Here is a 72,089-nt window from a genome sequence, read left to right as displayed (position 1 = left end):
GTGATTTTTTTTTTTTTTTTTTTTTTGAGACAGAGTCTCACTTTTGTTGTCCAGGCTAGAGTGAGTGCCGTGGCGTCAGCCTAGCTCACAGCAACCTCAAACTCCTGGGCTCAAGCGATCCTTCTGCCTCAGCCTCCCGAGTAGCTGGGACTACAGGCATGTGCCACCATGCCCGGCTAATTTTTTTTTTTATATATATATCAGTTGGCCAATTAATTTCTTTCTGTTTATAGTAGATACGGGGTCTCGCTCTTGCTCAGGCTGGTTTGTGATCTTTTTAATAACAATAATTTGGGCTAATCATTTGTTTCTTATATTGGAAAATAACTAGTTTAATGAGTTTGGTTTATAAAAATTCTTGATATTAATATTTGTTAGTTTTATGTGTTTTGTCATTATCTTCCAGGATGTGTGTGTTTTTCTAAATTTCTTTGTGACATTGTTCATTGTATAAGAGATGCATTTCATCGTATTCTAAGTGATCAGATGCGACCCTTCCTCGATGATTTATAGGACCAGCACTGCCTTCTATCAGTTTTGTATATGGTTGGTCTAATCTTAATTTTTCTTTCCTGTTGCACTGATATTGATGTTCCTACTCTTCAGCAATACCACACTGTCTCAATTTTTATAATTTTATAGGATGTTTCTACCAGGGTGAGTCTTACCATTTTGGTAGATTAAGGGAGGAAAGAATTTATTACCTCACTGAATATTCCATTCCATGGACAATAAGGCTGCCTTTTCTATCTTGCTATTATTTTTGTAACCATCTCCTAAGAAGCTTTCTGTATCTTTTCTTAGGTGCTTTCCTAGCTAGTATTGATTTTGTTGTCAATTATGAATGAGATACTTGCCTCTGATCAAAGACTAATATTTATTTTATGTGATAATTTTTAGCCAGCCAACTTGATTATCTTATTATAAAAATTTAAATGAATGGCACATACGAGTGCTAGGATATTCTATATAGTCAATAAAGTTGATTAAAATTTGAAAAAAGAAGTAGAGCTTCAAGATGTGTCTGAATTCTGTGTGCTGTAGTCTCATGATAAAAATTCAACAGATGAGAAGCTGCTTCTTACGGATGAGCAAAGAAAATGGTTTCTTGAGATAGAATCTACTCCTGGTGAAGATGCTGTGACAATTGTTGAAATGATAACAAAGAATTTAGAAGATTACATAAACTTAGTTGATAAAGCAGCAGCAGAGTTTGAGAGGATTCACTCCAATTTTGAAAGAAGTTTTACTGTGGGTAAAATGTTGTCTTACAGCATCTCATGGTACAAAGAAATCTTTTGTGAAAGGAAGAGTCAATCGATGGGGCAAACTGCATTGTTTTCTTATTTTAAGGAACTGTCACTGCCACCTCAGCCTTCAGCAACCACCATCCTGATCAGTCAGCAGCTATCGATATTGAGGTAAGACCTTCCACCAGCAAAAAGATAACTCCCTGAAGGCTCAGATACTTGTTAGCATGTTTCAGCATGCTAAAGTATTTTTAAATTAAGTTATATATTTTTTAGCCATAATGCTATTGCACACTTAATAGACTACAGTATGATATAATGGAATCATCACTTTTCTATTTAGTGGGAAACCAAAAAATTCATGTGACTCAGTTTATTATGATATTCTCTTTATTGCCATGGTCTGGAACTGAACCTGGAGTATCTCTGGGGCATGCTGGTATAGTTTTATTGAGGTGACACAATTTCACCCGTAAAAGTCCACCCCCAAAATTCATGTCCTCTCACATGTAAAACACATTAACCTCAACTCAATGTTCTCAAAGTCTTAACTCATTCCAGCATCAACTTTAAATCCAAAGTCTCATCTAAATGTCATCCAAATCAGGAATGGGTAAGACTCAGAGTATGATTTATCCTAGGGCAAAATTCTTCTCCATCTATGAACTTGTGAAGCCAGACAAGAAGTTATCTGCTTCCAACACATAATGATGGTACAGGCATAGGATAGACATTACCATTACAAATGAAGAAACTGAAAGGTGATAAGGAGTCATAGGTCCCAGGGAAGTCTGAAACCTAGCAGGGCAAATTCCATTCACTTTTAAGACTTCAAAATAATCTTCTTTGGCTCAGCAGTGTGTCCACTGGGCCTATGGGGGTGGCAGCTCTTCCCTGTTGGCCATAGGTGGTGGCCTTGTCCCTTTCCCCGGGCAGAAGCCCACCTGCTCCCTGAAATTGGGGAGGTGAATATGCCCTCTGGAACTGAAGAGGAGGTTGCTCGACCACCTCCCTGGGTCCCTACTATCTGGGCCCATAGTGGGAGTGACAGCTTTGCCAGCCTCTGCCCTCAAGTCATTCTTCCATTATTTTGTCCCACACCTGTCCTTTCATTTCAGGCTGGCTGTTCTTCTGGGGGTACAAAACTCTCAGAAACCTTGTTGGCCTCCGATACAATTCACAGGATCTATGCCAACAGACCATCAGTCCTCCACAGATCTTTCCTGGATATTTGCATCTCTATTCCTGGATTCTGCTGAGATGGCTGATTGGATCCCTGACTCACACACCCAATCTCTGTAGCCAATGTCTGTTCTGCTAAATCCTTGGCTCTGTTTCCAGAGCATGCTATCTTGATAGGCTGAGAATTTTCTAAATCATCAAGTGCCGATTTCTTTTTCCTTAGCAGTTCCTTTTTCAATTTTTATCTCCTCTTGCATTTTGGTATCAGCAATAAGGAGAAAGGAGGTCATATCTTCAACACTTTGCTTAGAAATCTTCTTAGCTAAATATCCAAGTTCATCACTTACAAGTTCTACTTTGCATCTAAGAGAATGCAATTCTGTCAAACTCTCTGCCACTTTATTAGAAAGACCATGTGTCCTTCAGTTTCCAGTGACATGTTCCTCATTTCTGTCTGAGACCTCACCGGAAGAACCTTTAACATTCATATTTCTAGCAACATTCTGTTCCTGATGATATATATATTCTCTAAGATGACAGAGACTTTTGCTACAGCTCTCCTCTTTTCTTTCTGAGCCCTCGCCAAAATTTCGTGTAACATCCATATTTCTACCAATGGTCTCTTCAAGGAAATGTAAGCTTTTTCTATCAGGCACTTCTTCCAGCCTCTCTCCATTACCAGCCCCTCTCCAGTACCCAATTCCAAAGCTACTTTCACATTTTTGGGTATTTGTTACGGCAGCACCCTACTTCCTGGTACCAAAAGCTGTATGAGTTTTCTAGGGCTGCTGTAAAAACTTACCACAAACTAGGTGGCTTCAACAACAGAAATGTATTGTCTCACAGTTCTGGAGGAAAGACGTCTGAAATCATGGGGTCAGCAGGGTAAATTCCTTCTGAGGGTTGTGAAGAATAATCTGCTCCATGCTTTTCTCCTGGATTATATCGGTTTGCCGGCTATCTTTGACATTGCTTGGCTAGTAGATGTATCACCCTCATCTCTCCTTCATGTTTGCAGTGGCCTCAGGAATCCCTTACCACTCACCTGCCTCAGGACTTTGGGAACAAGGACCTTTGGTGGCAGTTTCCTGCAGTTGCTTGGCCATGCCTATCTCACTGGACTCCAAGTCCAGTATAATTTCTGTTATATCTGTAGATATAATATAGATTCATAAAATTCAATCATCCTTTTTCTCTTGTATTTATAGTTCAAAGATAACAAATGGGTTCATAATAACAAATAGATTGACTTGCTATCTCAGCTACCCTCCACTCAAAAACACATGTGTGTGTTTTGTCTGTTTGACTAGTGCTTTCATTCCTAGTGAGGTCTGGCAGGAGATATAACTCCTAAGCATCTGTGACTACCTCCTACCTTGCAGGGCAATTGCAAGAATGAAAGGAATTTATTAACAATAGTGGTAAAGAGAGTATTAAAATAAAACTAATAATAATACTATTATGGACTGAGTTGTCTGTGTTCAAAATTCATATGTTGAAGTCCTAATCCCCAGTACCTCAGAATGTGACTGTATTTGAGTCTTTAAAGACGTAATTAAGTGAAATGAGGTCATTTGAGTAGGCCCTAATGCAATGTGACTGGTATCCCTATAAGAAGAGGAAATAAGGAATGTACAGACATGTACGGAGGGAAGACTATGTGAAGACACTGGGAGAAGACAGTCATCTACAAGCCAAGGAGAATGGCCTTAGAAGAAACCAACCCTGCTGATGCCTTGATCTCAAACTTCTAGCCTCCAGAATTGTGAGGAAATACATTTTTGTTGTTTAACCCACCCAGTATGCGGTACTTTGTTATGGCAGCTTTGTATTAGCAAACTAATGCAAATACTTTTAGTGTGCCCTCGAGGAGGCGAGTATTATATCGATTTTGTATGCTAGCACTCCTCTTCCTCCTCTTAATATAATGACCATATAATAATGCCTGTATCTGAGCAACTCAGGAGGGATGAGCAAACTTTAAAACCTTCTGAATTGTTTTACCTGAAATCCATGACCATGAGAGAATTGCTTTGCATTTTTACTCTCATTCTACCTCCGCTACTACAAAACTCCTCCAGGATGCTAGAAACCCTCCCTCCTCCCATTCCAATAACCTCCTCTAATGATTCATTGAGAAGACAGTAGCCATCTGGTGGGGATTCTCAGAGCTTCCAAAACTCAATCTACTAATTCCTGCCCTGGCATTCACTGCCTCCCTTCTGCATACAATGCTCCTCACTGGAACCAGCCCCCTCACCTCTGCTCAGGATCCCATGCCTCCGCCTAAGGGACTTTGCTCCTGCAAGGATCATTCCTCTCTCCTAAGTCATCAACTGCTCTCTCTATATTGGATCATTCCCAAGCTAAGGGGGAGCAAACTCACCCATTTCCCACATGTCCCTCTGTAGCCACTGAAACATTTATCTGCTGTCCTTCAAAGCAAAACTACCTCAACTTACACTGAGACCATTACCCCTCGACCACTTCATTGGAGCCAAGATACAAAATTATACGGAAAGGAAAATGAACTAAAATAGCCAAAACAATTTTGAAGAAGTACAATTTTGGAGAACTCACACTACCTAATATCAAGACTCACTTTAATCCTATAGTAATCAAGACAGTGTGATATTGGAAAAAATCAACAGGTCACAATAGAGTCCAGAAATAGACCAAAAGATATGATAAATTTATTTTCAAAACGGTGCGAAGGTGATGGAGAATGATTATCTTTTCAAGAAATAGTGATGGAACAACTGGACTCCATAGGAAAAAAATGATCCTTTACCCATACGTCATGCCACATACAAACATTGAGTATAGGTTATAGAGCTAAATTTAAAGTGTTAAGCAATAATCCTTTTAGAAGAAAACATAGGAGAAAATATTTACGGCTTTCAGCTAGACAAAGATTTCTTTTTTTTTTTTTTTTTTTTTGAGACAGAGTCTCGCTTTGTTGTCCAGGCTAGAGTGAGTGCCGTGGCATCAGCCTAGCTCACAGCAACCTCAAACTCCTGGGCTTGAGTGATCCTTCTGCCTCAGCCTCCCGAGTAGCTGGGACTACAGGCATGCGCCACCATGCCCGGCTAATTTTTATATATATATATCAGTTGGCCAATTAATTTCTTTCTATTTATAGTAGAGACGGGGTCTCGCTCTTGCTCAGGCTGGTTTTGAACTCCTGACCTTGAGCAATCCGCCCGCCTCGGCCTCCCAAGAGCTAGGATTACAGGCGTGAGCCACAGCGCCCGGCCCGAAGATTTCTTAAATAAGACACCATAAACATAATCCATAAAAAATTTGGAGCCGGGAGTCGGGGCTCACACCTGCAGTCCCAGCTACTCAGGAGGCCGAGGCAGGAGGATTGCTTGAGCCCAGGAGTTTGAGGCCAGCCTGGGCAACATAGTGAGACACTGTCTGTATTTAAAAAGTTGATATGTTACACTTGAACATTAACAATTCAAGGTCTTCAAAAACCTGGTTTAGAGAAATAAAAGCTCAGTCACATGTGGATAACAAAGTACTTGTTTATATATAAATAACCCTAAAATCTCAATAACAAAGGAAACCAATTTAAAATTAGGCAAAGAATTTGAACAGATATTTCACCAAAGAAGATATGTGGATGGCCAATAAGTATGAGAAAACTTCTTAACATCAGAAACCATTAGGACAACACAAATCAAAAGCACAATGAGTTACACTATATACGCATTTTAATACCTAAAATGAAAAAACAAAACAATAAAAACAAAACAAAAATAACCCCCTGCCCCCCAAACCTTGATAGCACTAAGAGCTCTCTGAACGCACTGCAACTAGGACTGCCATACATTGCTGGGGAAGGGGAGCAATGGAGCAAAGTGATACAGCCACTTTGGAAAACAGCTTGGCAGTTTCTTATACAGTAAAACATACACTTGCTATATGACCCAGCAATCCCACACTCAGATAATCATCTAAGAGAAATAAAAAGTTAATGTTTGCGCAAAACCTGTAGATGGATACTATGGCTTTATTCATAATTATTAATACCAACAACTGAAAACAACTCAAATGTCCTTCAATTGGTTAATGGTTGAGAAAACTGTGTTATATCCATACAGTTAAGTACTACTCAGCAAGCAAAAGGAAGAACCAACAGCTCATATACACCATGTAAATGAAAGCAGCTTTGCCTACAGGTTACATAGTCTATGATTTCATTTAAATGACATTCTGCCAGAGGAAGTCTAGATAATTATCTCCTCCCCAAGGTCCTGGCTGAGGGGGGCTGGCACCCATCTTCAGTATGGCTTCTGACCCAGCCACACAACCCCTGACAAAGGTCTGTGATCCAAAGCCTGAGCAATACAAAGACATCTCCAAACACCTTTAACGGGAAGACTCAAGTCTAAACAGACCCGACCCCAGGAATCTTTTATCTTTATCTTTTTCTGTGAGGAAAATAACTCCCATCTTCCCTTATTGCCTGCCTTTTCTGTCTTCCCTTTGAGTCCCACCTCATCCAAATTGAAGCAAAGACAGTCGTCAGGTGACTTGAGTAGAGTAACAGAATCAGTCAGTTTCCCTGGCTTTCAGCTTGCTCCAAATTGAGCTTAGCTCAATGAAAGTACTCCAAAGTTGACATAACTTAAGAATTCCTCTGTCCAGGGGCCATCTTTTATCCTTAAAAAAGAACCTTTAAGTTGTTGTCAAGGTTGGGGAATGTCAGCGCTTGTAAGTCTATGGGTAACATACAGCTCCAGTGTAGTGTAAACCCTTCCACTAGGGAGGGAAAGAATGAGTTTCCAATATTTTGAAGGAAGCTGCCATAATATTGGAATTGGAACTAGACAAGGGGATCTTAATTAGCTAGACTGTGTATTTGTGATTTATGCATCCATTAGGAAAAAGTAGTGAAGTTGACTTCAATCTCCTAGAAATCAGGACCTAGACAAGCATTCAACAGAAGACTTGCAAAAACAAGTTCAGTGAATTTTCCAGAAAGTTGAATAAAATGACAAAAGGTTTGAAACAATAAAAAGTCTTATAAAGGTGGCTGAGAAGTAGATTAAGAAAATTTTCAGTGACTGAGAACAGAGAAAAAGGCAGAGGAAATTACTGAACAAAATAATGAACGAATACTCTTTAAAAATGGTCATGGATATTCAACACAAATGTATAATGACTTAGATAAAGGGGCATTGCAATAAACTATGAGAATACCAATAATAAAAATAATAAATCCTTAAAGTAATAAAAAAGATGACAATGCAATAAAACATGAATGAGAGATTTTGAACAGGGAAGAATATATGTGGCTGGCAAATAACCACCTCAAAATATGCTCAACATGCTGAAATGCAAATTAATCCACCAGGTAATATGACTAGACACCTATTAGAGTAGGTAAAATTAAAAAGACTGACCATACCAAGCACTGGCAAGAACGTGGAGCAACTAGAGCCCGCATACTCTGATGGGAGGAATGCAAAGTGGTATGGTTCACTTTGAAAACTATTTTGGTAGTTTGGCAACTAAAGTGTACAGAAAACCTCCAGATGAATTTAAGAAAAGAACTGTATGGGGCACACCGAGAAAGGAAAAGTATTTATGTTAAATGTGAATTCAATAGAAGATAATTCTAAGAGCAAAACAGATCACTGTCATGAAAAGTCCACAGGAGTTGCAAGAATTCTAGGTTGAAAGCTGACTGCATCAGGAACTAGTGTTTTGACGATGAGTAAGATACTTATTTTCTCTTATTGTCAGCTATCTCATGTATGAAATGGGGCTGAGCAGAGAGATTTGTATTTTTTTAATGAAAAGGGGTCATTCTGATTATTTAAGTGTGGGTCCAATTTGGTGATTCTGGTTCTGAAGTGTCAGATGTCAGATGTCATTCATGCTTCTCTCAGCAGAATCAAGTATGCAACCCCAGTGAGCAATGGAAATGGGAAGTCCAGTTGGTCTGTTTCACTCTCACAATGAGTCTTTTGTCCTGTTTTCCACCTGCTGCTTGGCCATTCCATTCAGTGTTTCACCCCCACCCCCAGCCCTTTCCTGTATGTCTCCTTTGCACTTCAGTTGCTCTTGGATTTAAGTGCCTGTCTGCTCCACCAGGGTGTGATATCCCCCACAGCAAGCTCCAGGCATCATTGGATTTTGACTCCCAGCATCCCAGATATTTCCTGTAACATGGCATGCATGCATGCACGTCTCTGTAGTCATTTAATTGATGGTTCGTAATGACCCTAACATAAGCATCTCCCCTGCTTAGGAGTCCTTATTGTTGATGGCATGTTTATAGGCACCTCACAGAGGGTCTTTGTTTTATGCCAGACATTGTAGAGTAGTGGCTCTGCCGTGTTGCCCTGGAGATGGTGCGTGTCAGCACACAGGCTGTGTAGGCCATGCTAGACTGCAGCCTGACCCGAGTCTTGGAAGAACACCTTCTGATTCCACTTGGATCAAGGGGACAGAAGCAGCATGGTGTGGTGCTGCCACGGGCATTTTCTCACCTGCCTCCATATCTTGTCCTTTCGGAGGCTGACACGAGGCCATTATTCATCCATCTCCCCAGGTTAAGTTGAGCACAGGACATTCCTCCTTGCCTCATCTCAGGGTACAACTGTGGGGTATAAAACTACTCACTACATTAGTGGCTTGGCTGTGGGCTCCTCACCAGCAGAGACCCAACATCTATCTGTTCTGTCACTGAGGACCTGTGGTTCAGTGTCATACCATGGGAATAGGGAAATGGACCTGACACAATGCTGATCTTGCTTTTGCTGTGTCTGCTAGTGGTAACCTATTTCGATCCATTTGGGCCCACTGTCTTCTTACTGGCTAAATCTGTGGATATGTGAGAAGCGAAGATATTAGTAACAACTGCAGCACTGATCCTTGTCCTCCTGTTAGCCACCACAGGGTTACCTAGGGACTGCTTGACCACTTGACAGCCTGTGGTGCTGAGTTGTGTGTTACTGCATGACCAGGATATTGACTTATATTTTCTGTGGCTTCACACACAAAAGGGAGCACAGTTTTCAGCACATACTATGACTTAGGCTTAGCCTGGTCAGACCTCAGTTATTTACAAACCACCTTTAGAAATGATGCCATGTCTGACGCCAAGTAAGTCTCTGAACTCAAATTCATTTAAAAAGTTAATCTGAAAAGTCGACTTGAAATTGAAAAGTAGTGTCACGTGCTAGAGATGTAATTGTAAAGGCAAATGAAATAAAAAAAAATTGGAAATTTAAATGGAAAATGAAATACAACTAGTAAATCAAATTTATCTGCAATGTAATACCTACTTTATATATGTTATCTCATTTATTCATTTATTTTTTGAGACAGGGTCTCGTGTCACCCAGACTAAAGTACAGTTGCACAATCTTAGCTGACTACAACCTCAAACTCCTGGGCTCAATCCTCCTGCCTCAGCCTCCTGGGTAGCTGGGACTACAGGTGCACACCACCACGCCCGGCTAATTTAAATTTTTTTTTTTTTTTTTTTTTTTGTAGAGACAGGGTCTCAATATGTTGCTCAGGCTGATTTCAAACTCCTGGGCTCAAGTGATCCTTCCTCCTCAGCCTCCCAATGTGCTAGGATTACAGGTGTGAGCCACTGCACCCGGTCTCATTTATTCTTCACAGTAATCGTTTAGTGTAACTAATTTAATTTCTGGTTTAGAAATGCGGAAACAGACCCAGGAATGTACGTCCCTTTCCCACAGTTGCAGGGCCAGTGTGTGTCAGAGGTAGAGTGGAAATCCATGGCTATTTCATGCCATAGCCTGGAAGGAGTCAAGGTAGGACCCAGGTAATTTTCATCATCAAGTTCCCCTGCTTGGTTCCTTTCTTCTTTTTTCTAACTAGGCCCAACCAGCTCTATAGCCTGGGAACTTTTCATATATTTTGTGGCAAATGGGATATCCTACATTTAGTCTCACTTTTTATTTGAACCCTAGATTTCTAGTCATTTTGGACCAATAAATATTTTGAAACCTTTGTAAGAAGGAGAAATAATTGCTATTTATAACTTCCTGCCATTCTCCAAGTAGTGTGGATTCTGAGTGAGGCCCTTTGTTATAGAATTATCTTTTTCAGTATTCAGAGTTGTAATTCTTGTATTTTGTATAGTAATAGGGGTATAAGGCTGGTACCAGGCAGCTGGAGGGGCTTCTGAATGAGATGTGGTGGCTGTCAGGCTGATGGAGTTTTATGTAGAGGAAAAAGAGGCTTGGTGCTTCTCCATCCCTGCCTCTTGGTAACTTTTAAAGAAAGGTCAGAAGTGTTTGCAGATGTGGCATTTTTCCATGGGAATTTTGATGTCAGTTCTTTTCTCTGTGTCCTCACAAACTATTGCAAATGTCTTTACTCTTGTAGTTATATTTTTGTGTAGCACAGTAAAAGAAGTATGTTATTATTACAATTTTTTTAAACATTTGCTTTTGTACCAATAATTTCATCTGGGGCATCATGTGAAGTCTGTGCATCACGCTTTAGGAAACACTTCCTTGAGGAAAAGAACAAAGCCATTTATGTTAATCAATAAAAGTATATATTTATATAAATTTATATGAAAATATCGCATTCGCACTAAAGTCACAATATATAACAGTTCTTCTGCACTCAACACTTTCGCAAGTACTTGGTTTGAGAAAGAGCAAGAGCTTTTAACTTAGAACTTGAATCCCCAAATCTGTTTGTTCCTAGAATCAGATATTTATGAAAAGTCTGACTTTCTTTCTTAAAGGATTAAATGAGTTCATAAACAATGGAACCCAGTACCAAGAAGTGGCTAACAGAGAATACACGCTCTATAAATGTGACTTATTAATATTCCTGCTGTTATCAGGTAAAGAACTCAATAAATGAAGCTGTTGCCATCACTGCACACAGATCTAGGGTCAGCCAACACATTAAAGACCACGTAGCACAGATCAAAGTCATGCAGGCACATTAACAGAGTGGCAACATTTAATTTTCTGCGCACAGAAGGTTAGTTTCAGCACAGAAACAGGGGCAGGTAGTTTTCAGTGACAGCATCATTGTAGGCATCCCACAGGGTAGATGGGTGCCTTACAAAGTTTGAAGTGATGGGAACTTGGAGCTGCCCGTTCTGTCACTTTTAAGTAAGGTCCAAAGCTAAAAGACATGCAATCTAGAAACAAATGAACATGAGATACTGTAGCCCTACGTCACTTAAAGTCTTGGAAAGACTTCGGTTCTAGAGAATAGAAAATGTTCTATATCCCAATTCATTTTATGAATGAATTCATTCATTTTATGAGCCTAGTGTAACCTTGATACCAAAGTCCAAAAAAGAGAACTCGGATGGTCCCTGACTTAGGATGGTTCAAGTTATGATTTTTCAACTTTATGCTGGTGCAAACATTATATACATTCAGTAGAAACAGTACTTGGAGTACCCATGCACTGAAAACACTGAAAGTGTTTCTCATTTCAGTATAGTATTCGGTAAATTACACCGAGTATTTAATATGTTGTTATAAAATAGGAACAGTGTTAGACAATTTTTCCAAACTGTAGCCAACATAATTGTTCTGAGCACATTTAAGGTAGCCTAGGCTAAGCTATAATGTCTGGTATTGTGAACTAAACTAACATTTTAAGGCTCACTCCCTCCTCCACTGGCCGACTGAATGGACCCCCTGGTGGCCAAAGGAATATCCTAAAACTCAATTGTCTGCCAGGAGGAGTGAGGTCAGACATGCCTCATCATGCCTCCCTCCCTTCTTGGGGACATCCTTTGTAACCCATTAAGAGGCCTAAGGGTATGCAAGACAAACCTGCAGGTCCTCAATTTACACAACAAATCTATGCCCAGGAGCTTATCTCTAATAAACAGCTTCTTATGTTCAAACATGCCAAGCCTTTAGACAAAGCTTCATGTCTTTAACCAATTACAAGTAAAAGAATCTTTAAACGCACCTATAACCTGTAAGCCCCTGCTTTGAGATGGGCCACCTTTTCAAGCCAGATGAATCTATGCCCCCCACACCGAGTCCACTTGCTCAAGGCTTCTTGAGCGTGGCTACAAGTCATTGCCCTCAAATTTGGCTCAGAGCAAATGTCTTTAAAATTATTTTACAGAGAATTTGGCTTTTTTTCCATTAATAGGATATAAGGTATATAAAAAGGGATCTTCAACTTAAGAAATTTTCAATTTATGACGGATTTATGGGACGTAATCCCTTGGTAAACTGAAGAGCATCTGTATGTGAAATAAAAGTATAGGCTAATGGCACCCATGGGGATATATATATATAAATCCTTAACATAGTACTAAGACATAGATTTATTCATAAAGGATATGTCATGACCAAAGTTTTTCCCCTAGGAATGCAAGGTTGGTCGAAACATAGCAATTTACTGATGTAATGCACCACAGTAACAGATGAACGGAAGACAAAAATTTCTGTGATCATCTGACGGATGTTCTACAAGTGCTTGATGAAAGTCACATATTCAAGATAAATATTCTTAGCAAATTAGCAAATGGAATGGAACTTCCTATTCTGATAAAAATACATCTTCAAAAATCACAGTAAACATGGTGAAATGTTTAAAACCTTCCATTTCCTCTCAGGCATGAGACAAGGATGTCCACTATCACCAGTTCTATTCAACATTGTACGGAGTGGGTCTGTCCAATGTTGTAAAATGGAAAAAGGAAAAATTGTATAATATTCAAGATGTCAGAAACAAGCTGAGATTATTCAAAGGTGATATGATTGAATGTTGAAAATCAAAAAGGATCTAGAGATAAATTTGGTAAGCTTATTTAGCAGGACTGCTGCATAGAAAATAAGCATACAGCGGATGGGGCAAGATGGCTGACTAGAGACACCACTTGTTGGAACATCCCTGAGAGGAGAAAGTTTTTAGGACAGGGGAGACGGGAGAGGGGAAGCAGCACAGGTGAAATTACAGTGAGAAAACTGCCAGAGCCTGCCAGGGACCTCTTGGAGGAAAATGGGAAGTAGACAAGGAAAAAGATAAAGGAAAACAAGCTTGTTTCTGACATCTTGAATATTATACAATTTTTCCTTTTTCTATTTTACAACAGCGTTACCCACGGATCAGCACGATAAACATTCATGAATGTAAATCTACTCAAAGCTAAAGATCGAAGCCCAGATACTAAAATGGCTCAAGAGAGAAAACAAAGCAACAAAGTTCAACCCAACATAATGAACAAAAATCTGCCCCACCTGTCAGTTATCTCAATAAATGTGAATGCCTTGAACTCCCCACTCAAGAGACATAGGCTGGCCGAATGGATAAAAAAACACAAGCCAAGTATCTGCTGCCTTCAGGAAACACATCTAACTTGCAAGGATGCAATTAGATTAAAGGTAAAGGGGTTGAGAACAATATTTCAAGCAAACAGAAGCCAAAAGAAAGCTGGCGTGGTGGTGGTGATTACAGATAACTTAGTTTTTAAATCAACCAAAATGATAAAAGACAAAGAAGATCACTATATAATGGTGAAAGGTACAGTTCAACAAGAAGACATAACAATTATAAATATGTATGCACCCAACCTTGGTACACCCATATTCATAAATCAAACTCTACTGGAGCTAAACAGATAAACAACACCACCATAATAATTGGAGACTTTAACACCCCACTGACAGCACAGGACAGATCCTCCAAACAGAAAATCAACAAAGAAAGAATGGACTTAAACAGAACCCTAGAACAAATGGTCCTGACTGACATTTACAGGAAATTCTACCCCAAAACCACTGAATATGCATTCTTCGCATCAGCTCATGGGTCATTCTCTAAGATTGACCATATCCTAGGACACAAAGCACGTCTAAAACAATTAAAAAAATAGATATTATAACATGTATCTTTTCAGACCACAATAGAATAAATGTAGAAATCGATATTAATAGGAGTTCTCATTTCTACACAGTCATGGAGTCTAAACAACCTCCTGCTGAATGATCACTTCATAAATGAGGAAATCAAGATGAAAATCAAAAGATTCTTTGAACTAAATGACAAAGGTGTCACGAGTTACCAAAACCTGAGGGACACAGCTAAAGCAGTCCTGAGAGAAAAGTTTATTTCCATAAATGCCTCTATCCAAAAGTCAAAAAGATTACAAATACACAACCTAATGAATCATCTCAAAGAGCTAGAAAAAGAAGAACAGACCAACCCCAAACCCAGCAAAAGAAGTGAAATCATTAAGATCAAATTAGAACAAAACAAAATTGATAAAAGGGAAACGATACGGAAGATTAAAAAAACAAATAGTTGGTTGTTTGAAAAAATAAACAAAATTGACACACCATTGATTAGACTAACAAAAAGCAGAAAAGAAAAATCTCTAGTAAGCTCCATTAGGAACAATAAAGGAGAAATTACAACTGATGCCATGGAGATACAAGATATAATTTATGAATACTACAAAAACCTCTATGCACACAAACTGGAAAATGTGGAGGAAATGGACAATTTCTTAGAAACACACAGCCTCCCTAGGCTCAACCAGGAAGAAAGAGAATTCCTGAACAGACTAATATCAAGTACTGAAATTGAAACAACAATTAAAAACCTTCCGAAAAAGAAAAGTCCTGGACTAGATGGTTTCACACCCTAATTTTACCATACCTACAAAGAACTGCTGCCTATCCTGCAGAAATTATTCCACAACATCGAGAAGGATGGAATTCTCCCCTACACATTTTGTGAAGTGAACATAACCCTGATACCAAAACCAGGAAAGGATGTAACAAAAAAAGAAAACTACAGACCAATATCCCTTATGAATATTGACGCAAAAATTCTCAATAAAACCCTAGCCAATCGAATCCAGGTTCTTGTCAAGAAAATAATTCATCACAACCAAGTGGGCTTCATCCCAGGGATGCAGGGATGGCTCAACATACACAAATCTATAAATGTAATCCACCATATAAAGATAAGCAAAAACAAAGACCATATGATCCTCTCAATAGATGCAGAGAAAACATCTGACAAAATTGAACACCCTTTTATTATAAGAATTCTCAACAAAATAGGCATACACGGGGCTTACCTAAAAATGATATAAGCCATATATGACAAATCCACAGCCAATATCATACTGATTGGGGAAAAATTGAAAGCATTCCCACTTAGAACTGGAAGAAGACAAAGTTGCCCACGATCTCGTCTTCTGTTTAATGGAGTGCTGGAAGTCCTTGCTACAGCAATCAGACAAGAGAGTGGAATTAAGGGCATCCAAATGAGAGCAGAAGAAATCACACTCTCACTATTTGCTAACGACATGATATTATACCTAGAAAACCCCAATGATTCAACCAACAGACTCCTTGATCTGATAAATGAATTTGGTAAAGTCTCAGGATACAAAATCAATACACAGAAATCAGAGGCATTCATATACGCCCACAACAGTACAAGTGAGAACCAAATCAAAGACTCAATTCCCTTCAAAATAGCAGAAGAAAAGAAAGTACCTAGGAATATAGTTAACTAAGGAGGTAAAAGACCTCTACAGGGAGAACTATGAAACACTAAAGAAGGAAATAGCACAGGACGTAAACAGATGAGAGAATATACCATGCTCATGAGTCGGCAGATTCAACATTGTTAAAATGTCTATACTACCCATAGTGACCTACAGAATCAACGCAATCCCTATCTAAATACCATAATCATTTTTCACAGATATAGAAAAATAATTTTATGCTTCATATGGAAGCAGGGAAGACCCCTGTATAGCAAAATCAATCATAGGCAACAAAAACAATATAGGAGGTATCAATTTACCAGACTTGAAACTATACTCCAAGGCTATAGTCATTAAAACAGCTTTTTACTGGCACAAGAACAGGTACATTGACCAGTGGAACAGAACAGAGAACCCACATATAAAACCATTCTCATATTGCCAACAAACCTTTGGCAAAGCAGACAAAAACATACACTGGTGAAAGGAATCCTTATCCAATAAATGGTCCCGGGAAAACTGAATAGCCACATGTAGAAGACAAACAAGATGCACACTTTCACCTTTCACAAAAATCAACTCTTGCTGGGTAACAGATGTGAATTGTAGGTGTGAAACTATTAGAATTCTAGAGGAAAATTTGGAAATAGTCTTATACACATTGACCTAGGCAAAGAATTTATGAAGAAGACTCCAAATGCAATCACAAAAGCAACAAAAATAAACAAATGGGACCTGATCAAATAAAAAAGTTTCTGCACAGCCAAAGAAGCTGTCAAGAGAACAAACAGACAACCCACAGAATGGGAGAAAATTTTGCACGCTACACATCCAATAAAGGGCTGATAACTAGAATCTATTTAGAACTCAGGAAAATCAGCAAGAAAAAAATCAAACAACCCTATCAAAAAATGGGCAAAGGACATGAACATAAACTTCTCAAAAGAAGACAGAATAATGGCAAACAAACATATGAAAAAATGTTCAACATCTATTAATCATCATGGAAATGGAAATCAAAACCACAATGAGATATCGCTTAACTCCAGTGAGAATAGCCTTTATCAAAAAGTCCCCAAACCACAAATGCTGGCATGTATGTGGAGAGAGAGGAACACTACTACACTGCTGGTGGGACTGCAAACTAGTTCAACCTCTATAGAAAGCAATATGGAGATACCTGAAAGTGATACAAGTAGATCTACCGTTTGATCCAGCAATTCCACTACTGGGCATCTACCCAAGAGATCCAAAGTCACTTTATGAAAAAGACACATGCACTCAAATGTTTATAGCAGCACAATTCACAATTGCAAAGCTGTGGAAACTACCTAAGTGCCCATGAATTATTGAGTGGATTAATAAAATTTGGTATATGTATTCCATGGAATACTACTCAGCTTTAGGAAACAATGGTGATATAGCACCTCTTGTATATTCCTGGATACAGCTGGAATGCATTCTACTAAGTCAAGCATATCAAGAATGGAAAAACCAGCATCACTTGTACTCACTAGCAAATTGGTATTAATGGATCAACACCTAATTGGACATATAGGAGTAACATTTATCAGGTTTTGGGAGGCTGGGAGCAGGGAGGAGGTGATGGGCATATACCACCACAATGAGCACTATGTGCTATGTTTGCGGGGAGGACACGCTTGAAGCTCTTACTCGAGGGGGGAGGGGGCATGAGCAATATATGTAACTTACCACTTGTACCCCCATAATACGCTAAAATAAAAAATAAATAAATTAAGAAAAATGAAATAAAAAAACAAAGAGATTCTGGTAATGAAGGAAACAATCAATGAACTCCATAATATAGTGGAAAGCATGAAGAACAGGTTGGAACATGCAGAGGGAAGAATCTCAGAGCTTACAGATTATGTCTATGTGCTAAAGAAATTAGAGGAAGAAAGGGAGCACAGAAACAAGAGACAAGACCTAAGTTTACAGGTAGTGTGGGATTATGTAAAAAAGCCGAATCTCAGATTGATCGGGATTCCGGAAGGGGGAAGAGGAACATTCAGAAGGGATGGAAAACTTATTTCACGGAATACAGGAGGAAAATATGCCAGGCCTTGCTGGAAATCTTGATATCCAAATACAAGTAGCACACAGAACCTCTGGGAGACTCAACGTGAAAAGGCAATCACCTCGTCAGGTGGTTATTAGGCTGACCAAAGTAAATGTAAAAGAAACAATCCTCCATACAGCAAGACGAAAGCAGCAAATGACCTATAAAGGAAAGCATATCGGACTAACAGCAGATTTCTCATCTGAAACTTTACAAGCCAGGAGGGATTGGGCACCTGTCCTTAATCTTCTAAAACAGAATAATGCCCAACCTAGAATTCTTTATCTGGAAAAATTAAGTTTCATCTATGAGGGAGAAATAAATTCCTTCTCAGACAAGCAATCACTGAAGGAGTTTGCAATGTCCAAACCAGCCCTACAGGAAGTTCTCAGATCTGCCCTCCACACCAATCAGGGCAATAGACACTCCTCAAAGTAAAATCTTCAAGGAATTAAAGGCTAGAACTTGAACTGTATGATGGCTCAAGGAGCATGTCAAAGTGACAGGATTTCACCCAAAAATATAAATGGAAATCTTCCTCCTATTTCAATCTTCTCAATAAATATAAATGGTTTAAACTGTCCTATGAAAAGGCATAGACTGGCCGAGTGCATAAAAATCCACAAGCCTAGTATCTGCTGACTATAGGAAACACATCTAACCCACAAAGATGCCTTCTGGGTGAAGGTCAAGGGATGGAAAACTATCATCCAGGCAAACGAATTCAAAGGAAAGCAGGATAGGTATACTATTTGCAGGTAACATAAGTTTTAAAATAGCAAAAGTAAAAAAGGATAAAGATGGCCACTTTATAATGGTTAAAGGGAAGATCCAACATGAAGATTTAATAATTCTTAATATTTATGCACCCAATACAGGAGCACCCAATTACATAAAGCAAACCTTGTATGATCTAAAGAGCATGTTAAATAATACTGCCATAGTAGCAGGGGACTTCATCACTCCACTGAATGAACTGGATAGATCCTCATAATAGAAAATAAGCAAAGAGATAATGGTCTTAAACAAAGCTCTTGATCAATTAGGTCTGACAGATCTCTACAAAACATCCCACCCAAATAAAGTTGAATTTACATTCTTCTCAGCAGCCCATGGATACTTCTCCAAAATTGATCACATACTAGGCAAAAAAATCACATCTCAAAAAATTCAAGAAAATAGAAATTATATCATTTGTCTTCTCTAACCATAATGGTATAAAACTAGAGTTCAATTCCTATAGAAACACTCCACGCTTCACAAAGTCATGGAAACTAAACAATTTAGAATTGAAGAATTATTCGGTCAAGGATGAAATTCAGAGGGAAATCAAGAGTTTCTTCTAGCAAAATGATAACGGAGACACATCTTACCAAAACCTGTGGGATACAGCAAAAGCATATCTGAGAGGAAAACTAATAGCAATAAATTCTCACATCCAAAAAACAAAAAGATTAGATACTAAAAACCTAATGAAGAAAGAAATTAGAAAAAGAAGATCAAACCAATTACAATCCTAGTAGAAGAAAAGAAATAATTAAATTCAAAGCATAACTGAATGAAATGGAGATGAAGAGAATTATACAGAAGATCAACAAAAGCAGAAGCTGGTTTTTCAAAAAGATAAACAAAATTGATTGCCCTCTTGCTACACTGACAAGAACCCAAGGAAAAGGACTCTAATTAACTCAATAAGAAATGAAAAAGGAGAAGTCAAAACAGACACCACAGAAATACAAAACATTATGTTTGACTACTATAAAAAACTATATGCCCCAAAACTACATAATGAGGAAGAAATGGTCAAATTCCTGGATTCATATAACCTCCCTAGGTTCACCCAGAAGTTAACAGAATTCCTGAATAGACCAATCTCAAGTACAGAAATTGGAACAGAAATTAATAACCTCCCCAAACGTAAAAGTCCTGGACCAGATGGCTACACTTCAGAGCTTTACCAAACATACAAAGATGAACTCATACCTATACTACAGAAATTATTCCACCACATTGGGAAGGATGGTATCCTTCCTAACTCATTCTATGAAGCCAATATCACCTTGATACCAAAAGCTAGAAAGGACACACACAAAAAAAGCAAATTACAGACCAATATATCTGATTAATATAGATGCAAAAATCCTCAACAAAATTTAAGCAAACAGAATTCAGCAGCACATCAAAAAAATAATTCACTATGACCATGTAGGCTTTATTGCAGGGATGCAAAGGTGGTTCAACATACACAAATCTATAAATGCAATCTGCCTCATAAATAAAAACAAGAACTAAGACCATATGATTCTATCAATAGATGCAGAAACAGCATTTGACAAAGTCCAACACACCTTTATGATAAAAACGCTTAAAAAAATAGGCATAAGCGGAAAAGAATTTATGAATAAGTCCCCAAAGGAAGTCACACCAACAACAAAAATAAATAAATGGGACCTCATCAAATTAAAAAGCTTCTGCACAGCCAAGGAAACTATTATTACAGGAAGCAGACAACCTATACAATAGAAGAATATATGGAACCTAAATATTTGTACCCCCGTAATATCATAAAAGAAAAAAAAAGAAGAAAAGGTACATATAGAAAGATTACCTATGATTGAAAGAGAATGTTCACATAATAACCATAACTCCAAGTGTTATGGCTTATGTATATTTCTGATGAGGTGACATTGGTTAGATATGATGGTAATCTAAGAATGATCAGTATCACACCCTAGTATAGGGATGGCAGAAATCTTATTGGCATAGAATTTGACTACTTGATCTTGCTAAACATCCTAAGTTGAAACTGAAGCTGAATAGTAAATAGGGCCAAGTATTTGTGCAAAATGCGAACTTCACTTCAATGAGTGCATGCAATAAGGAATATGTCAGGAATGATTAAAGGTGTTGGGAGCTGATTCTGGTGTTATGCCTTATACTAATCATTCACTATAGTCTGTAATGTACGTGTGCTGCCTGACACAGCAGTAGCCGGCATTTTCTTCAGACAGGGTTGCTGCCTTGTGACTTGATAAGAGGCCTGAGTTGTTGCACATAAGCAAATGCTCCCAACTCCCACACGGAGGGCCCCCGTGGAGGGAGTCTTGAGGCCATGAGAACAAGAAGAAGAACTCTCCCAAGAACTGGCCCCCAATTGATGGTTGGTAGTCAATGATGGGTAAGACTCCCCATGGGGGGGTGACCTAAAACAGGCACAACTGTGGGGGCCAGGGAGGAGCCGCCACCTGGGATTGAAACCAAGAAGCACTTGAAATGGCTGCATTGTTTTTTGTTGTCTATCTCGGCCTTGGCTTTTGAGCTCTTTCGGGCACCTTAATTTTAGTAACTGTTTTGAGGTCTGAGACCATGGGAAATTGTTCCCTTTGGAAACAACTTCGGAATTGACTGATATCGCTGCTATGCTCAGATGCTCACGTAAAAGGAACTAACCTTGGGTCTGGGCAGCATAATTAATAAAGCAACTGGTGCACTGGTCACCTGAGTCATTCTCATATCCATGTGTGTCTGTGTCGTTATTTTATGTTCTGTGTCATCCCCTGTCTTGTAATCGGGCCATGTCAAAAGGGACACCCGATTTTAATGAGAAAGAAAACCCAGCATTCCCTGTGTAGTTCCAAAGGGAGAACTTTTCCAAATATCCATGATTTTATATTTCTCAAGTGGACCTGTTAAAAATTCAGTATCTCAGAGTCTTTGATTCTGTGTCTAGGTCATGTGTCATTTATCTAAGATTTATGGTGATATAAAATCTCAGGTGTAACAATGGTTAGTCTGATTAGAAATTCAGCAGCATTATTGCCCAGTAAGGTCAAACATCAAATATTAATATTTAATTGCATTGAACTCCTCCACGTATTTAAAGGAAAGTTGGGAAGAATAAATATTCATGCTTGAAAATACTTTTGAACATGTGCAAAATAGATCAACACTGAATACCACAGATGGCACTGTCACTGGAGGCTAATAAAGTAAATAACAGGAACCATAAGAGATCGTCGATAATAAAGGGGGAAAATGAAAGAGCTCAGATCAAGGCAGCATCAGACAAGTGCAGAAGCACACACGTGAACTCACCCCACATCTACGGAGAAATACAGTAGGAAATAACCTGGGCATTGATGGAAAACCACAAAGCCCCATCACTAATCAGACTTTCTTCTCCCCCACTCATGATTTTACAAGAGAGTCAGCTGAGGATCAAATGCCCATAGTTTAAGTGACCCACTTAAACATCACTGAGAGCTACTGAAAGCATTATGTAGAAAGCTACAGACAACAGTAAACTTATTCTGAGCAAGTCTTAATCCATCATTTTCATTGATGGCTAAAGAAATGGCCTCTTTAGGCCGGGCGTGGTGGCTCACGCCTGTAATCCTAGCTCTCTGGGAGGCCGAGGCGGGCGGATTGCTCAAGGTCAGGAGTTCAAAACCAGCCTGAGCAAGAGTGACACCCCGTCTCTACTATAAATAGAAAGAAATTAATTGGCCAACTGATATGTATATAAAAAATTAGCCGGGCATGGTGGCACATGCCTGTAGTCCCAGCTACTCGGGAGGCTGAGGCAGAAGGATCGCTCGAGCCCAGGAGTTTGAGGTTGCTGTGAGCTAGCCTGACGCCACGGCACTCACTCTAGCCTGGACAACAAAGCGAGACTCTGTCTCCAAAAAAAAAAAAAAAAAAAAAAAAAAAAAAAGAAATGGCCTCTTGATATTTTGTCTGACATCCTATAATGTAGTGGCCTTGAAACTTTTTTATTATAATGCATGAGAAATACACATTTGTATACCCTTTGATAGGCAAATGTATGCATGAGTGCGTGTATGCAATCTATTTGCATATTCTATGTGCAGTGCATGCTATTTCCTAACTTATTTTATGTCAAGTCTTCAAAATGCTGTCTGTGGCCAACAACATTAATCTTACGACCCACTATGGACTAAAAGCTACAGTTAGGAAGATTTAATGTTTTCACAGAACATCCTCAATAATTGCTCCTATAGAAGTATATAGAAACACATGTGAGAACCCCATTTTATCCTCCTCCTTGGAAATTCAGTATTTTCAGACAAAAATTCATCCTTGAGGTGGGCCACTAGGACCACCACAAAATACATAATTACTGATGAAATGTATGTTCCATCTGCACATGTCAAGTGTCACTGGACAGACAGGAACTCACAAGCAAAAGGGTCAGCAAGTACATGTGGTCTCTTGTTCTCTTGGCATCGTGTGGAGGCTTTGCTTGGGCTGGAGCATAGCTGAATGTCATGCACTGCTGTGCTGTAGCAAAGGCACCTCCATTTCCCTACTGTGCTCCCATGTTATGGGGCAGGTATGAGAGTTACATTTAACATGGTAGGTGGTAAATAATTTCACCTCAATCACAAAGCAGCCTGAGCTTGGTTTACAGTACTCTGAAAATTGCCATCTGGCCAGAATCTGGGGACTTTGTCCCACTCACCTACCATGCTGTGGAAATCTAAGTTTGTTCATAGATTCTTGGACAATGGGAAGCTCTAGTCATGTGGGAAACAGAGCCCTCCTTCACGTAGAGGGGCAGCTGTCAGTTCTAGCTCTAAGTCCTCAATTAGCGGCCCAGACATAGTTCTTAGGATCATGTATCAGGCAATTCCTCTTGTCTCTACAATATCTTTCATACTTTCTGCTGCTTCCTGTCAGTCACCAGAGGTACATCACAGCTTTCTCCCATCCAAATCCAATTATGATCCTTTGAACGCATTCAGTTGCTCAGAGGTTAGATCCCATAGGAATGGCAGGAGGAAGCTAAAAAGTGACATCAGGTTAAAGCCTGCCCTTTGAAGCTGGAGTGGAGCAACTCAGGAACCATTAGAGCCAGGTTCTCATGAAGCACAAACATCCAGACATCTGACAGCGTGAATTTGACCATTTTGCTAATCAGTTGCTCACAGAAATTCTAAACTCAAAAATCACCATCCCCTATTCTTTGAGAACTGAGTGCATGCCACTAAAAACTGGAGTTAAGGGGGGGGCAATAAAATTTGTCATGATAGTGTCCTTACTGAGAAAGAACAAAAGAGATCAATCGTAAACATAAACCATAAGCTTATCAAAAGACCAGGATTACGACTTCTCTCACTGTAAAAAAGTTTGAACCACTGTTCCTTGTATTCAAGCTGCGCTATAGGGAGACAGAGAGACTGAGAAACCTCCCTTTCTCCACTCAAGGTATTTCCTTGGAAGAAGCCCAGCTCGACGTAATATATAGCAGTCAGTTCACAATATATCCTAATTTATTTATTATACAGAAATCTACTTTCTCATCAGGGACTCCTCCCTGTCCTCCCCTTCCATATACTACTTCCTACACTAAACTACTAGGTTACATAAAAGTGGTAAGGACAGAAATCATGCATATGGCTGTCTACATTAATGAGAGTTAATATTCCACCGGCTTCATCAACATAAATTTAGTCATACAGGAATCTCTTGCCTAGGAAAATAAAAGTTGCAAAGAACTTTATTCATTCCAGCAACTGTCTGAAACATCCATCAACTCCTCAAAAGAAAATGTCAAACTGTTAGAGTAGGAGACTAGTGAACAGGGCTGATAGCAGATTGCAGGGACTTGAAGCTTTAGGTGCAGGTGTTAAAGTAAACAACCCTCAGGCAGAAGCTTACTAGAAGGGATGATAACTGCAGCCAAGAACTTGCTTCAACTGGTTTCACCTGGCTTGTCAGCTATCTCTGTCACCTTACGTGAACTTTGGTTAATTACAATATTATTTACATTGCAGTTTTAAAATTTCTCCACCCTTGAAATCACCATGACAGTTCGAAGACAATGATATAAAGCATCAAAATGGGAAGGAACTCTATTCTAGGAATTACCACCCAAATTCTTAGTAAAAGCCAACCCCTTAGCCTTGAATATTCCTCCCCTCAATGAGTAAGATTTCAAAAGACCAAAACCACTTCCTTCAGGAGCAGCTGCTCTTTTCAGCCTGCCTGCACACTTTCTCTTCACAGGGTACTTTCAGTTTCAATTGAAAGAAGAAAAAAAAAAAAGCTGTCCCTTGCTTGGCTTACTCAGTGCATCCTGGAATTTTTCTTTTCCTGCAATTTTTCTTTTCCAGCAAGAACCTGGAAACACCCCCAACTAGAGGCTGCTAACAAAATGACATTTTTGAATCCCCAAACTCTTTGAATTCCTCGTCCTAAAATCCTTGCCTTGCCGTGTCCGCCAATCCTAAAACATTATATCACAATTCCTACCAAGTCTAACCAAACTGTCCCCCAGCTTGAAAGACCCGCTTTATGCCAGACTTCAAACTCAGAATAAATATCCCTAAAGCTCTTCCACACCTGAGATGCTAGTGCCTCTGTCGAGGTAGTGCTCTGCCTTACAGCATCATGAAATTATGTCAGTGTTGTCTTAGGAACGGGTTATTTGATAATTGGGGAGAACAGTATATGATGACCATCGTCACCAATGCTGTACATCATATGACAGTAGACTGAGCCCAGACCCTAGGACCAATATCTATGGATGTTTCTGAACCACACACTGCCTGAATGACCACAGACATATTTAGAGAACTCGGTTACCAGTCCAGAAATTTAAAAGTGCAGTAACACGACCAAGAGAAAGCAAATAGTGTGGGAATGTATTTATTCTATATAAAGAGTTAAATTCATTGCAAGCATGATGAAACACCAAGAACCAGGGAAGGAAGTGATTAATCAAAGCATGTATAAAACAGATACTAAATTCTTAATCTCTATTTCTGTCACTGTAGGTCTTTCTGAGACATCCTCCACTAAGGGCCACATGGGCCTATTTGTCCCTAAAGTTTCTGGATGCGGATGCATAAGAATGGTTGAGCGGCAGGGGCGGAAAAACTCTCTTTACATACCTTTCTTCATACTCAGAAGACTCAGGGGATGCAGGTCTGCGGAAGATGGGAAAACCCAGCCCACACCACAGGTGTCCAAGTCAGTGCGCATGCTCCCTTCCACACAAGGCTGTTGTTGCACATGCGCCTTGCTTTCCGCCTGCTGCGCACAGAGCTGTGGAGGGAGAGGTGGCGTCTTGGTTCTCTTTGGCTGAGAGTCGGTCGCTAGGTAGGCACTACTCCTCCCAGCAGTTTAAGTGTGAGTGAGCAGAAGCCAGAGGGCTGCGGGCGGCAGGGCTGGGCGCTCCGTAGCCGTGGGGGAAGGTCCTGGACGTCGTGGTCCTTCTCCTCACAGGCAGCGCCGCCGCCATGGGCCTTGTCCACGTGGCGGGGCTGGGACAAGGGAGGAGGGCTCCACGGAGGGGATGGGTCAGGTGAAGATGGGGCGAGTACTGGGGGTGGTGTTCGAGGTATCTGAGTCCCGGGGACGCCCGGGACCCCAGCACAACCAGAGGACAGATCCCAGGTCCTTAGTAGGGGGCGGGGCGGGGCGGGCGGTAAGCAAGGGCCTGGAAACTGGACACCCTGCGGGCTGGCGACCTCGTCCCCGAGGTCTGTGCAGCACCCCGCAGTGGTGCCGAGTGAGGAGCAAGCCGATCACTCATGTCCCAACTTCTCACCTCCGGATGGAGGTTTGGAAAGGGTCGTAGAAGACGCCACGGGAAGGAATGGGCGGGGCCTTGCGCTCCAACAAAACTCGATTTGAGTGGGCACGTGGGCCTAGTGAGTGGGACTGCGAGGAAAGTAGCGGGCGCTCCGGTTTTAATTTGCTAGCCATATTTTCCCAAAGGTGTCCATGATGAGAGTGTAGCTGTGAAACCATTGTTCTGCCAGCTTGGCCAACAGAAATGGCTTTGCAAGCACTGAGTAGGTGTACATGCTTATGTTTACCTTGGGACTTAATTTGAAAGTATTTTGAGAATTTACACAAAAAAATTCCAAGTTAACATTTGGCCATGGAAGTGGTCAGATATAGCTGTCCTCTTAGGTTCCTTTTCCCAATCACAATATTCTGCTTTCAGTGTGAAATATGAGTGAGCAAGTAAGATTAACATCTAAATCTGGAGCAGGAGGAGATGAAGAACAAGAATCTTCTCAGCCAGTTGAGCCTCTGTTTGTGAGTGCCTTAATATTCAATGTTTCTGTTAAGAGAAATTTATTTTTGAGAAAATGGTGTTGAATAGTATAGATATGCTGATAAAGGTTTTTCATGCTGATAATGGGTGACAATTGGTGTCCTGAAAGACGTATTCATCCAGGAAGATTACATTCTGCTGTTGCCTGGATGGAACATTCCTGGGAAATATGCCCCACGACTGCCTTCTCGTGTTTACTAACAATAGATTGCACACATCCATCCTAGCATAGATTAAAATATCCTCCAAAATTGTTGGAGCTAGTTCTTCATGGTGTGACCTCTATGTGGGAAGAGTAACTTTATGAAGAAAAAATATATAGAATCATGTTGAAAAATTTCTTTAGACTTAATTATGATTAGGTATATCTATGTGTATACAAGATAAGTATAGTTGTTACATGTATTAACGACAAAACTTTTTGTTTTCACACACACTCCAATAGGCCCAGCAGCCCAATGAGGAAGAACCTCAGCAAGAGGAGCCACCAGCTGAAACTCAGGATATTGCACCTGGTCAGGAGAACGAAGATGGAGTAGCACCTGAGGTTCAAGATGAAGGTAAAGGGAAGAAAAATGCCAGTGAGGGTAAGGTGTATGTTTACATTATGACCTAACCAGTAAGAGTAGGAAAGGAAACATTAGAAAAAGATATCAAACATTTCCTGAACGTTGGCTCGAAAAAGTGAAGAATATAATTTGCAGCTTTGTGTACTCCCTTACTATAAACAATTTTCCCTTTGTCTTTGGGACTTATTTAATGTGCTTGAAAATTCCTTTCTTGCCAGAAAATCCAAGGGAACAATGTTTAATATCAGTCATAAACTTGTACACTATTACTTAGTCATTGCATCAAAAGGATAAGCACCTTTTAATAGCATATATAAAGTACGAAGTGAACATACTTATAACACCTGAAATAAGGCCTGTTAATGTAGGTTTGTTAAACCCCTTTTCTAAATGAGAAAACTGAAGCTCAGGGATTGTGTCTTACCAAAGAGCACTTAACGAGTAGAGGCAGATTATTACTTCATTCATAAAATAGTATTTTTCCCATCATCTCTGTTTTTATAAGAAAAAGTGAATAGTTTTGCCTAAAATGTTTAATACTCAAATGTGTTTGTATAGTAACATCACTCAGTACTGGCCCAGGAAAAAACACAGTTCAGTGCAGCATAGAGACTCCAAAAAGAGCTCAATGAATGATAGCCACTGTTTTGTTTTGTTTTGTTTTTTGAGACAAGATTTTACTCTGTGAAGTGATGTCATCATAGCCCATTGCAACCTTGGATTCCTGGGCTCACGCAATCCTTCTGTCTCAGCTTCCTGAGTAGCAGGGACTACAGGCACAAGCTACCATGCCTGGCTAATTTTTCTTTTTCTTCTTTTTTTTAATTTCATAATATTATGGGGGTACAAATATTTTGGTCACATAAATTGCCATTTCAGTCGAAGTTACAAGTGTGTCATGATTGCAAAGATGTGGAAACAACCCAAGTGCCCATCAATACATGAGTGGATTAATGAAATGTGGTATATGTGTACCATGGAGCACTACTCAGCTCCATGGTTTTCTTTTCTTTTTCTGTCTTTTTTTTTGTGTGTGGAGATGGGGTCTAAATCTTCTCAGACTGATCTTGAACTCCTGAACTTAATCATTCCTCCCACCTTGGCCTCCCAAAGTGCTAGGATTACAGGTTGTGAGCCACCACAACTGTGTTGTCTTGTTTACTTTTGTTTTTTGATTGATACCTTTTTACACTAGGTTTGGTAAAAGCTGGATAATTTCAGGATACTGGAATATAGGTAGCTATATTAGTATGATTTCTAAGTGTCTTTTAAAGAGTGTTTAAATACTTTTATGATTAGAAAGATTAGAAATATCCTAAAGATTATCATGAAACAGAAATTATTTCTTAAAAATATAATATTTTTAAGCTAAACACTTACATAATTCACGCTATGGATTATTTCAGCAATTCACTGTTAAGAGGTTTCCAAAATATGACTGACAGCAGTACTCATTAATTTCTTTCTACCCCACTTCTTTATTCAGTAATTTTGCTGTTATTTTTCTATTAGTCACAAATAATTTTGCTGTTATTTTTGATACTATGGTCTTCTACATAGGATTCATTTATAGAATGTTACGTATAGGGCTTTTGGACCTATATATAACTAAATTTAACAAAATAAATTCTGCTTATGCCAATAAGGGACAAGTGTCAAGATTTATCATAGACCTGAAAATCTACTCAGCTAATCCTTCAGAAAATTACATTTAAATCCTATCCATATAGTGTAGCCTTCAGATTTCTTAGATAGCTGATGTTCCCTCCTTTTAATACACTATAGTAAAATATAGGAAATGTAGATGTAATATGGTTTATCCTTAGATTGTCATGTAAAATAAGGTTTAATAATACAGGAAAACAAAGATGTGAAGTTGCTGTCAGTGTTGCAAAAACAACTCATTTCTTCCTGAACTATAATCAAACTATTGTATATATTATTTTTACTTTATGTTTTGAAAAAATAAAACTTACAGAAAAGTTACAAGAATGGCACAATTAAATTTCATGTTCTTTTCACCTAGATTCACCAATTGTTATACTTTTTGGCACATTGCTTTCATAGACACCTTCCTCTTCCTTTCCTTCTTTTCTGCCTCACACTCTCAAATACCTACTTATATCCCCCTCTCCCTTTCTTATATATATATATATATATATTTTTTTTTAAATTTATTTACATTTATTTTAAATTAATTTTTTCTTTATTTTTTTAGAACAAATGCAAGTGTGTATTCTTATATATATTTATATTTATATATAGACTTAATGATATTATGTTTATTATTACTATTTTTTCTTTCGGCGTATTATGGGGGTACAGATTTTAAGGTTTCAATAAATGCCCTTTCCCCCAATCCCCCACAAGTCTAAGTTTCTAGCATGACCATCTCCAAGATGGTGCACATCTCACTCATTATGTATGTATATACCTGCTCCCCTCCCCCCTGCCCAATACCCTATTACTGTACTACCTATGTGTCCACTTAGGTGCTGCTCAGTTAATACCAGTTTGCTGGTGAGTATATGTGGTGCTTGTTTTTCCATTCTTGGGATACTTCACTTAGTAGTATGGGTTCCAGCTCTAACCAGGAAAATATAAGATGTGCTATATCACCATTGTTTCATAGAACTGAATAGTACTCCATGGTATACATATACCACATTTTATTAATCCATTCTTGGATTGATGGGCACTTGGGCTGTTTCCACAGCCTTGCAATTATGAATTGTGCTGCTATAAACATTCGAGTGCAGGTGTCTTTTATGTACGGTGTCATTGGATATTTTGGGTAGATGCCCAGCAATGAGATTGCTGGATCAAATGGTAGATTCACTTGTATCGCTTTGAGGTATCTCCATATTGCTTTCCACAGAGGTTGAACTAGTTTGCAGTCCCACCAGCAGTGTAGGAGTGTTCCTCTCTCTCCGCATCCACGCCAGCATTTGTCATTCGGGGTGTTTTTAATAAAGGCCATTCTCACTGGAGTTAAGTGATATCTCATTGTGGTTTTGATTTGCATTTCCCTGATGATTAGAGATGTTGAGCATTTCTTCATATGTTTGTTGGCCATTCTTCTGTCTTCTTTAGAAAAGTTTCTGTTCAAGTCCTTTGCCCACTTTTTAATAGAGTTATTTGATTTTTTCTTGCTGATTTTCGTGAGTTCTAAGTATATTCTAGTTATCAGTCCCTTATCAGATGTGTAGGATGCAAAAATTTTCTCCCATTCTGTAGGTTGTCTGTTTACTTTCATGACTGTTTCTTTGGCTGTGCAGAGCTTTTTAGTTTCATCATGTCCCATTTATTTATTTTTGTTGCTGCTGTGATTGCCTTTGGGGACTTCTTCATAAACTCTTTGCCTAAGCCGATGTCTAGGAGAGTGTTTCCAACTTTTTCCTCTAGAATTCTAATAGTTTCATACCTTAGGTTTAAGTCTGTTATCCAGCGTGAGTTGATTTTTGTGAGAGGTGAAAGGTGTGGGTCCTGCTTTAGCCTTCTACAAGTGGCTATCCAGTTTTCTCAGCACCATTTATTGAAAAGGGATTCTTTTCCCCAGCGTATGTTTTTGTCTGCTTTGTCAAAGATTAGATGGCTATATGAGGATGGTTTTATATCAGGATTCTCACATCTGTTCCACTGGTCAATATTCCTATTTTTGTGCCAATACCAAATTGCTTTAATTACTACAGCTTTGAACTATAGTTTGATATCTGGCATATTAATACCTCCCATTTTGTTTTTGTTGCCTAGAATTGCTCTTGATATTCGGGTTCTTCTTTGGTTCCATACGAAGCGTAAAATTATTTTTTCTATATCTGTGAAGAATGCTGATGGGATTTTAATAGGTATTGCATTGAATCTGTAGATCAGTTTGGGTAGTATAGACATTTTAATGATGTTGAGTCTGCCGATCCACGAGCATGGTATGGCTTTCCATCTGTCTACATCCTCTGCTATTTCCTTCCTCAGTGTTTCATAGTTCTCCCTGTAGAGGTCTTTTACCTCCTTGGTAAAGTATATTCCTTGGTACTTTAATTTCTTTGTTGCTATTGTGAAGGGAATTGAGTCTTTTTTTTTTTTTTGAGACAGAGTCTCGCTTTGTTGTCCAGGCTAGAGTGAGTGCCGTGGTGTCAGCCTAGCTCACAGCAACCTCAAACTCCTGGGCTCGAGTGATCCTTCTGCCTCAGCCTCCCGAGTAGCTGGGACTACAGGCATGCGCCACTATGCCTGGCTAATTTTTTATATATATATCAGTTGGCCAATTAATTTCTTTCTATTTTATAGTAGAGACGGGGTCTCGCTCTTGCTCAGGCTGGTTTTGAACTCCTGACCTTGAGCAATCCGCCCGCCTCTGCCTCCCAAGAGCTAGGATTACAGGCGTGAGCCACAGCGCCCGGCCCAGGGAATTGAGTCTTTAATTTGGTTCTCAATTAGATTGTTGTTGGCGTATACGAATGCCTCTGATTTCTGTGTATTGATTTTGTATCCTGAGACTTTACTAAATTCATTGATCAGTTCCAGGAGTTTCTTGGTTGAATCTTTGGGGTTTTCTAGATATAATATCATATCATCAGCAAACAGTGAATGTTCGATCTCTTCTGCCCCTATTTGGATACCTTTAATTCCATTTTACTGTCTGATTGCTGTAGCCAGGACTTCCCGCACTATGTTGAATAGAAGTGGAGATACTGGGCAGCCTTGTCTGGTTCCAGTTCTAAGTGGGAATGCGTTCAATTTTTCCCCATTCAGTATGATGTTGGCTATGGGTCTGTCATAGATGGCTTGTATCATTTTTAGGTATGTTCCTTCTATGCCTGTTTTATTAAGTGTTTGTATCATGAAAGGGTGTTGAATTTTGTCAAAAGCTTTTTCTCCATCTATTGAGAGAATCATGTGGTCTTTGTTTTTGCTTCTGTTTATGTGGTGAATTGCATTTATAGATTTACGTATATTGAGCCATCCCTGCATCTCTCGGATGAAGCCAACTTGGTCATGATGTATTATTTTTTTGATAAGCGTCTGGATTCGGTTAGCTAAGATTTTGTTGAAAATTTTTGCATCTATATTCATTAGGGATATTGGTCTGTAGTTTTTTTTGTTGCATCCTTTCCTGGTTTTGGTATCAGAGTAATATTTGCTTCATAAAAGCTGTCAGGGAGGTTTCCGTTCTTCTCGATGTTGTGGAATAGTTTCTGCAAGATAGGTACTAGTTCTCCTTTGTAAGTGTGGTAAAATTCGGGTGTGAAACCATCTGGACCGGGACTTTTCTTTATAGGGAGATTTTTAATTGCTGTTTCTATTTCAGCTCTTGAGATTAAACTGTTTAGGGAATCTATTTCTTCCTGCTTGAGCCTAGGGAGGCTGTGTATTTCTAGAAATTTGGATGTCGTTGCTTGATATCTGTCTTCAGCCATTGTGTTATCTGGCCTTTAATATCTTTGGGTTTTGGTTGTTTTTATATTCGTGGTTTATTATTATGATGTTCCGTGCATAACGCTGTTTTGAATACTTCTTGTAGGGCTGGTCTTCTCCTGGGGAATTCTCTGAGACTTTGCTTATCTGAGAATGTCTTTATTTCTCCTTCATATACAAAACTTAGTTTTGCAGGGAAAAACATTCTAGGCTGGGCATTGTTTTGTTTCAGAAGAGTGAGAATGGGGCCCCAGTCCCTGCTTGCTTGTAAAGTCTCATTAGAGAAGTCTGGTGTTATTTGATTTGGCTTTCCCTTGTATGTTACTTGCTTCTTTCATTTTACAAGTCTTAGAAGGGCCTCTTTAGTTGATATTTATGTCAGTCTGGTGCCTGTATGTCGTGACGTCTTCCTGTTTGCATTGAATCTCCCAGGGATCCTCTGAGCTTCTTGAACTTGTATATTGAGATTTTGAGCAAGGCCTGGGAAATTTTCCTCTATTATATCTTCAAATAGCTTGTCCAACCCTTGAGTGTTGTCTTCTTCCCCTTCTGGTAACCCTATTACCCTCACATTAGGTTTCTTCACATAATCCCACATCTCTTGTAGGCTTTGCTTTTTTCTCTTGTTTCTCTGCTCTATCTCTGTCAATGTTTTATTTAGTTGGAGGGTTTTATCTTCAATCTCTGAGATTCTTTCTTCTGTTTGATCTACTTGTTCTTGAGACGTTCCACTGTATTTTGTAGTTCCCTGAATTGATTCTTCATTTCCAGGAGTTCGGTTAAACTTTTCTTCATTGTGTCTATTTCTTTAGTGAACTTTTGTTCCAGATCCTGGAGGCTTTTTGTGGTTTCTTTGTGTTCGTTATTGAGTTGTTCTTCCAGGTCGTTGAATTTTCTGATGATCCACGTTCGAAATTCCTCTTCTGTCATTTTGGTAGCCTGATTTTGGTTGGTGTCTGTTTCTAGGGGGCTGGTCCTCTTCATTGGGGCTGTGGTTTCTGTTTGGTTTTTCATATTTTCTGAGTTCCTTGGCTGATTTATTCGCATGTCAATCAGTTTTTGTTTCTTTCCTTTAGGTTTTTGTTTGGGTATTCATACGCCTTGTTTAGTTTCTGAGCTGGTAGGTGGTGTCTGTTGGTAAGATTCGACCACTCCCTGTATAATGAGTCAGTAGATGCCATGAAAAGGCTGTGCAGGATGCCCTCCCTGTCAGTAGGTGGCGCTTATTTGGAGGAGCAGGCTACACTTTTGTTTTTGTGTCCTGTTATCAGCTCTTGTTCCTGTAGGGAGGCACTCTATTGCCTCAGGTGTTGGGTTGGGCCCTGGGACTTCCAGGTGTGTCCTTTTCTCCCACTCAGTGAGGGCTGGTCTGGGAGTGAGTCTGGGCAGAGCTGGGTTGGGTAAGCCTGCCCTCAGGCACCACCAATGCCGTTAGCAGGGGTCAAAGTTCTGTTCTCTGCTTCTAGGAAAAGCTGTCAGGGAGGGGCTGGAATGGCCCCACTCAGAGAGTCTGCCTGTGGGGGTGGGGCTGTTTGAGACCCGCAGTCTGGAGCAGGCCTTGCTTCTTTCCACCCTCCCTAACTCTGGAGCTACTCCTTGGCCTCTGCCAGCAAGCCAGACCACACGACACCAAGCCTCCCCTGCCTGTGATGTCGGCCGGGAGGTTCCCTGTGCGGTAACGCCACCTGGGCTGGGTGCACGGCCTCCCTTTGTGGTGAGGGTTGCCCTCTCAGACGCTGATCCTCCCCTGAAGGCACACACACCTCAGTCAGCTGTTCATGTATATCCATTCTGTGCCCTGGGCAATGCGAAACCTCAGTGCACGGTGCACGGGATCTGGTCTGCAGGTCTGACCTCTGGGTCCCAGAGTTCAAACTGTTTCCCCACCAGGGAGAGGAGTGCCGGTCCCAGTTCACCCACAGGGAGCCCAAGCGTGGTCTGTGTTTCTCAGCCTCAGGTTCTGCTCCCTTCTCCTGGGATCACTGTGTCAGCAGCACCTGGGAGGGCTGGTGGGTAGAGAGCTCACAGTCTGAGTTTCCCTTAGTTAGTTGTATGGCCCCAAAAGGGTAGGTCCCGTTCCCTATAGGTGCCTCTGGCTGGTGGCTGTATTGTTTCTCTGGGCAGCTGCGGGTAGGGTCGGTGTAGGGGAGAAGGAGGCAATATGGCTCCTGCCACGCGGCTTGGGTCTGTGCACATGGAGGTGCCCTGAGGGAGTTGGGAGCCTGGTGCCGCTTCCACTACTGGCTTCTCAGTGGCGGCAGCCATCACTGGGCTGGTGTCCGCAGGTCTCTCCACCCGCTGGGGAGCCCACCAGTAGTCTGAGTTGCAGGGGAGGGGAATCGGCAGTCCACTTACCCTTCTCGCTGGTCTATGGGCTACTCCGGCAGTCCCAGCTTCCACTTCTCCTCCGCGACCTCCTCCCATGGAGTCTCCCATTGTCTTAGTTACTCCTCCTTCTGACCCTTGTCTGATGTAGGCTCGTCTTCTTGCTTCTTTCTTCTAATTTCTGCTGGAATCTGTCTTTTCTGCAGATACTCTCTGTCTGGCAGTGTTTCTGGTCCGCCATCTTGATTCCCTCATGTTTATTAATAATACTAAACCATTTCAATTAATTTCCAAATATGATGAAATAGCTTTGCCCTATGGGAAAGGTAAAAAGCCTTTACCGTAAGTAAATGTACATCCTAAGAACAAAGAAAAAGTAAGTACTTTTGGATAACCATTGTACAATTATCAAATTTAGGAAATTTAACAACCAGAAAATACAATCATTTAATATACAGTCTATATTTAAATTTCTCCCATTGTCCCAACAATTACCTTTATAGAATTTTTTTTTCTCATTTTGTTATCATGTATATTTAGTGTCTGCCTCTCTTTCTCACACTCTCTCTCTTTTTTTATTTTTTCATTTTTGAGAAAGTGTTTTACTCTGTCACCCTGGCTGGAGTGCAGTGGTGGGATCATAGTGCACTAAAACCTCCAACTTCTGGACTCAAATTATTCTTCTACCTTAGCCTCCTGAGTAGCTAGGACTAGAGGCATGCACCACCATGCCTGGCTAATTTTTTTGTCTTTTGTAGAAACAAGGTCTTACTATATTATCCAGGATGATCTGGAACTCCTGGCCTCAAGCAGTCTTCCCACCTCAGCCTCTCAAAGTGCTGGGATTACAGGGAAGAGCCATAGCACCGAGCCTATTTAGTCTCTTTTAATCTGAACCAGTTCTTCAGTCTTTGTCTTTCTTAGCAGTGACATTTTAAACGAGAACAGACAAGCTGCTTATTAAGACTTTTTTTTTCACTCAACATTTATTGGTTCCTACTCATACCATGCTACATGCAAGGGGTCTAATACTAATGACAGATGTGATTTCAGCCTTGGACTCACATAGTCAGGCCCCACTAAAAAATCACTGATTTATTGTGGCGAGTACAATAACAGAGAAGTACAAAGGAGGCAACCAAGTTGTCTGAAGGAAAGCTTGAGAAAGGAAAAGGGTAATATTTGAAAAATGTTGCTATCCTTTTGTTCTGGCCACAAACTCCTGACAGAACACTGCTGGGATTCTTAACCATCACAGTTATCATCACACTAGCCTACAGATTTTATTTCACAACACTAAGGAAATTAATATTATCATTTCCTTATTTATATTTCATGTTTTACTGCTTAAGTTGATAGCCTTTTTATTATTTTTATTGTATATATTTGTGATATACAGTATAATGTTTTGATAAACATATACATAGTGAGATGATTACTACAGTCAAGTAAATTAACATATTCATCTCCTGACGTGGTTACTTTTTTTCTGGTGCTACTCCCTTAGCAGATATCCAGTAATAAGATAATACAATGTTATAAACTAGTCATGCTGTATGTTAGATCTCTAGACTTATTCTACATAACTACAACTTTGTGCATTTTTTTTATTTTGGCATATTATGGGGGTACAGATTTTAAGGTTTCAATAAATGCCCATTTCCCCCCTCCCCCCAAAAGTCTGAGTCTCCATCATGACCATCCCCAGATGGTGCACATCTCACTCATTATGTATGTATATACCCGCCCCCCTCCCCCTCCCCCCTGCCCAATACCCTATTACTGTAGCACCTATGTGTCCACTTAGGTGCTACTCAGTTAATACCAGTTTGCTGGAGAATATATCTGGTGCTTGTTTTTCCATTCTTGGGATACTTCACTTAGTAGTATGGGTTCCAGCTCTAACCAGGAAAATATAAGATGTGCTATATCACCATTGTTTCTTAGAGCTGAATAGTACTCCATGGTATACATATACCACATTTTATTAATCCATTCTTGGATTGATGGGCACTTGGGCTGTTTCCACAGCCTTGCAATTATGAATTGTGCTGCTATAAACATTCGAGTGCAGGTGTCTTTTTTGTAGAGTGTCACTGGATCATTTGGGTAGATGCCCAGCAATGGGATTGCTGGATCAAATGGTAGATTCACTTGTATTGCTTTAAGGTATCTCCATATTGCTTTCCACAGAGGTTGAACTAGTTTGCAGTCCCACCAGCAGTATAGGAGTGTTCCTCTCTCTCCGCAACCACGCCAGCATTTATTGTTTGGAGATTTTTTGATAAAGGCCATTCACACTGGGGTTAAGTGATATCTCATTGTGGTTTTGATTTGCATTTCCCTGATGATTAGAGATGTTGAGCATTTCTTCATATGTTTGTTGGCCATTCTTCTGTCTTCTTCAGAAAAATTTCTGTTCAAGTCCTTTGCCCACTTTTTAATGGGGTTATTTGATTTTTTCTTCCTAATTTTCGTGAGTTCTAAGTATATTCTAGTTATCAGTCCCTTATTGGATGCATAGGATGCAAAAATTTTCTCCCATTCTGTAGGTTGTCTGTTTACTTTCATGACTATTTCTTTGGCTGTGCAGAAGCTTTGTAGTTTGATCATGTCCCATTTATTTATTTTTGTTGGTGCTGTGATTGCCTTTGGGGACTTCTTCATAAACTCTTTGCCCAGGCCAATGTCTAGGACAGTGTTTCCAACTTTTTCCTCTAGAGTTCTAATAGTTTCATATCTTAGGTTGAAGTCTGTTATCCAGCGTGAGTTGGTTTTTGTGAGAGGTGAAAGTGTGGGTCCTGTTTTAGCCTTCTACAGGTGGCTATCCAGTTTTCCCAGCACCATTTATTGAAGAGGGATTCTTTTCCCCAGCGTATGTTTTTGTCTGCTTTGTCAAAGATGAGATGGCTATATGAGGATGGTTTTATATCAGGATTCTCACATCTGTTCCACTGGTCAATATTCCTGTTTTTGTGCCAATACCATATTGATTTAATTACTACAGCTTTGTAGTATAGTTTGATATCTGGCATATTAATGCCTCCCATTTTGTTTTTGTTGCCTAGAATGGCTCTTGATATTCCGGGATTTCTTTGGTTTCATACGAAGCATAAAATTATTTTTTCTATATCTGTTAAGAATGCTGATGGGATTTTAATAGGTATTGCATTGAATCTGTAGATCAGTTTGGGGAGTATAGACATTTTGATGATATTGAGTCTGCCGATCCACGAGCATGGTATGGATTTCCATCTGTTTACATCCTCTGCTATTTCCTTCCTCAGTGTTTCATAGTTCTCCCTGTAGAGGTCTTTTACGTCCTTGGTTAAGTAAATTCCTAGGTACTTTAATTTCTTTGTTGCTATTGTGAAGGGAATTGAGTCTTTGATTTGGTTCTCAATTAGATTGTTGTTGGCGTATATGAATGCCTCTGATTTCTGTGTATTGATTTTGTATCCTGAGACTTTACTAAATTCATTGATTAGTTCCAGGAGTTTCTTGGTTGAATCCTTGGGGTTTTCTAGATACAATATCATATCTTCAGCAAACAGTGAAAGTTTGATCTCTTCTGCCCCTATTTGGATACCTTTGATTCCATTTTCCTGTCTGATTGCTGTAGCCAAAACTTCCAGCACTATGTTGAACAGAAGTGGAGATAATGGGCAGCCTTGTCTGGTTCCAGTTCTAAGTGGGAATGATTTCAATTTTTCCCCATTCAGTATGATTTTGGCTACGGGTCTGTCATATATGGCTTGTATCATTTTTAGGTATGTCCCTTCTATGCCTATTTTCTTAAGTGTTCGTATCATGAAAGGGTGTTGAATTTTGTCAAAAGCTTTTTCTGCATCTATTGAAAGAATCATGTGGTCTTTGTTTTTGCTTCTGTTTATGTGGTGAATTGCATTTATAGATTTACGTATGTTGAACCATCCCTGCATCCCTGGGATGAAGCCCACTTGGTCGTGGTGGATTATTTTTTTGATAAGTGTCTGGATTCGGTTAGCTAAGATTTTGTTGAAAATTTTTGCATCTATATTCATTAGGGATATTGGTCTGTAGTTTTCTTTTTTTGTTGTATCCTTTCCTGGTTTTGGTATCAGAGTAATATTCGCTTCATAAAAGGTGTCGGGGAGGTTTTCGTTCTTCTCGATGTTGTTGAATAGTTTCTGTAAGATAGGTGCTAGTTCTTCTTTGGAAGTATGGTAAAATTCAGGTGTGAAGCCATCTGGACCGGGACTTTTCTTTTTAGGGAGATTTTTAATTGCTGTTTCTATTTCAGCTGTTGAGATTGGTCTGTTCAGGGAATCTATTTCTTCCTGGTTAAGCCTAGGGAGGCTGTGTGTTTCTAGAAATTTGTCCATTTCCTCCACATTTTCCAGTTTGTGTGCGTAAAGATTTTTGTAGTATTCATAGATTGTATCTTGTATCTCTTTGGGATCAGTTGTGATACCTCCTTTTTTATTCCTGATGGAACTTATTAGAGATTTCTCTTTTCTGCTTTTCGTTAGCTTAGTCAATGGTGTGTCAATTTTGTTTATTTTTTCAAAGAACCAACTTTTTGTTTTATTAATCTCCTGAATAGCTTCCCTGTTTTCAATTTCATTTACTTCTGATTTGATCTTGTTGATTTCACTTCTTCTGCTGGGTTTGGGGTTGGTCTGTTCTTCTTTTTCCAGCTCTTTGAGTCATTTCATTAGATTGTCTATTTGTGATCTTCTTGTCCTTTGGTTATAGGCATTTATGGAGATAAACTTTCCTCTCAGAACTGCTTTAGCTGTGTCCCAGAGGAGTTGATAACTTGTCTCTCCTTTGTCGTTTTCTTTATAGATTTTTTTATTTCCGTCTTGATTTCTTCATTTACGAAGTGATCATTTAGTAGGAGGTTGTTTAATTTCCACGTTTTTGTGTAGAAATGTGAATTTCTGTTAGGGTTGATTTCTAGTTTTATTCCACTGTGATCTGAGAAGGTGCATGGTATGATTTCTATTTTTTTGAATTTCTTGAGATTTACTTTCTGTCCTAGGATATGGTCAATCTTAGAGAATGTCCCGTGAGCTGATGAGAAGAACGTATATTCAGTGGATTTTGGGTAGAATGTTCTGTAGATGTCTCTCAGACCCAATTGTTGTAGAGTTTTGTTTAAGTCCATTATTTCTTTATTAATTTTCTGTTTGGAGGATCTGTCTCGTGCCATCAGTGGGGTGTTGAAATCTCCGGCGATTATGGAGTTTCTATTAATCCATTTGCTTAGCTCCAGTAAGGTTTGCTTTATGAATCTGGGTGCACCTAAGTTGGGTGCATATATATTTAAAATTGTTATCTCTTCTTGTTGGACTGTGCCCTTCACCATTATATAATGACCCTCTTTGTCTTTCACTACTTTTGTTGGTTTAAAAACTAAATCGTCTGAAATTGGAACTGCCACACCAGCCTTCTTTGGCTCCTATTTGCATGGAATATTGATGTCCACCCTTTTATTTTTAGTCTGTATGCATCCTTGCAGGTTAGATGTGTTTCCTGAAGACAGCATAGACTTGGCCTCTATTTTCTTATCCATTCAGCCAGCCTATGTCTCTTGAGTGGAGAGTTTAAGCCATTCACATTTATTGAGAGAACTGATAGGTAAGGTAGATTACTGATCATTCTGTTGGGTTGGATGTTGTTGCTATGATTTCTGTCTTGAGCCATTGTAATATCTGGCCTTTAATATCTTTGGGTTTTGGTTGTTTTTATATTCGTGGTTTATTATTATGATGTTCCGTGCATAACGCTGTTTTAAGTACTTCTTGTAGGGCTGGTCTTGTCTTGGTGAATTCTCTGAGACTTTGCTTGTCTGAGAATGTCTTTATTTCTCCTTCATATACGAAGCTTAGTTTTGCAGGGAATAAGATTCTAGGCTGGGCATTGTTTTGTTTCAGAAGAGTGAGAATGGGGCCCCAGTCTCTCCTTGCTTGTAAAGTCTCATTAGAGAAGTCTGATGTTATTCGAATTGGTTTTCCCTTGTATGTTACTTGCTTCTTTTGTTTTACAGCTCTTAGAAGGGCCTCTTTAGTTGATACTTTGGTCAGTCTGATGACTGCATTTCGTGACGTCTTCCTGTTTGCGTTGAATCTCCCAGGGGTCCTCTGAGCTTCTTGAACTTGTATATCAAGATTTTGAGCAAGGCCTGGGAAATTTTCCTCTATTATATCTTCAAACAGCTTGTCCAATCCTTGAGTGTTGTCTTCTTCCCCTTCTTGTAACCCTATGACCCTCACATTAGGTTTCTTCACATAATCTCACAGCTCTTGTAGGCTTTGCTCTTTTGTCTTGTTTCTCTGCTCTATCTGTGACTGATTTATTTAATTGGAGGGTGTTATCTTCAAGCTCTGAGATTCTTTCTTCTGTTTCATCTACCCTGTTCTTGAGACTTTCCACTGTATTTTGTAGTTCCTTGAATTGATTCTTCATTTCTAGGAGTTCAGTTACACTTTTCTTCATGTGTCTATTTCTTTTCCCATATCCTGGAGACTTTTTGTGGTTTCTTTGTGTTGGTTATTGAGTTGTTGTTGCAGCTGGTTGAGTGTTCTTATGATCCACATACGAAATTCCTCTTCTGTTATATTGGTTGCCTGATTTTGGTCGGTGTCCGTTTCTAGGGGGCTGGTGCTCCTCTTTGGGGGTTGTTTTCCGTTTGGTTCTTCATATTTCCTGAGTTCTTTCGCTGATTTCTTCCCATGTCGATCAGTTGTTGTTTCTTTCCTTAGGTTATTGTTTGGGTATTCACACACCTTGTTTAGTTTCTCAGGCTTTAGGTGGTGTCTGTGGGTGAAATTGGACCACTCCCTGTATTTTGAGTCAGTGGGTGCCGTGGAAAGGCTGTGCAAGATGCCGTCCCTGTCAGTAGGTGGCGTTTGCTTGGAGGAACAGGCTATGGTGTTGATTTTGAGTCCTGTTATCAGCTCTCATTCTGGGCGGAGCTGGGTTGGGTAAGCCTGCCCTCAGGCCGTTAGCAGGGGTCAAAGTTCTGTTCTCTGCTTCCAGGGAAAGCTGTCAGGGCGGGGCTGGAATGGTCCCACTCAGCCAGAAAGTCTGTGTGTGGGGGTGGGTCTGTGTGATACCCACAGTCTGGAGCGAGCCTCGCTTCTTTCCACCCTCCCCAACTCCGCAGCTACTCCTGGGCCTCTGCCAGCAGGCCAGACCAGAAGCCACCAGGCCTCCCCGGACTGTGATGACGCCGGGGAGGTTCCCTGCACAGGAACGCCACCTGGGTTGGGCGCACGGCCTCCTCCTGGGAGGAGGGTTGCCCTCTAGGACGCCGATCCGCCCCTGGAGGCACACACACCTCAGTAGGCTGTTCACGTATAACCCTTCTGTGCCCCGGGCAATGCTAGCCCTCGGTGCAGGGGATCTGGTCTTCAGGTCCGACCTCTGGGTCCCAGAGTTCAAACTGTATTCCCACCAGGGAGAGGATTTCCGGTCCTAATTCACCCGCAGGGAGCCCAAGCTGGGTCTATGTCTCTCAGCCTTTGAGTCGGCACCGTTTTCCTGGGAACACGGTGCCAGCAGCACCTGGGAGGGCGGGCGGGGTCCCAAATGGGAAGGTCCCGTTCCCTGGAGGTGCCTCCGGCTGGTGGCTGTATTGTCTCTCTGGGCAGCCGCGGGTAGGGTCGGCAGAGGGGAGGAGGAGACAATATGTCGTCTGCCGTGCGGCTCGGGTCTGTGTACACGGAGGTGCCCGGAGGAAGTTGGGAACCTGGTGCCACGTCTGCTACAGGCTCACCGTTGGCAAGCGGCGGCGTTCTCTGGGCTGGTGTCCGCAGGTCTCCCCACCCGCTGGGGAGCCCACCAGCAGTCCCGAGTGCAGGGGAGGGGAAACAGCAAATCCACCTACCCTTGCCGCTGGTCTCTGGGCTGCTCCGGTGGTCTCAGCCTCCAGTTCTACTCCACAGCCTCCTCCCTTGGAGTCTCCCGGAGTCTCAGGTACCCCTCCTTCCGGCCCTTGTCCGCTTTATGCTCATCTTCTTGCTTCTTTCCTCTAGTTTCTGCTAGAATCTGTCTTTTCTGCAGAGACACTCTGTCTGGCGGTGGTATTCGTCCACCATCTTGCTCCACCCTCTCTGAAATTTTTTTTTTTATTTTGGTGTATTATAGGGGTACAAGTGTTAAGGTTACATATATTGCCAATGCTCCCCCTCGAATAAGAGCTTAAAGTGTGTCCATCCCCCAAATATTGCACATCTTCTTCGTTGTGGTTGTATATATCCATCCCCTCCTCCACCTGCCCACCCTCCGGACACCCGATAAATGTTACTCTTATATGTCCACTTAAGGTGTTGATCCGTTAATACCAATTTACTGGTGAGTACATGTGGTGCTTGTTTTTCCATTCTTGAGATACTTCACTTAGTAGAATGGTTCCAGCTGTATCCAGAAATATACAAGAGGTGCTCTATCACCATTTTTTCTTAAAGCTGAGTAGTATTCCATGATATACATATACCACATTTTATTGGGTTGTTTCTACAGCTTTGCAATTGTGAATTGTGCTGCTATAAACATTCAAGTGCAGGTGTATTAAAGTGACTTTGGATCTTTAGGGTAGATGCCCAGTAGTGGAATTGCTGGACCAAATGGTAGATCCACTTGTATTGCTTTAAGGTATCTCCATATTGCTTTCCACAGAGGTTGAAATAGTTTGCAGTTCCACCCGCAAACTATTTCAACCTCTGTCTCTGCATCCACACCAGCATTTGTTGTTTGGGGACTTTTTGATAAAGGCCATTCTCACTGGAGTTAAGTGATATCTCATTGTGGTTTTGATTTGCATTTTCCCTGATGATTAGAGATGTTGAGCATTTTTTCATGTGTTTGTTGGCCATAATTCTGTCTTCTTTTGAGAAGTTTCTGTTCATGTCCTTTGCCCATGTTTTGATAGGGTTGTTTGATTTTTTTCTTGCTGATTTTCCTGAGTTCTAAATAGATTCTAGTTATCAGCCTTTTATCAGATGTGTAGCTTGCAAAAATTTTCTCCCATTCTGTGGTTTGTCTGTTTGCTCTCTTGACAGTTTCTTTGGCTGTGCAGAAGCTTTATAATTGGATCAGGTCCCATTTGTTTATTTTTGTAGCTGTTGTGATTGCCTTTGGGGTCTTCTTCATAAATTCTTTGCCTAGGCCAGTGTCTAGAAGAGTATTTCCAACATTTTTCTCTAGAATTCTAATAGTTTGACACCTAAGGTTCAAGTCTGTTACCTAAGGTTAGTTTGACACCTAAGGTTCAAGTCTGTTACCCAGCGTGAGTTGATTTTTGTGAGAGGTGAAAGGTGTGGGTCTTATTTTAGTCTTCTACATATGGCTATCCAGTTTTCCCAGCACCATTTATTGAATAAAGGATTCTTTTCCCCTGGTGTATGTTTTTGTCTGCTTTGTGGAAGATTAGTTGGCAATGTGAGGATGGTTTTATATGTGGGTTCTCTGTTCTGTTCCACTGGCCAATGTCCCTGTTCTTGTGCTAGTCTCAAGCTGTTTAATGACTATAGCCTTGTAGTATAGTTTCAAGTCTGGTAAATTGATACCTTCTATTTTGTTTTTATTGCCTATGATTGATTTTGCTATTCGAGGTCTTCTCTGGTTCCATATGAAGCGTAAAATTATTTTTTCTATATCTGTGAAAAATGATGGTATTTTAATAGGGATTGCATTGACTCTGTAGGTCACTTTGGGTAGTATAGACATTTCAACAATGTTGATTCTGCCTACCCATGAGCATGGTATATTCTTCCACCTGTTTACGTCCTCTTCTATTTCCTTCTCCAGTGTTTCATAGTTATCCCTGTAGAGGTCTTTTTCCTCCTTAGTTAAATATATTCGTAGGTACTTTATTTTCTTTGTTGCTATTTTGAAGGGAATTGAGTCTTTAATTTGGTTCTCGCTTTTACTGTTGTTGGCATATATGAATGCCTCTGATTTCTGTGTATTGATTTTGTATCCTGAGACTTTACCAAATTCATTTATCAGATCAAGGAGTCTCATGGTTGAATCCGTGGGGTTTTCTAGGTATAATATCATGTCATCTAAAGAGTGAGAGTTTGATCTCTTCTGCTCCCATTTGGATGCCCTTAATTCTGCTATCTTGTGTGATTGCTGTAGCGAGGACTTCCAGCACTATGTTGAATAGAAGTAGAGATAGTGGGCAACCTTGTCTTGTTCCAGTTCTAAGTGGGAATGCTTTCAGTTTTTCCCCATTCAGTATGATATTGGCTGTGGGTTTATCATATGTGGCATGTATCATTTTTAGGTAAGCCCTGTCGATGTCTATTTTGTTGAGCATTCTTATCATAAAAGGGTGTTCAATTTAGTCAAATGCTTTCTCTGCGTCTATTGAGAGGATCAGACGGTCTTTGTTTTTGCTTCTCGTTATATGGTGGATTACATTTATTGATTTGCGTATGTTGAACCATCCCTGCATCCCTGGGATGAAGCCCACTTGGTCGTGATGGATTATTTTCTTGACAAGCAACTGGATTCAATTGGCTAGGATTTTGTTGAGAATTTCTGCATCTATATTCATAAGGGATATTGGTCTGTAGTTTTCTTTTTTAGTTGCATCCCTGGTTTTGGTATCAGGGTTATGTTTGCTTCATAAAATGTGTTGGGGAGAATTCCATCCTTCTCTATGTTGTGGAATAATTTCTGCAGGATAGGCACCAGTTCCTTGTAGGTGTGGTAAAATTCAGGTGTGAAACCATCTGGTCCAGGACTTTTCTTTTTAGGAAGGTTTTTTATTGCTGTTTCAATTTCAATACTTGATATTGGTCTGGATGAGCCTAGGGAGGCTGTGTGTTTCTAAGAAATTGCCCATTTCCTCCACATTTTCCAGTTTGTGTGCATAGAGGTTTTTGTAGTATTCATAAATTATATCTTGTATCTCCGTGGAATCAGTTATAATTTCTCCTTTATTGTTCCTGGTGGAGCTTATTAGAGATTTTTCTTTTCTGCTTTTTGTTCATCTAGCCAATGGTGTGTCAATTTAATTTTTTCAGAGAACCAACTTTTTGTTTTATTAATCTTCCATATAGTTGTCCTATTGTCAATTTCGTTTAGTTCTGATTTGATCTTAATGATTTCACTTGTTCTGCTGGGTTTGGAGCAGGTCTGTTCTTCTTTTTCCAGCTCTTTGAGATGATTCATTAGGTTGTCTATTTGTGATCTTTTCGACTTTTGGATATAGGCATTTATGGAAATAAAGTTTCCTCTCAGGACTGCTTTAGCTGTGTCCCTCAGGTTTTGGTAACTTGTGCCACCTTTGTCGTTTAGTTCAAAGAATCTTTTGATTTCCATCTTGATTTCCTCGTTTATGACGTGATCATTCAGCAGAAGGTTGTTTACTTTCCATGACTTTCTGTAGAAATGAGGACTCCTGTTAGGATCAATTTCTACATTTATTCTATTGTGGTCTGAAAAGATACATGGTATAATTTCTATTTTTTTAAGTTGTTTGAGACTTGCTTTTAGTCCTAGGATATGGTCATTCTTAGAGAATGACCCATGAGCTGATGAGAAGAATGCATATTCACTGGTTTGGGGGTAAAATGTCCTGTAAATGTCAGTCAGACCCATTTGTTCTAGGGTTCTGTTTAAGTCCATTATTTCTGTGTTGATTTTCTTTTTGGAGGATCTGTCCTGTGCTGTCAGTGTAGTGTTAAAGTCTCCAAATATTATGGTGGTGGTGTTTCTCCATTTGTTTAGATCACAGGGTTACCAGAAGGGGAAGAAGAAAACACTCAAGGGTTGGACAAGCTATTTGAAGATATCATAGAGGAAAATTTCCCAGGCCTTGCTCAAAATCTTGATGTACAAGTTCTAGAAGCTCAGAGGACCCCTGGGAGATTCAATGCAAACAGGAAGACGTCACGACATACAGTCATCAGACTGACCAAAATATCAACTAAAGAGGCCCTTCTAAGAGCTGTTAAGACAAAAGAAGCAAGTAACATACAAGGAAAGCCAATTCGAATAACACCAGACTTCTCTAATGAGACTTTACAAGCAAGGAGAGACTGGGGCCCCATTCTCACTCTTCTGAAACAAAACAATGCCCAGCCTAGAATCTTATTCCCTGCAAAACTAAGTTTTGTGTATGAAGGAGAAATCAAGACATTCTCAGATAAGCAAAGACTGAGGGAATTCACCAAGACAAGACCAGCCCTACAAGAAGTACTCAAAACAGTTTTACCCATGGATCAGCACGATAAACACTCACGAAAGTAAATCTACTCAGAGCTAATGATCAAAGCCCAGATACTAAAATGGCTCAAAAGAGAAAACAAAGCAACAAAGTTCAACCCAACATAATGAACAGAAATATGCCCCACCTATCAGTTATCTCAATAAATGTGAATGGCTTGTACTCCCCACTCAAGAGACATAGGCTGACCGAATGGATAAAAAAACACAAGCTAAGTATCTGCTGCCTTCAGGAAACACCTGTAACCTGCAAGGAAGCAATTAGACTAAAGGTAAAGGGGTGAAGAGCAATATTTTAAGCAAATGGAAGTCAAAAGAAAGCTGGCGTGGTGGTGGTGATTACAGATAACTTAGTTTTTAAATCAACAAAAGTAATAAAAACAAAGAAGGTCACTCTAATGGTGAAGGGTACAGTTCAACATCAGGACATAACAATTCTAAATGTATATGCACCCCAACCTTGGTGCACCCAGATTCAGTAGCCTTTTATGTTTGTTCATATATTCTACATATTTATGGTGTACATGTGATATTTTCATATATGCATACTATATGTAATGATCAACTCAGGGTAATTAGGTTATCCATCCCCTCAAACATTTATCATTTCTTTGTATTGAAAACACTTCAAATATTTCCTTTTGGCTATTTTGAAATATACAGTTATTGTTAATTCTAGTCAACCTACTGTGCTATTAAACACTAGAACTTACTCATATTCCTCTATCTAATTGTATTTCTGTATGAACCTCTCTTCAGCTCCTCCACCCTTCCCAGCCTGTAATAACTGTCATTCTACTCTCTAGCTCCATGAGATCCACTTTTTAGCTCCCACATATGAGTGAGAACGTGTGATATTTGTCTTTGTGTGCCTGGCTGATGACACTTAATATAAGATCTCCAGCTCCAAATTACATGATTTCAATATTTTTATGGCTAAATATTATTCCATTGTGTATACATATTATATTTTCTTTATCAGTTTATCTGTTTATGGACATTTAGGTTAATTCCATATCTTGGCTATTATGAATAGTGCTGCAATAAACATGGGTATGTTCATTTCTCTTTGATATACTGATATCCTTTCTTTTGGATATATGCCCAGCTGGATCATATAGTAGATCTATTTTTACTTTTTGAGCAATATCCATACTGTGTTCTATAGTGGCTCTACTAATTCACAGTCCCACCAGCAGTGTACTACTGTTTCCCTTTGTCTACATCCTCTTCAGCATCTATTTTTTTGTCTTTTTGATAATAGGCATTTTAACAAGTGAGATGATATCTCACTGTGGTTTTGACTTGCATTTCCCTGATGATTGGTGACAATGAGCATTTTTTTCATATGCCTGTTGGCCATTTGTATGTCTTTTTAAAAAATTGTCTATTCAGCTTATTTGCCCATTTTTAAAATTTGATTGTTTTTTTGCTATTGAGTTTTTTGAGTTCCTTATATATTCTGCTTATTAATCCTTTGTCAGATGGATAGTTTTCAGATATTTTATCCTATTCTGTAGGTTGTCTTTCACTATTGTCCTTTGTTGTGCAGAGGCTTTTTAGATTGAAGTAATCCCATTTGTTTATTTTCACTTTTGTTGCCTGTGGTTTTCAGGTCTTACCCAAGAAAATCTCTGTCTAGAGTAGACCAATGTCCTGAAGCATTTCCGCAATGTTTTCTTCTGGTAGTTTCCTAATTTCAGGTCTTATATTTAAATCTTTCATCCATTTTGATTTGATTTTTATATTTAGTGAGAGATAGGGCATAGATTCACTTTTCTGCATATAGATATCCAATTTTCCCAGCACCATTTACTGAAGAGACCGTCCTTTCCCCACTGAATGTACTTGGTGCCTTTGTGTAAAATCAGTTGGCTGTAAATCTGTGGATTTATATCTGGGTTCTTTATTCTGTTCTCTTGGTCTGTGTGTCTCTTTTTATGCCAGTACCATGCTTTTTTGGTTACTGTACCTTGGTAGCATATTTTGAAGTCAGGTATTGTGATGCTACTAGCCTTGTTCTTTTTCGTAAGGATTGCTTTGCTATTTAGGGTCTCCTGTGGTTCCATATGAAGTTTAGGATTGTTTTTCCTAATTCTTTGCAGAATGTTATTGGTATCTTGATAGAGATTGCATTAAATCTGTAGATCAGCTTTGGTTGTATGGTCATTGATAACCTTTTTATTTTTAAGAGCCTGACATAGAAGCTGATCTCCTGGAATTCTCTGAGGCAAAGACAGGAGGTAAACGCGGAGATGGTCCTGATGTCAAGGGGGAGATTCTGTCAAATCTAGAACCCTTTCAAGTGCCAGAAGCAGGTATATTATCCATTAAGATGCAAAATTATATGGATTTGTTTTCTACAGTATTATGTTTTTAATAATATAGTGATGGCATTACTGCTACTCTAATAATAGAGTTCAAATATAAAGATCTGAAAGGTAGTCAGACCCCGCATATCTGACTGCATGGCTTAACCACTGTCAGATACAGAAACAAAGTCATATTGGATCATTATATATGAAAGCATTTTCTTACTTTTGAGTATAACCAACAGCTAACAATTTTGATATTCTTTTATAATTTCTTCCTTTAACAAATACATAATATATTTGCAGTTTGCATGAAATATGCTGAGGCACTGAAGAAGCCTCTAGGACCAGCTCTAACATAATTTTTGAAATTCTGGACAAATCCCAGTTTCTAAACCCATATTTACTCTTATTGAAAACAGTGAATTCAAATCAGATATATCAAAATCATTTTCAGTGCTGAGTTTTGTATTCTCTGGTTGTGTTGGATAGAATACAAAGATAATCTGTTTTCCATGATTTGTTTATCATAAAATATTGGCTTGAGTCAAATTATATTATCTGAATTGAGATTTCATTGATCCTAAGAAAATAAGCAGATACTCTGTTTAATGTTTGTTTCTCTGTATGGAGACCTTAATACATGTTTTTAGATTTTGTCAAATTCTGAATTATCTGGCTATTAAAGAATAATTGCATGTTAAATCCTTCCCATAACAAAGCTTTGAATGACTGAATAATAAAGTGGCAAAAGATAGTCTGGTTTCTGTTGTTGATCAAGTAGGGATATTGAATGTAAATCAGTGATATTGATGATGAGTAAGATGCCAATGCTAAGCATGCTTCCTGCTCCATTGTCAGTCTTCTTGAGCTACTATTTTTAATAAGACTGTAGATAAGATACTATATGATATAATCACCTCTAACCATATCAGATGTTGCATATTACAAGTTTCTACCTTGAGACATCAATTGATAGGATTTGAAGTTCAAAGACCATAATGTAGTAATTCCTAGTTAGTCAACATAAGTGTATTTTACACATTTCTAAATTGCTGACTGTTAATTACAAGAGCTTCTGAGTTTAAAGGAAGTGCTTACTGTTTAGGGAAGAAATTACCTTACATTAGTTTTCTGAATGTTTTTACTCTATGCTGTTGAATCATTTCATTAGACTATTTACATTAAAAAGTGGTGTTTAGACTACTTCCAGGAGCCTATTGAACATGACTAAATTTACTCTTAGGAAGATCATAGCCTTAAATGCATGTTATTAAAATAGATAATAAATTACATGAGCACACATTATAAAAATAATAACAGAGCAACAGAATAAACCTAAGGGAAAAGGAAAGAGGGACTTAATAAAAGGCAAATATGAATCATTAGTAAAAGGAAAAGTAATCCAACTAATAAATTTAAAAGACTGCTTTTTTTAATAATAGCTATGAATAGAGTATCCAGTAATTTACATAATCTTGAAGAAAATGGAAAAACCCAACAAGGAATATGAACAAGATACTAACAGATATTGAATGTATTGTATAATTGAAAGTGAATACATTAATTTCAAAATATGAATGGAATGATTGATATGCTATAAAAGCATGCGTTAATTTAATATATTCCAGTAATACCTGAATATCTAAACATCACAAGTACCACTGAAGAACTTCTACAATTTGCAATTGTCCTTCAAAAGCATGCACTTTTAGAAACAAATGCTTGACTTTTCCAGGTGTCTTACTTTCCCTTCCCATCTTCTTCATTATTTTCTTTCTTTCTTTCTAATTTTTGCCATATTGAGAGACACGGTACTTAGTTCCTTCATGTTTTGATGTCAAAAATGATGGTAATGGCTTAAAACTAGTGTGACCATATAATTTATTATGTAAAATGGAATGTTTTCAACTGTAAAAAGAGGAATTATTAATAATTACACCAGGACTAGAGGTGGAAACTTGGGACAAATGGTTACCTACTTAAGAAACCACAAAAAGGGCTATACTAGTCCAAAGAAACATTTTTGCACTTCTGCACAATAGAGAAAAAAACAAATGCAATACTGGCCTTTCTGTTCAATTCCCTTATACACTTCCTAATGTGACATTACCTGTTTAGCTATCTTATATTCAGAATACTATTTCAAGTAAAAATATTTAAATTATGAATTTTTGTAAATTACTTTTGTTTTTAGTTTTTTTGTGTGTTGGTTAGATTTGCTTTCTACTTTAAACCACCTTTTAATAGGTTCATTTGAATTCATCTGTTGTGACCTTAAACAGTCTCTTTCCTTGTACCTCTAGAAAGCAGGGTATGTCTAAAAATATTAATAATGTACATGCTTAGAAGTCTATCTTGAAAGTCTTTACAGAAGTTTTACTGGATATAAGCAAAAGGATGATTCTTAGGGTTCTAGTTTTAGTCCATTTTATAAAACCAAAATTTTAGTGGCCTTTGCATGCCTTTCATGTAATCTAAATAAAGTTCTTCTTAGTAATATTCCCTACTGTTATGTTTATATTATAGGTGAAGGGCAACCACAGGTTTAAATGAAGACAAGGTGAAACAGTGCAAGCTGTTCTTATATTGGATGTTTGACTTAAAATTATCTCAATAAAATTTTACAATTTTCTCCAAATAAGTCTTGTACATCTTTTGTTAAATTTATTCTTAGCTATTTAATACTATTAAAAATTGTGTTATTTTGATATTTTCTATTCTGCCTGAACTGGTACGTAAAAGTATAATGTTTGTATATTGATTTTCTATCCAGCAACCTTGCTGAATATGCTTATTCCAAATTTATCTATAGATCCTTTTTAATTTTCAACATACACAATCTTATCATCTTTGAATAATAACAACTTGTTTTGACATTATACTTTTTTTCCTTTTCCCACTTTAGAACACCGAATCAGACTCACCCAATACAACATTGAGTAGAACTGGTAATAGTGGACATTCTTGTCTTATGTCTGATGGGAAATGAAAATTTTTAAACATTTCACCATGTTTCCATGTTGTAGATATATTTTATCAGAATAAAGAATTTCCATTCCATTCCTAGTTTACTAAGAACATTTAGCTTGAATTTGTATTCATTTTCATCAAAAACTTTCAGTGTGTCTGTTTAGATGATCATAGGAATATTTTTCCTCCATTAATCTGTTAATGTAGTGAATTACATTGGTAAGTTTCTATAACTGACCTTGCATTCCTAGGGGAAAAAATTGACCATGACATTATCCTTTTTGTTTTTCATTGGTAAATAATTTTTTATACATATTCATGGGGTACATGTGATATTTTGTTACATGCATCTGGAATGCATAATGCTCAAGTTAGAGTATTTAGGGTATCTGTCACCTTCAGTATTTATCATTTTTATGTGTTAGGAACATTTCAAGTCCTTTCCTCTACCTATTTTGAAATATACACTATATTATTGTTAACAATAGTCACCCTACTCTGCTATCAAACATTAGAACTTATTCCTTCTATATAACTGTATGTTTGTACCCATTAACTAACCTCTCTTAATCACCCCCCACTCACACACCCTTCCCAGCCTCTGGTATCACTTCTATGAGATCAACTTTTTAAGTTCCCACATTTAAGTGAGAACATGCTTATATTTGTCTTTATGTGCCTGGCTTATTTCACTCAACATTATGACTGCAAGTTCTATCCATGTTGCTGCAAATGACATGATTTCATTTTTTTAATAGCAGAATTACTACATTGTGTGTATGTACCACATTTTCTTTATCCATTCATCTGTTGATGGACACTTGATTCCATCACACTTATCCTTTTTTTTTAATTTTATTTTTTATTTATTTTGAGACAGAGTCTCACTTTGTTGCCCAGGCTAGAGTGAGTGCTGTGGTGTCAGCCTAGCTCACAGCAACCTCAATCTCATGGGCTCAAGTGATCCTACTGCCTCAGCCTCCCAAGTAGCTGGGACTACAGGCATGTCCCACCATGCCTGGCTAATTTTTTTGTATATATATTTTTAGTTGGTCAATTTATTTCTATTTTTAGTAGAGACGGGGTCTCGCTCAGGCTGGTTTCGAACTCCTGACCTTGAGCAATCCGCCCACCTTGCCTCCCAGAGTGTTAGGATTACAGGCATGAGCCACCACACCCGGCCCACACTTATCCTTTTTGAATAATTTAGCCTCATGGCCACATTAATGTATACTTTTATTTCATGTATTCTCTTTGTTGGACTTTGGTATCAAGGTTACACTAGCTTCATAAAATGAATTGGGCTATATAAAGCCTCTTTTTTTATTCTTTGGAACTGAAGTCTATGCAAGACTTTGAGTAATGTAGGGCTAGGCTTTTCTCTGTTCAGCTATTTCTAGATTGCATCTCCTTTTTAGCATTGGACCCTATTTAAAAGAGAGAGACAGAAGGGACAGCTCCAGCTTCCCATGTCTTCAAACTTTAGAAGGCCCATATTCCCTGTAATGATGCTGTTACTCTGAAAACTACTTGATTCTGTTTCTATGCTGATAATAACCTCCTGTTCACAGAAAGTTAAAAATCACCACTCTTAATTTGTCTAGATAATTTTGATCTGTGACACATGATCTGTGACACATGGTCTTCAATGTGTCAGGTGACCCTAGATCTGTGTATAGTTATGACAACAGCTCTATTTATTGAGTTCATTACCTAACTATAACAGAAATAATAATAACTTACATTTATAGAGTGTGTATTATCTGTTAGCCACTTCTCCATGCTAGATTCTATATGTTTATGAACTCATTTAATCCTAAAAATGGTGAGCCAGTTTCTATAAATTTACAGTATCTGATTTTAGTAAGAAGCATATTTGGGGATTCAAGTTCTAAGTTCAAATCCCTTTCTTTTTCTCAAACCAAGTAATTTTGAAAGTGTTGAATGCAGAACTGATATTGTATATAATTTTAGTGGCAATCTGATATTTTCATATAAATATAAAGTAATATTTACATATACTTTATTGTTTAAAATAAAAGGGTTTGTTCTTCTTTTGAAGGAAGTGTTTCCTAAAATGTGACACATAGTTCTCACATCATGTCCCAGATGAAGTCATTGGTGTAAAAATGAACATTTAAAAATTTCTAATAATAATATACCTACTTTACTGTGCTACAGAAAAATATAACTAGAAGAATAAAGCTATTTGGAATAGTTTGTGGGGACACACAGAAAAGAACCTTTGTCACAATCCCCATAGAAAAATGGCACAATATCTCCAGCAAACACTACTGACCTTTCTTCAAAAGTTACCAAGAGGCGGAGAGGGAGAAGCAACAACCTTTTTTTCCTCTACATAAAACTCCATCAGCCTCACAGTCACTACATCTCATTCAGAAGCCCCTCCAGCTGCCTGGTTCCAGCCTTATATCCCTATTACTATACAAAATACAAGAATTACGACTCTGAGCTCCATTTACATCCTTATACCCAAAAAGATAATTCTGCAACAAAGGGTCCTACAACCCTGCTTGGAGAATGGCAGGAAATTATACACAGCAATTATTTATCCTTCTTATACAGGTTTAAAAATATTTCTTGGTCCAAAAGGACTGGAAATCCAACATTCAAATAAAAAGTGAGACTAAATATAAGGTATCCCATTTTGTCCAAATATGTGAAAAATTCTTAGGCTACAGAGCTGGATGAAAGGATTAAGACCTAGTTAGGGAAAAAAAAGGAAAGCAACCAGGGGAACTTGCTGAAGAAAAATTACTTGGGTCCTTCCTACACTATCTCCTTACAGGCCATGGCATGAAGTAGGCATGGGTTTCCATCCTGGATCTGACACACATACTGACTTTGAGATGGTGGGAAAGATACTTCCATCTTTTGGCTCTGTATCCCTATTTGTAAAGTACAAATAAAATATTTACACTACGTGATTGCTATGGAGAATAAGTGAGATAACATGAAGTATTATATTGCAGATAGATTTGGATTTTAGTTATATTCTATATATTTTTTAATTTTTTTAAATTGATGTAATTATACATATTTATGGGGTACACAGTGATGTTGAGATACATATAATGTGATCAGGGTAATTAGCACATCCATCATCTCAAACATTTGTCATTTCTTTGTGTTGGGAACATTCAATATCCTCCTAGGTATTTGAAGCTTATTAGGCATGTAGCCATTGCCAGACCCCTAGAGAGAGAAAGGAATAGAATGCAAGAGGGGAATTTGCATTCCTTATCCCTCCTTATCTCTTCTGATAAGGACAATGCTGGAGTTACAGGATGTGACCAATGCAGGGGTCCCAGGGACTAGCTGTTTAATAAGAATTCATTACAGTGGCTATTCTGACCCAATTACTCTACTCTCCCCTGGAAAAACACTCTATAAAACCTAAAGCTTCCCCTCCCTCAGTGTGGATGCTCTTTTTGGCCTCTACCCATCTGCACCCAGATATTCAAATAAACAGCATTTTTCTATACCTGAGGCTTTATGTGTCTCCCCTTTGGCACCAGACCTAACAAAACCATATATTGTTAACTATAGTCATCCTACAGTGGTATAGAACACTAGAACTTATTCCTCTTATCTAGCTATAACTTTGTATCCTTTATCACGGCAGTCCTCAACCCCTGGGCTGTGTCCTGGTACCAGTCCATGGCCTGTTAGGAAATAGGCTGCATATCATCACCTGAGCTCTGCACCAGCCCCCTACACACACACCCATGGCACCTCACCCCTATCCCCCTGGTCCAAAGAAAAAATGTCTTCCATGAAGCCGGTCCCTGGTACCAAAAAGGTTGGGGACTGCTGCTTTAACAAATCTATCCCTATTCCCCCCTTCTCCTTACCCTTCCTTCACAACCTTCTAGTATCCGTTTTTTATTTAAATTTTCAGATAAAATCAGGCACGTTCAGGGTGGTATGGGGTATACATCATTTAAATTTTGAAATATTTTTATTTCATTTACATTTACAATTATTATTACATCTCTAACAAGTTATATTGTTTTTGAATTTCAAGTAGGGCTATCAAGTTAACTTTTTCAATGATTTTGAGTCCAGAAACTTATTTGATTCAAATAAATATGTTAATAGCAATATAGCTAGTGCCAGATATGGCATCTATTCTAATAACTGAAGTCTGGCAAAGGTTGCCCTAAGTCATATGTGCTGAGAACTGCTCCTTGCTCTGTGTGGTGCCAAGGAAATTAAGTCAATATTCTGCTCTGTCAAGTGATCAAGCAGTCTCTAAGAAGCACTGCTTTGGCTAATAGGGCCACAAGGATCACTACTGCAGTTGTTAGATTGGCTTATCACACTTCCATAGATTCAGCCAGTAAGAAGACAATGAGCCCAAATGGATCCAAACAGTATATTAGTTACAGACACAGCAAAAGGAAGATCAACATTGTGTCAGCTCCCTGTTTCCCTAGTTCCACAGTTCAACACTGAATCCGAGGTACTCAGTGACAGCACAGATGGTGGATTGCTCTGCCAGTGAGGAGCCCACAGCTGTACCCTAAGATGAGGCAAGGAGGAACATCCTGTGCTCAGTTGAAACTAGGGAGGTGGATGTGTAATGACCTTGTGTCAGCCTCCAACAAAATAGTGAGGCAGGTGAGAAAGTTCCTTGTAGCAGATCCTCACTACACTGCTTATCACGCCTTGCTCCAGGAGGAACCACTCAGTGTTTTGGCAAGATTCAGGTCAGAGTGCAGTTAATCTTTGCCTACATGGCCTATGTGGGGACATGCAAGGTCACCAGGGTACCAAGGCAAAGCCACTCTCCTATGGCATCTGGCACAAAACAAAAAGCCATTTGTATCGTGCCTACAAACATAACTGTTGGGAAATAGGCTAAGAGATGTGAAAGGTTTCAGGAGTTTTGCAGGGCTTTTCCTTGAAGGAATCTGTGGACATGTTAGTTCACGGAACAGAAGCTGCTTCCAACAGAGGAGGCATTGTCAGAGAATGTTTGCAAAGCAACGTTTGTTCTTTGCTGCCGGCCATCGCCTTGAGCTTTTTTGCAAGGCAGAAGCTCGGTTTGGGTCCTTGGTGAAGAAGCTGATTAAAATGTCTGCCCAGCAGATAAGGTACAGCTGGAACTATCCTAGACTTTAAGGCTATTCCTGCTTCACTCCTGACTACATCTCTCTGTGTTTACAAGAAGTAGATTAGAGTAGTACCCAGACTCAGTGTTCTCATTTTATACATTTTATCTTTAATTTGTATGCTCAGCTAGGTCTGTTTCTAACTAAGGGCTTAACATGCTTATCTTAGAAAAATTTTGTAACCATCTATTCTTGTAGACAGAAATAGGTAAGGTTCCCCTGGAAACCTGAAAAAATGAGCTGTACACATAACTCTTTAACAAAAGACAACTATTTGCAGTAACAATAAATACTGATGTGGGATTTCAGTCCAGGCCTCACAGCTCATGAGAATGCAGGAGAACCCTTAACTCCCCATCATTTAAAGTGTACTTTGTCTCCATCTCAATCATTTCTCCATCTATATTATTTCTTTATTTCCTATTATTTCCAAATCCCTTGCGACGATCCTGCCTTGGGGCCTGTTTTGCTGGGAGAGTAGCTAACTCCTGGCACATAACATCTGCAATAATGACTGCTAAAAAGTGTAGTCATTTTTCCTGTTAGGATCATTACAAAAGATTAATTAATTCAATAGTATGTTTCACGAAGTATCTGGGATGCAGGAAATGAAAAGACCAATGATGTACAGTGCTTCCCATAGGGGTTATCACACCATGGGGGGGCAGACAGACACATGAACAGAAAAGCAGTTGGAGTACAAAGGTAAAAAATAGGGAAGAGACTCAGAAGGAAAATAATTTTAAAAATCAGTGTACAAGATCACCAAGAATCTGGATATAGAATAATTATATAAGATATATAAAAGTACTATCACCCCCCAAAATTGTCCCCTTCCCTTTTTTAGGCAACTTCTCCCCCAAGCTTCAGCCCTTGGAGACCACCAATCTATTCTCTACCTTTGAGAGTCTTGTCTTTTGCAGAATGTCAAATAAATGAAATTATAGGATGCATAACCTTTTGAATCTGGCTGTCTTCAGTTTGCATAATATATTTGAAACTCATCCATGCTGTTGCACATATTGATCAGTATTACATTCCTTTTTATTGCTCAGTAGTATTTCTATATGTGGGTATAATACAATATGTTAATCTATTCACCAGTTGAAGGATGTTTGAATTGTTTTCCATTTTTGTCCATTATGAATAAAGCCACCATAATATCCATATACAAGTTTGTGTGAACATAAATTTTCATTTCTCTTGATAAATATCTAGGGGTGGAATTGCTGATTCATATAGTATATATATGTTAAAATTCATAAGAAATTGCCACACTGTTTTTTTTCTTTTTCGGAATATTATGGGGATACAGATTTTAAGATTTCAATAAATGCCCTTTACCACCGACCCCTGAGAAGTCTGACTATCCAGCATGACCATCGCCCAGATAGTGCACATCTCACTCATTATATATGTATATACCCGCCCAAATCCCCCCTCCCACCTGCCCAATGCCCTATTACTGTAGTACCTATGTGTCCACTTAGGTGCTGCTCAGTTAATATGAATTTGCTGGTGAGTATATGTGGTGCTTGTTTTTCCATTCTGGGGAAACTTCACTTAATAGTATGGGTTCCAGCTCTAACCAGGAAAATATAAGATGTGCTATATCACCATTGTTTCTTAGAGCTGAATACTACTCCATGGTATAACATATACCACATTTTATTAATCCATTCTTGGATTGATGGGCACTTGGGCTGTTTCCACAGCCTTGCAATTATGAATTGTGCTGCTATAAACATTCGAGTGCAGGTGTCTTTTTTGTAGAGTGTCATTGGATCATTTGGGTAGATGCCCAGCAATGGGATTGCTGGATCGAATGGTAGATTCACTTGTATCGCTTTAAGGTATCTCCATATTGCTTTCCACAGAGGTTGAACTAGTTTGCAGTCCCACCAGCAGTGTAGGAGTGTTCCTCTCTCTCAGCATCCACGCCAGCATTTGTTATATGGAGACTTTTGATAAAGGCCATTCTCACTGGAGTTAAGTGATATCTCATTGTGGTTTTGATTTGCATTTCCCTGATGATTAGAGATGTTGAGCACTTTTTCATATGTTTGTTGGCCATTATTCTGTCTTCTTTAGAAAAGTTTCTGTTAAAGTCCTTTGCCCACTTTTTAATAGGGTTATTTGATTTTTTCTTGCTGATTTTCGTGAGTTCTATGTATATTCTACTTATCAGTCCCTTATCGGATGCGTAGGATGCAAAAATTTTCTCCCATTCTGTAGGTTGTCTGTTAACTTTAATGACTGTTTCTTTGGCCCTGCAGAAGCTTTGTAGTTTGATCATGTCCCATTTATTTATTTTTTGTTGCTGCTGTGATTGCCTTTAGGGACTTCTTCATAAACTCTTTGCCTAGGCCAATGTCTAGGAGAGTGTTTCCAACTTTTTCCTCTAGAATTCTAATAGTTTCATACCTTAGGTTGAAGTCTGTTATCCAGCGTGAGATGATTTTGTGAGAGGTGAAAGTGTGGGTCCTGTTTTAGCCTTCTACAAGTAGCTATCCAGTTTTCCCAGCACCATTTATTGAAAAGGGATTCTTTTCCCCAGCGTATATTTTTGTCTGCTTTGTCAAAGATGAGATGGCTATATGAGGATGGTTTTATATCAGGATTCTCACATCTGTTCCACTGGTCAATATTCCTGTTTTTGTGCCAATACCATGTTGATTTAATTACTACAGCTTTGTAGTATAGTTTGATATCTGGCATATTAATGCCTCCCATTTTGTTTTTGTTGCCTAGAATTGCTCTTGATATTCGGGGTCTTCTTTGGTTCCATACGAAGTGTAAAATTATTTTTTCTATATCTGTGAAGAATGCTGATGGGATTTTTTTTAAATTTTTTTTTTATTTTGGCATATTATGGGGGTACAGATTTTAAGGTTTCAATAAATGTCCATTTCCCCCCTTCACCCCAAAAGTCTGAGTCTCCATCATGACCATCCCCCAGATGGTGCACATCTCACTCTATGTATGTATAAACCCGCCCCCCTCCCACCTACCACCTCCCCTATACCCTATTACAGTAGCACCTATGTGTCCACTTAGGTGCTACTCAGTTAATACCAGTTTGCTGGAGAATATATCTGGTGCTTGTTTTTCCATTCTTGGGATATTTCACTTAGTAGTATGGGTTCCAGCTCTAACCAGGAAAATATAAGATGTGCTATATCACCATTGTTTCTTAGAGCTGAATAGTACTCCATGGTATACATATACCACATTTTATTAATCCATTCTTGGATTGATGGGCACTTGGGCTGTTTCCACAGCCTTGCAATTATGAATTGTGCTCCTATAAACATTCGAGTGCAGGTGTCTTTTTTGTAGAGTGTCACTGGATCATTTGGGTAGATGCCCAGCAATGGGATTGCTGGATCAAATGGTAGATTCACTTGTATCGCTTTAAGGTATCTCCATATTGCTTTCCACAGAGGTTGAACTAGTTTGCAGTCCCACCAGTAGTGTAGGAGAGTTCCTCTCTCTCCGCAACCACGCCAGCAGTTATTGTTTGGAGATTTTTTGATAAAGGCCATTCTCACTGGGGTTAAGTGATATCTCATTGTGGTTTTGATTTGCATTTCCCTGATGATTAGAGATGTTGAGCACTTTTTCATATGTTTGTTGGCCATTATTCTGTCTTCTTTAGAAAAGTTTCTGTTCAAGTCCTTTGCCCACTTTTTAATAGGGTTATTTGATTTTTTCTTGCTGATTTTCGTGAGTTCTATGTATATTCTACTTATCAGTCCCTTATCAGATGCGTAGGATGCAAAAATTTTCTCCCATTCTGTAGGTTGTCTGTTAACTTTCATGACTGTTTCTTTGGCTCTGCAGAAGCTTTGTAGTTTGATCATGTCCCATTTATTTATTTTTTGTTGCTGCTGTGATTGCGTTTGGGGACTTCTTCATAAACTCTTTGCCTAGGCCAATGTCTAGGAGAGTGTTTCCAACTTTTTCCTCTAGAATTCTAATAGTTTCATACCTTAGGTTGAAGTCTGTTATCCAGCGTGAGATGATTTTTGTGAGAGGTGAAAGTGTGGGTCCTGTTTTAGCCTTCTACAAGTAGCTATCCAGTTTTCCCAGCACCATTTATTGAAAAGGGATTCTTTTCCCCAGCGTATATTTTTGTCTGCTTTGTCAAAGATTAGATGGCTATATGAGGATGGTTTTATATCAGGATTCTCACATCTGTTCCACTGGTCAATATTCCTGTTTTTGTGCCAATACCATGTTGATTTAATTACTACAGCTTTGTAGTATAGTTTGATATCTGGCATATTAATGCCTCCCATTTTGTTTTTGTTGCCTAGAATTGCTCTTGATATTCGGGGTCTTCTTTGGTTCCATACGAAGCGTAAAATTATTTTTTCTATATCTGTGAAGAATGCTGTTGGGATTTTAATAGGTATTGCATTGAATCTGTAGATCAGTTTGGGGAGTATAGACATTTTGATGATATTGAGTCTGCCGATCCACGAGCATGTTATGGATTTCCATCTGTTTACATCCTCTGCTATTTCCTTCCTTAGTGTTTCATAGTTCTCCCTGTAGGGGTCTTTTACGTCCTTGGTTAAGTATATTCCTAGGTAGTTTAATTTCTTTGTTGCTATTGTGAAGGGAATTGAGTCTTTGATTTGGTTCTCAATTAGATTGTTGTTGACGTATATAAATGCCTTTGATTTCTGTGTATTGATTTTGTATCCTGAGACTTTACTAAATTCATTGATCAGTTCCAGGGGTTTCTTGGTTGAATCTTTGGGTTTTCTAGATACAATATCATATCATCTACAAACAGTGAAAGTTGGATCTCTTCAGCCCCTATTTGGATACCTTTGATTCCATTTTCCTGTCTGATTGCTGTAGCCAAGACTTCCAGCACTATGTTGAACAGAAGTGGAGATAATGGGCAGCCTTGTCTGGTTCCAGTTTTAAGTGGGAATGATTTCAGTTTTTCCAATTCAGTATGATGTTGGCTATGAGTCTGTCATATATGTCTTGTATGATTCTTAGGTATATTCCTTCTATGCCTATTTTCTTAAGTGTTCGTATCATGAAAGGGTGTTGAATTTTGTCAAAAGCTTTTTCTGCATCTATTGAAAGAATCATATGGTCTTTGTTTTTGCTTCTGTTTATGTGGTGAATTGCATTTACAGATTAACGTATGCTGAACCATCCCTGCATCCCTGGGATGAAGCCCACTTGGTCGTGATGGATTATTTTTTTGATAAGTGTCTGGATTCGGTTAGCTAAGATTTTGTTGAAAATTTTTGCATCTATATTCATTAGGGATATTGGTCTGTAGTTTTCTTTTTTTGTTGCATCCTTTCCTGGTTTTGGTATCAGAGTAATATTCCCTTCATAAAAGGTGTCGGGGAGGTTTCCGTTCTTCTCGATGTTGTGGAAGAGTTTCTGCAAGATAGGTACTAGTTCTTCTTTGTAAGTGTGGTAAAATTCGGGCGTGAAGCCATCTGGACCGGGACTTTTCTTTTTAGGGAGATTTTTAATTGCTGTTTCTATTTCAGCTCTTGAGATTGGTCTGTTCAGGGAATCGACTTCTTCCTGGTTGAGCCTACGGAGACTGTGTGTTTCTAGAAATTTGTCCATTTCCTCCACATTTTCCAGTTTGTGTGCATAAAGATTTTTGTAGTATTCATAAATTGTATCTTGTATCTCTTTGGGATCAGTTGTGATATCTCCTTTTTTATTCCTTATGGAGCTTATTAGAGATTTCTCTTTTCTGCTTTTCGTTAGCTTAGCCAATGGTGTGTCAATTTGGTTTATTTTTCATAGAACCAACTGTTTGTTTTATTAATCTCCTGAATAGCTTCCCTGTTTTCAATTTCATTTAGTTCTGATTTGATCTTGTTGATTTCACTACTTCTGCTGGGTTTGGGGTTGGTCTGTTCTTCTTCTTCCAGCTCTTTGAGTCGTTTCATTAGATTGTCTATTTGTGATCTTCTTGTCTTTTGGTTGTAAGCATTTATGGAGATAAACTTTCCTCTCAGAACTGCTTTAGCTGTGTCCCAGAGGAGTTGATAACTTGTCTCTCCATTGTCGTTTTCTTTATAGAATTTTTTTATTTCCATCTTGATTTCTTCATTTATGAAGTAATCATTTAGTAGGAGGTTGTTTAATTTCCACGTTTTTGTGTAGAAATGTGAATTTCTGTTAGGGTTGATTTCTAGTTTTATTCCACTGTGATCTGAGAAGGTACATGGTATGATTTCTGATTTTTTAAATTTCTTGAGATTTACTTTGTGTCCTAGGATATGGTCAGTCTTAGAGAATGTCCCGTGAGCTGATGAGAAGAACGTATATTCAGTGGATTTTGGGTAGAATGTTCTTTAAATGTCAGTCAGACTCAATTGTTCTAGAGTTTTGTTTAAGTCCATTATTTCTTTATTAATTTTCTGTTTGGAGGATCTGTCTTGTGCCGTCAGTGGGGTGTTGAAATCTCCGGCGATTATGGAGTTGCTATTAATCCATTTGCTTAACTCCAGTAAGGCTTGCTTTATGAATCTGGGTGCACCTAAGTTGGATGCATATATATTTAAAATTGTTATCTCTTCTTGTTGAACTGTGCCCTTCACCATTATATAATGACCCTCTTTGTCTTTCACTACTTTGTTGGTTTAAAAACTAAACCGTCTGAAGTTAGAACTGCCACGCCAGCCTTCTTTTGGCTTCCACATGCCTGGAATACTGATCTCCACCCTTTTACTTTTAGTCTGTATGCATCCTTGCAGGTTAGATGTGTTTCCTGAAGACAGCATATACTTGGCCTGTATTTTCTTATCCATTCAGCCAGCCTATGTCTCTTGAGTGGAGAGTTTAAGCCATTCAAATTTATTGAGAGAATTGATAGGTAAGGTAAATTATTGTTCTTTCTGTTTGGTTGGATGTTGTTGCTTTGATTTCTGTCTTGAGCCTTTGTATCATGTGGCCTTTAATCTTTGGGTTTTTTTTTTTTTTTTATATTCGTGAGTTTTTATTATGGTGTTCCGTGCATAACGCTGTTTTAAGTACTTCTTGTAGGGCTGGTCTTGTCTTGGTGAATTCTCTGAGACTTTGCTTGTCTGAGAATGTCTTTATTTCGTTTTCATATACGAAGCTTAGTTTTGCAGGGAATAATATTCTAGGCTGGGCATTTTTTTTGTTTCAAAAGAGTGACAATGGGGCCCCAGTCTCTCCTTGCTTGTAAAGTCTGATTATAGAAGTCTGGTGCTATTCGTATTGGCTTTCCCTTGTATTTTACTTGCTTCTTTTGTCTTACAGCTCTTAGAAGGGCCTCTTTAGTTGATACTTTGGTCAGTCTGATGACTGCATGTCGTGACGTCTTCCTGTTTGCATTGAATCTCCCAGGGATCCTCTGAGCTTCTTGAACTTGTATATTGAGATTTTGAGCAAGGCCTGGGTAATTTTCCTCTATTATATCTTCAAATAGCATGTTCAACTCTCAAGTCTTGTCTTCTTCGACTTCTTGTAACCCTATGACCCTCACATTAGGTTTCTTCACATAATCCCACATCTCTTGTAGGCTTTGCTTTTTTCTCTTGTTTCTCTGTTCTATCTCTGTGACTGTTTTATTTAGTTGGACGGTGTTATCTTTTATCTCTGAGATTCATTCTTCTGTTAATCTACCCTGTTCTTGAGACTTTCCACTGCATTTTGTAGTTCCCTGAATTGATTCTTCATTTCCAGGAGTTTGGTTAAACTTTTCTTCATTGTGTCTATTTCTTTAGTGAACTTTTGTTCTAGGTCCTGGAGGCTTTTTTTGTTTCCTTGTGTTGGTTATAGAGTTGTCCTTGCAGGCCGGTAAGTGTTCTTATGATCCACATATGAAATTCCTCTTCTGTCATTTTGGTTTCCTGATTTTGGTTGGTGTCTCTTCTGGAGGGCTGGTGCTTCTCTTAGGGGTGTGTTTTCTGTTTGGTTCTTTATATTTCGTTAGTTCCTTCGCATGTTGATTAATTTCTTCCCATGTTGATCAGTTGTTGTTTCTTTCCTTTAGGTTTTTATTTAGGTGTTCACACGCCTTGTTTAATTTCTTAGCCGGTAGGTGGTGTCTGTTTGTAAGATTCAACCACTTCCTGTATAATAAGTAAGAGGTGCGGTGAAAAGGCTGTTCAGGATGCCCTCCCTGTCAGTAGGTGGTGCTTGCTTGGAAGAACTGGCTACATTGTTGTTTTTGTGTCCTGTTATCAGTTCTTGTTCCTGTATGCAGGCACTCCAGTGCCTCAGGTGGTCGGAGGCACCCTGGGACATTCATGTGTATCCTTTTCTCCCTCTCAGTGAGGACTGGTCTAGGAGAGAGTCTGGGCGGAACTGGGTTGGGTAAGCCTGCTCTCAGGTACCACCAATGCTGTCAGCAGGGGTCAAAGTTCTGTTGTGTGCTTCCAGGATAAGCTCTTAGTGAGGCGCTTGAATGGCCCTGCTCAGCCAGAGAGTCTGTTGTGGGGTGTGGCTGTGTGAGACCCACAGTCTGGAGCGGGCCGGGCTTCTTTCCACACTCCCCAACTCGGCAGCTACTCCTGGGCCTCTGCCAGCAGCCCCGACCACATGCCACCAGGCCTTCCCAGACTGTGATGCCGACGGGGAGGTCCCCTGCGCAGGAACGCCACCTGGGCTTGGCCCACAGCCTCCTTTTGGGAGGAGGGTTGCCCTCTAGGAGGCTGATCTGCCCCTGAAGGCACACATACCTCAGTAGGCTGTTCACGTATATCCCTTCTGTGCCCCGGGCAATGCGAGACCTCGGTGCATAGGATCTGGTCTGCAGGTCCGACCTCTGGGTCCTAGAATTCAAACTGTATCCCCACCAGGGAGAGGAGTTCCGGTCCCAATTCACCCAAAGGTGTCCCAAGCTTGGTCTATGTCTCTTAGCCTCAGGGTCTGCAGCTTTCTCCTGGGATCACTGTGTTAGCAGCACTTGGGAGGGCTGGCGGGTAGGGAGCTCACAGTCTGAGTTCCCCTTAGTCAGTTGTAGGGTTCCAAAAGGGAAGGTCCTGTACCCTGGAGGTGCCTCTGCCTGGTGGCTATATTGTCTCTCTGGGCAGCCACGGGTAGGGTCGGCCGAGGGGAGATGGAGGCAATATGGTGCCTGCCGGGCAGCTCAAGTCTTTGCACACAGAGGTGCCCTGAGGGATTTGGGAGCCTGGTGCCGCGTTTGCTACAGGCTCATCCCTAGCTGGCAGCGGCCGTCTCTGGGCTGGTGTCCGCAGGTCTCTCCACCTGCTGAGGAGCCCACAAGCAGTTTCAGATGCAGGAGAGGGGAAACAGCAGATCCACCTACCCTTCCCGCTGGTCTCTGGGCTGCTCTGGCAGTTTCAGCTTCCAGTTCTCCTCCGCAACCTCCTCCCATGGAGTCTCCCGGGGTCTCAGGTACCCCTCCTTCCGGCCCTCATCTGCTCTATGCTTGTCTTCTTGCTTCTTTTTTCTAATTTCTGCTAGAATCTGTCTTTTCTGCAGAGACTCTTTGTCTGGTGGTGTTTCTCATCCGCCATCTTGATCCTCTCGCCCCAAACTGTTTTCCAATGTGGCTCTATCATTTTGCATCCCTGCTAACAATATGACAGTCCGTGTTGCACTGCATCCTAGCCAGAAATTGGTATTTTCAAAATTTTCTTTTAATATTCTCCTCATTTTGACTATTAGAATAGGTCATTGTGGTTTTACTATGTATTTCTGTCACGATTTATGACACTGATATCTTTCCCTGTGCTTATTTGCCATCCATACATCTTCTTTGGTGAAGTATCTGTTCAAATCTTTGGCTCTTTTTAAAAATTTGTTTGTTTCTTTTCTTTTATTTTTTTTTATTTTTTAATTTTTTTTTATTTTGGCATATTATGGGGGTACAGATTTTAAGGTTTCAATAAATGCCCATTTCCCCCCATCCCCCCAAAAGTCTGAGTCTCCATCATGACCATCCCCCAGATGGTGCACATCTCACTCATTATGTATGTATATACCCGCCACCCTCCCCCCTCCCACCTCCCCAATACCCTATTACTGTAGCACCTATGTGTCCACTTAGGTGCTACTCAGTTAATACCAGTTTGCTGGAGAATATATCTGGTGCTTGTTTTTCCATTCTTGGGATACTTCACTTAGTAGTATGGGTTCCAGCTATAACCAGGAAAATATAAGATGTGCTATATCACCATTGTTTCTTAGAGCTGAATAGTACTCTATGGTATACATATACCACATTTTATTAATCCATTCTTGGATTGATGGGCACTTGGGCTGTTTCCACAGCCTTGCAATTATGAATTGTGCTGCTATAAACATTCGAGTGCAGGTGTCTTTTTTGTAGAGTGTCACTGGATCATTTGGGTAGATGCCCAGCAATGGGATTGCTGGATCAAATGGTAGATTCACTTGTATCGCTTTGAGGTATCTCCATATTGCTTTCCACAGAGGTTAAACTAGTTTGCAGTCCCACCAGCAGTGTAGGAGTGTTCCTCTCTATCCGCAACCATGCCAGCATTTGTTATTTGGAGATTTTTTGTTAAAGGCCATTCTCACTGGGGTTAAGTGATATCTCATTGTGGTTTTGATATGTATTTCCCTGATGATTGGAGATGTTGAGCATTTCTTCATATGTTTGTTGGCCATTCTTCTGTCTTCTTCAGAAAAATTTCTGTTCAAGTCCTTTGCCCACTTTTTAATGGGGTTATTTGATTTTTTCTTCCTAATTTTCGTGAGTTCTAAGTATATTCTAGTTATCAGTCCCTTATCGGATGCATAGGATGCAAAAATTTCCTCCCATTCTGTAGGTTGTCTGTTTACTTTCATGACTATTTCTTTGGCTGTGCAGAAGCTTTGAAGTTTGATCATGTCCCATTTATTTATTTTTTTTGCTGCTGTGATTGCGTTTCGGGACTTCTTCATAAACTCTTTGCCCAGGCCAATGTCTAGGAGAATGTTTCCAACTTTTTCCTCTAGAGTTCTAATAGTTTCATATCTTAGGTTTAAGTCTGTTATCCAGCGTGAGTTGGTTTTTGTGAGAGGTGAAAGGTGTGGGTCCTGTTTTAGCCTTCTACAGGTGGCTATCCAGTTTTCCCAGCACCATTTATTGAAGAGAGATTCTTTTCCCCTGCGTATGTTTTTGTCTGCTTTGTCAAAGATGAGATGGCTATATGAGAATGGTTTTATATCAGGATTCTCACATCTGTTCCACTGGTCAATGTTCCTGTTTTTGTGCCAATACCATATTGTTTTAATTACTACAGCTTTGTAGTATAGTTTGATATCTGGCGTATTAATGCCTCCCATTTTGTTTTTGTTGCCTAGAATTGCTCTTGATATTCGGGGTCTTCTTTGGTTCCATACGAAGCGTAAAATTATTTTTTCTATATCTGTGAAGAATGCTGATGGGATTTTAATAGGTATTGCATTGAATCTGTAGATCAGTTTGGGGAGTATAGACATTTTGATGATATTGAGTCTGCCGATCCACAAGCATGGTATGGAATTCCATCTGTTTACATCCTCTGCTATTTCCTTCCTCAGTGTTTCATAGTTCTCCCTGTAGAAGTCTTTTACCTCTTTGGTTAAATATATTCCTAGGTACTTTAATTTCTTTGTTGCTATTGTGAAGGGAATTGAGTCTTTGATTTGGTTCTCAATTAGATTGTTGTTGGCGTATATGAATGCCTCTGATTTCTGTGTATTGATTTTGTATCCTGAGACTTTACTAAATTCATTGATCAGTTCCAGGAGTTTCTTGGTTGAATCCTTGGGGTTTTCTAGATACAATATCATATCATCAGCAAACAATGAAAGTTTGATCTCTTCTGCCCCTATTTGGATACCTTTGATTCCATTTTCCTGTCTGATTGCTGTAGCCAAGACTTCATGCACTATGTTGAACAGGAGTGGAGATAGTGGGCAGCCTTGTCTGGTTCCAGTTCTAAGTGGGAATGATTTCAATCTTTCCCCATTCAGTATGATGTTGGCTATGGGTCTGTCATATATGGCTTGTATCATTTTTAAGTATGTCCCTTCTATGCCTATTTTCTTAAGTGTTCGTATCATGAAAGGGTGTTGAATTTTGTCAAAAGCTTTTTCTGCATCTATTGAAAGAATCATGTGATCTTTCTTTTCCTTCTGTTTATGTGGTGAATTGCATTTATAGATTTACGTATGTTGAACCATCCCTGCATCCCTGGGATGAAGCCCACTTGGTCGTGGTGGATTATTTTTTTGATAAGTGTCTGGATTCGGTTAGCTAAGATTTTGTTGAAAATTTTTGCATCTATATTCATTAGGGATATTGGTCTGTAGTTTTCTTTTTTTGTTGCATCCTTTCCTGGTTTTGGTATCAGAGTAATATTCGCTTCATAAAAGGTGTAGGGGAGGTTTCCATTCTTCTCGATGTTGTGGAATAGTTTCTGCAAGATAGGTACTAGTTCTTTGTAAGTATGGTAAAATTCAGGCGTGAAGCCATCTGGACCGGGACTTTTCTTTTTAGGGAGATTTTTAATTGCTGTTTCTATTTCAGCTGTTGAGATTGGTCTGTTCAGGGAATCTATTTCTTCCTGGTTGAGCCTAGGGAGGCTGTGCATTTCTAGAAATTTGTCCATTTCCTCCACATTTTCCAGTTTGTGTGCATAAAGATTTTTGTAGTATTCATAAATTGTATCTTGTATCTCTTTGGGATCAGTTGTGATATCTCCTATTTTGTTCCTGATGGAGCTTATTAGAGATTTCTCTTTTCTGCTTTTCGTTAGCTTAGCCAATGGTGTGTCAATTTTGTTTATTTTTTCAAAGAACCAACTTTTTGTTTTATTAATCTCCTGAATAGCTTTCCTGTTTTCAATTTCGTTAAGTTCTGATTTGGTCTTGTTGATTTCACTTCTTCTGCTGGGTTTGGGGTTGGTCTGTTCTTCTTTTTCCAGGTCTTTGAGTCGTTTCATTAGATTGTCTATTTGTGATCTTCTTGTCTTTTGATTATAGGCATTTATGGAGATAAACTTTCCTCTCAGAACTGCTTTAGCTGTGTCCCAGAGGAGTTGATAACTTGTCTCTCCATTGTTGTTTTCTTCATAGTACTTTTTTATTTCCGTCTTGATTTCTTCATTTACGAAGTAATCATTTAGTAGGAGGTTGTTTAATTTCCACGTTTTTGTGTAGAAATGTGAGTTTCTGTTAGGGTTGATTTCTAGTTTTATTCCACTGTGATCTGAGAAGGTACATGGTATGATTTCTATTTTTTTTGAATTTCTTGAGATTTTATTTGTGTCCTAGGATATGGTCAATCTTAGAGAATGTCCCGTGAGCTGATGAGAAGAACGTATATTCAGTGGATTTTGGGTAGAATGTTCTTTAAATGTCTGTCAGACCCAATTGTTCTAGAGCTTTGTTTTAGTCCATTATTTCTTTATTAATTTTCTGTTTGGAGGATCTGTCTCTTGCCGTCAGTGGGGTGTTGAAATCTCCGGCGATTATGGAGTTGCTATTAATCCATTTGCTTAGCTCCAGTAAGGTTTGCTTTATGAATCTGGGTGCACTTAAGTTGGGTGCATATATATTTAAAATTCTAAGCTCTTCTTGTTGAACTGTGCCCTTCACCATTATATAATGACCCTCTTTGTCTTTCACTACTTTGTTGGTTTAAAAACTAAACCGTCTGAAGTTAGAACTGCCACGCCAGCCTTCTTTTGGCTTCCACATGCCTGGAATACTGATCTCCACCCTTTTACTTTTAGTCTATATGCATCCTTGCAGGTTAGATGTGTTTCCTGAAGACAGCATATACTTGGCCTGTATTTTCTTATCCATTCAGCCAGCCTATGTCTCTTGAGTGGAGAGTTTAAGCCATTCACATTTATTGAGAGAACTGATAGGTAAGGTAGATTACTGATCATTCTGTTGGGTTGGATGTTGTTGCTATGATTTCTGTCTTAAGCCATTGTAATATCTGGCCTTTAATATCTTTGGGTTTTGGTTGTTTTTATATTCGTGGGTTATTATTATGATGTTCCGTGCATAACGATGTTTTAAGTACTTCTTGTAGGG

The 72,089-nt window shown here is 39.2% G+C and overlaps 1 protein-coding gene across 2 annotated transcripts; it reads left to right on the top strand.

Annotated features, from left to right (window-relative positions):
* Positions 1-26,046: 26,046 nt before the first annotated feature.
* Positions 26,047-52,573, top strand: LOC105868659 (P antigen family member 3-like). Of its 2 annotated transcripts, none has more exons than XM_012759724.3 (5): positions 26,047-26,131; positions 26,985-27,079; positions 27,544-27,658; positions 49,828-49,953; positions 52,477-52,573. In XM_012759724.3, exons 2-5 carry the CDS (start codon positions 26,993-26,995, stop codon positions 52,497-52,499), a joined length of 351 nt encoding a protein of 116 aa, XP_012615178.1. In that variant the 5' UTR covers positions 26,047-26,131; positions 26,985-26,992; the 3' UTR covers positions 52,500-52,573. The 2 variants fall into 2 exon arrangements, with proteins under 2 accessions (XP_012615178.1, XP_012615177.1); XM_012759723.3 differs by having other exon boundaries at positions 27,544-27,685.
* Positions 52,574-72,089: the final 19,516 nt, after the last annotated feature.

This window comes from Microcebus murinus, chromosome X (assembly GCF_040939455.1).
Source record: "Microcebus murinus isolate Inina chromosome X, M.murinus_Inina_mat1.0, whole genome shotgun sequence".
Lineage (NCBI taxonomy): Eukaryota > Metazoa > Chordata > Mammalia > Primates > Cheirogaleidae > Microcebus > Microcebus murinus.
The sequence above is the reverse complement of the archived record's forward strand: the minus strand, read 5'-3'. Positions and strand labels throughout refer to the sequence as shown.

Excerpts from the sequence above, each read along its gene's own strand:
- LOC105868659 (XM_012759723.3), top strand. The coding sequence starts at position 26,993 with ATGAGTGAGCAAGTAAGATTAACATCTAAATCTGGAGCAGGAGGAGAT. Across the intron at positions 27,080-27,543 it reads AGCCAGTTGAGCCTCTGTTT|GCCCAGCAGCCCAATGAGGA; the intron begins GTGAGTGCCTTA and ends ACACTCCAATAG. Across the intron at positions 27,686-49,827 it reads GAAGAAAAATGCCAGTGAGG|AGCCTGACATAGAAGCTGAT; the intron begins GTAAGGTGTATG and ends TTTATTTTTAAG.